At 46.2% G+C, this 71,821-nt stretch overlaps 9 non-coding genes across 9 annotated transcripts; 4 read left to right on the forward strand and 5 right to left on the reverse strand.

Moving 5' to 3' along the window:
• Nucleotides 1–1,378: 1,378 nt before the first annotated feature.
• Nucleotides 1,379–1,452, reverse strand: TRNAN-GUU (transfer RNA asparagine (anticodon GUU)). The gene has a single exon. It is a non-coding gene; the product is annotated as a tRNA-Asn (tRNA).
• A 5,553-nt stretch (nucleotides 1,453–7,005) lies between these two features.
• TRNAN-GUU (transfer RNA asparagine (anticodon GUU)) lies at nucleotides 7,006–7,079 on the reverse strand. The gene has a single exon. It is a non-coding gene; the product is annotated as a tRNA-Asn (tRNA).
• A 7,568-nt stretch (nucleotides 7,080–14,647) lies between these two features.
• Nucleotides 14,648–14,811, forward strand: LOC142438115 (U1 spliceosomal RNA). The gene has a single exon (XR_012782552.1). It is a non-coding gene; the product is annotated as a U1 spliceosomal RNA (small nuclear RNA).
• A 15,804-nt stretch (nucleotides 14,812–30,615) lies between these two features.
• Nucleotides 30,616–30,779, forward strand: LOC142438351 (U1 spliceosomal RNA). The gene has a single exon (XR_012782739.1). It is a non-coding gene; the product is annotated as a U1 spliceosomal RNA (small nuclear RNA).
• Nucleotides 30,780–34,439: 3,660 nt separating this feature from the next.
• On the forward strand, nucleotides 34,440–34,603 carry LOC142437677 (U1 spliceosomal RNA). Its single transcript, XR_012782215.1, has one exon. It is a non-coding gene; the product is annotated as a U1 spliceosomal RNA (small nuclear RNA).
• A 6,440-nt stretch (nucleotides 34,604–41,043) lies between these two features.
• Nucleotides 41,044–41,115, reverse strand: TRNAH-GUG (transfer RNA histidin (anticodon GUG)). The gene has a single exon. It is a non-coding gene; the product is annotated as a tRNA-His (tRNA).
• Nucleotides 41,116–42,862: 1,747 nt separating this feature from the next.
• TRNAQ-CUG (transfer RNA glutamine (anticodon CUG)) lies at nucleotides 42,863–42,934 on the reverse strand. The gene has a single exon. It is a non-coding gene; the product is annotated as a tRNA-Gln (tRNA).
• Nucleotides 42,935–55,746: 12,812 nt separating this feature from the next.
• TRNAE-UUC (transfer RNA glutamic acid (anticodon UUC)) lies at nucleotides 55,747–55,818 on the reverse strand. The gene has a single exon. It is a non-coding gene; the product is annotated as a tRNA-Glu (tRNA).
• A 13,082-nt stretch (nucleotides 55,819–68,900) lies between these two features.
• On the forward strand, nucleotides 68,901–68,971 carry TRNAG-CCC (transfer RNA glycine (anticodon CCC)). Its single transcript has one exon. It is a non-coding gene; the product is annotated as a tRNA-Gly (tRNA).
• The last annotated feature ends 2,850 nt before the right edge of the window (nucleotides 68,972–71,821 follow it).

Consider the following 71,821-nt stretch of genomic DNA (forward strand, 5'->3'; position numbering starts at 1 on the left):
CAATTCTACCTTACATAACCGGCTCGACAGGGAGATGTACACTGGCACGGATAGGAAGTGGAAATACCGGGGAATCCAGGACAGATGAGCCCATCAGGAACAGTGGAGAGTGGCGATATTGGGAAGGTGGAGGGAGGGTGAGGGAGAAAGGTGAAACAGATGACAAGGTCTACATGTAACCTCCTCCCTGAAGAACGTACAGTGGAGAACTGGGAGAGGGAGATGTCGGATGGTGTAAGATATGATAAAATAATAATTATTTATAAATTATCAAGGGTTCAGGGGAGGCAGAAGCGGAAAGGTGGGGGGGGGTAAAGTGAGGAGCTGGTACCAAGGGCTCAAGTAGAAAGCAGGTGTTTTGAGAATGATAATGGCAACATGTACAAATGTGCTGGACACAAATGATGTGTGTACGGATTGTGAAAAGAGTTGTATGAGCCCCTAATAAAATGATTTTTTTTAAAGATTGATATGCATTCCCTTCAGCCAAGATATTTCACTACCAAGCCACGCTCCAAAAAGAGGGCAGCTCCAGCTCCCACCCCCGCTGGAGACCAGCGGCTAAGTTTGCACTTGTCTCGCAAAGGGGATCCAGTGTGCTCCATGCCCAGCTCCCAGCCCACGCGACCATGCTGTTGTACAGCCTGCTGAAGGAGCACCAGGCCAAGCAAGTGAGTGCGAGGAAAAGATGGGGCGACAGGCAGCCACCTGCCCACACTTTGGTGGACCACCTGGATGTGCTTGGCCCAAGCCTACGTGAACCAGAGGAAGCTGAACCAGGAGAAGGCCCTACGCGTCAGGCCATTAGTTTTGCTAAGAAGACTGGCCCGTGGATGGGGATGATGGAGCAATTCAATCCGGCCCTCAAGGAAATCGGGGACGGGGAGAACTGGCCTCAGAGCATCGAGCTGGACATGCGCACCATTGCCACTGCCCTGGAATATGCCCACCAAGGGCAGCTGCATACCGACCCCCCTAGTTCATCTTCCCTTCCTCTACCTTGCCCTCCCTACCACACCAAGGGGGGCAGGAGGAATGGAGGAAGGCCCATGAATAAAACACAAAGCTCCATTCCAAAAGAAAGATAAAATTAAAGATCTGCAGCGTCAAAAAAAATTCAAAAGCAAAAAAACCCAAACCAAAACATCAAAATCACTTCTCTTAAAAAATAAAAGAATTTTTAAAATAAAAAAACAGCACTTCTCTGTCTTACATAGAAACGGTTATAGTTAGGAAACAATTTGCTGGCTCGCAGTGCGGGGTGTTGTGTACAAAGGTAAAGTAGGTGAGACAGATGACGTCTCTTCATTGCCTTTACTCCACAGGGTGTGTAGTGCAGACCCAAACCAAACGGATTTACAGACTAAAACGTACACCCCGTCCCTGGGTGGGCTCGAACCACCAACCTTTCGGTTAACAGCCGAACGCGCTAACCGATTGCGCCACAGAGACCCTGATACCCTCACAACACCCTACAGGGAATACGTATACACCACGTCCTCATGTCGTGGGCATACTGTGTGCTGTCTCCCAGAGTCTCAAAAGAAACAGGTGGGTTGGGCAAATGAATGACGCCTTTGTCGATTTGCAACCTGCACGCCGGGTGATTCCCAAGGCAGAAGGGCAGCAGATGGCCGTCGTCCCTCCTTGCTCCTCACCTGCCTCGGAAGTCACCGGGCCCCAGAGCCTCCGCGTCTGCGCTGCTCCGGGTCGCCTGTGCCGAGTGGGGCCCGAGGCTCGGAGCCCGCGGCGCCGGGCGGCTCTCGCTCTGCGTCCCGGCTCCGCTCGCCGCGCTCCGCGGCCCGCTGCACCGGCTGGCGCTCAGTGTGGACGGAGCTGCGAGGACGAAGGGAGGCGGGCTGCGACCGGCGGGATCCTGCGGATGCCTTTGCATCCAAGCCCCAAAGAGCGCGAAACTCCCTGGAAGTAGGGACAGAGACCCAAAACTTGACCTGGAACCGATCTGCGAGACAGTGGCTTGTTTGCATGGAGGGGACTTGCAGACACGCCGGACTGCGTCTTCGTCTGCCGGCCGGACAGGAAAGAATCGAGTGTCAAAGCTGGCTGCGGGGAGCGCTTGTCAGCAGTTTGCACAACCCTTTGCTCTGCCAAGGGAGACCAGGCTCGCTCCTCTGGCAGAGAGCTCAGCCCTGCCCGGGAGACGGGCCCTCTGGGAGACGCAATTCGCAAACCCTCACGCAGCTGCCCACGAGGCTGGGGATGGCTTTGGAATGGAGCCGGACTTCTGCGTACCCGCTGAGGAACCAGGCAGAGACTCAGCCGGAGACAGACCTGTCATCTGAGTCAACAAAACCCAATGGACTCGTTCCTCCGCCTCGTCGGGCCGCTGCGAGTGGCACTGATTTCGTGGTACCCGACAAGTTAGTACACAATTCCCACAAAATCCATGCAGCAACTGTTGAATTTTAACACATCCGACAGGTCAATGGGCAGAAAAGATCAATCATCTCTATCTCTAGTTAATCGCTAGTTTGAGATCCCCCGCCTAAGGCTATTTTTGCTGATCTTGAGATTCACCTGCATGAATACGCGTTCTTGGGATCTGGCTTTCCCCCCTTTCTCTCTCCCGTTCGTTTTTGAGGCATACTACATTGGTGGCTGCAGCCATGGGCGCCGGCACGGGAACAATTGTGAGGCTGGCACGGGACCCTCTGTTGTACACGGGGTCCCTGTGGGTTGGCACCTAACAATAATACCTACATTGTTGCAAATAACACTGCCTAATTTTGTAGTTCATTGTTCTAATACAGCACAGTTGATGGATATTTGGGGAAATTATGCAAAGAACTGTAAGAAAATTCTTGTGTCTCTTTTTTAGTGAACATGTGCGTCCATATCCTAACTTTTGGTAAGGTCCGTGTCATTTTTGCTATTGAAAAAGAGATTTGCAATGAAGAAGTCATTGGTTCTTCCAAAATTATTCAGGAGATGGCCAGCTTTGTTTCCAGCATCAAGATCATCTCGTAGAACTGTGGGTCCTTCCTCGCTGTGTCCAGTTTTCCCATTCTAACACCCAGTGAGAATGTGTCTCAATTGCCTGTTTGGTCCATTTCAGTCTGCAGAAATTGGTAGGATTCTTCCATTTCTTCATCACTAGCTTTAATTTGAAGAATAGTTGTATAAAGTGGGCTTCCTTGTGGGCATTAATGATTGCGTCCTGTCACAGGCTGCCTTGGACTTCAAGAGAGATCTGGAACTATTCTTGATGACGAATGTGTTACCATTCTTCTTGCTGTCCCAAAAATTGAAGTAGAGACTTGTAGATAACAACGGCTATAAGAATGGATTTTGAGTTATCACTTGATTGCAACCTTGATATAAGAACAATTAAGCCTTAAGACATGGCCCTCGGCCCCAATCCCAACTATGCCTCTCCACTCAGAAAATTGTACTTCAGAGGACACCACTGAAGCTACAGCTCAGGCAGAGGGATGTGTCTGGTCAGAGCACATGGGAACAAATGAAGGGGGAGGAAGAGAGAGTGGAGCACGCCCTGGCCCACCAAGCCTGAGGACAATATCCCTGACTAGGGAAAAACAAGTGATACAAAATCGGTGACAAAGCGCGTGTAAGAGGCCTGGTAGGGCTTGATCAATGGCAATGTAACCAAGAGGAATTACTGAAACCCAAATGAAGGCTGAGCATGTTAGTGGGACAAGATAGTGAGATAAAAGGAAATAGAGGCGAGAACCAGGAGGCAAAGGGCATTTATGAGGTCTAAATAAAGGCATGTTCATATGTAAATATGTTAATATATAACGATTGGGATATAGCTTCATGTACATATATTTATATGGTAAGTAAGCAGATGGACATTGGGTCTCTACTTAACTACTCCCTCAACACAAGAGCACTTTCTTTTAATACGCTGGCATTCTGTGACTCTCACTTTCCTCATACCATTGCTGAAGTTAAAATGGGTGCATTAACAAGTGTGGTTAAGAAAGCTGATGGTGCCAGCTATGAAAAGATATAGCGACTGGGGTCTTAAAGGCTTAAAGTTAAACAAGCGGCCATCTAGCTCAGAAGCAACGCCTACATGGAAGAAGCACACCTGCCTGTGTGAACACGAGGTGTTTAAGGGATCAGGTATCAAGCATCATCAGAACAAAAATATCATATCATCGTGAATGAGGGAGAGTGCTGAGTGGAGACCCAAATCCCATTTGTAGGTCACTGGACACCCCCTTACAGAAGGGTGTCAGGGAGGAGAAGAGCCAATCAGGGTGCAGTGTAGCAACGATGAAACATACAACTTTCCTCTAGTTCCTAAAGGCTTCCTCCCCCACTATCATGACCCCAAGTCTACCTCACAAATCTGGCTAGACCAGAGGATATACACTGGTACAGATAGGAACTGGAAACACAGGGAATCCAGGGCGGATGATCCCCACAGGACCAGAGGTGAGGGTGGAGGTAGGGTGGGGTGGAAAGGGGGAACTGATTACTAGGATCTACATATAACCTCCTCCCTGGGGGATGGAAAAGAGAAAAGTGGGTGAAAGGAGATGTCGAACAGGACAAGATATGACAAAATAATAATTTATAAATTATCAAGGTTTCACGAGGGAGGGGGGAGCCGGGGAGGAGGGGAAAAATGAGGACCTGATGGCAGGGGCTTAAGTGGAGAGCAAATATTTTGAGAATGATGAAGTTACCAAATGTACAAATGTGCTTTACACAATTGATGTATGTATGCATTGTGATAAGAGTTGTATGAGCCCCTAATAAAATGATTAAAAAATAAAATATATAAAAATTTAGCATATATATCTTCATAAGGGATATTGGTTAGATTCCATGTCTACCCTTCCTCTTTCCTTCTTAATTCTTTATTTCTAATGCTGGTTTTCATGCATGTGTGTGTATATAAATAAATATATATATATAATTTTCACGTGTTCAAAACATAAGGTAGCAGTCTGACATGAACAATGGCAGATGTGGGAACAAGACAAGGGAACTGCACGGATGTCTGCTGCTCTTCATTAGGATATACATGGTGCACCTGAAGAGACTCTTTTTGGGGTGTAGTATGAGTTAACAGAACAGCTCACTTTGATATTCTGGTATTTTTATTTAAAACTCACCACGTTGTATTGTTTCCATCCTATCCTTAAGGGTTTCAAAACAGAATAATGTGGTGACATCTTGCTGACAGTGAGGAGGGCTTGAAGCACTTGCTGATGATGATCAAGGACTGCAGCCTTCCACGCGGGTTACAGCTCAGTGTAAGGAGAAGAAAATTCCGCACAGCCAAACCACTCGGTAACAGTGTGCTAAAGGGGGTCAAGATTGCAGTTGTCGAGGATTTTGTCTTGCTTGGATCACCGCCAGTGCTCATGGGAGCAGCAACCGAGAGATCAAACTACACATTGCATTGGGTAAATTAAGGTGTCAAAAATCAAGGATGCTACTTTGAAAAGTAATGTGAATCTGACCCAAGCCATGGTATTTTCAGTGTGAGAGTTGGACATTGAACAAGGAAGACAGAGAAAGAATTAATGCATTTCAATGATGGTGCTGGAGAGAATATTGAAGTTACCATGAACTGACTGCTGAAAGACCAACAAATCTGCATGGGAAGAAATACAACCGGAATGATCCTTAGAAGCAAAGATGGAGAGACTTGGGCTCATGTACGTTAATCATGCTATCAAGAGAGACCAGTCCCTGGGAAAGGACGTCATTTTCAGTAATGTGCCAGGTAGTGAAAAAGAGGAAGGCCCGGGACCAGATGGACGGACGCAGTGGCTGCCACATGGCCTCCTACGTGAGAAGTGGACCGGGCAGTGTTTCATGCTGTTGCACACAGGGCTCTATGGGGTGCGACCAAGGAGACGGCATCTAACAATGGCATTGCCCGATGTATGTCGCCCTTCAATTAAACTATTGTTTTTGGTTTTTCATATAGGAGGCTTGTTTTAAAAGTTTGTTTTCAGTGGTCGTAGTGCCTGTCACCTTCCGTGCCAGTGTGCAATAGGAAGGTTTTTATTGCCAGAATGTACTGCGCAGGAACTGGTAGGTCAGTGGTGAGATCTCGCCTGCCATGTGGATAACTCTGCTTTATGACTCTGGTTCAATTCTTGGCCATCGCACTTTGCAACCACATTTTAAATTTTACCCAGGACTTTCAGACTTCCTCTCTACTATGAGAGACTATCTATTGCAAAGGCACATCCAGCCTTCTGGTGATTTTGGCAGCCAGGAGAAGCAATGAGCATTAGGTATTTTGGGCAACAAGAGCTGTTACACGGTCTCTCTAAAATGATTTCGCAGCGTCTGTTACAAAGGAGCCGATTTTCCGCTCATTCTAAAGGCAGGAGGCCTGATGCCTCCGTGGTTGACACACTTGGCTGCGTGACCCATCAAGGACGAAGCTCTCTGCTCCGGGAAAGATTTACAGCCTCCGAACCGGCATAAGAGGGCGCTATGCGTCGGGATCAACAGCAGGACAGTAAGTTTGGCATGAGGAAAGAGGGACAGAAACACCAGGACAAACAATTGTTGACATTCGTGTCCGTTGTAAAGTAAACCGTAGTGAGGACGCTTTGACCCTCTCAAGTAACCCTGCCGTCTCACCACACAGGTGTTTTGTTCTCAGAGGTTTGCTGGCTGCGAGTTGGCACGTGACCTCCGCGGCTGGCTGGAGAAAGACTGGGCTTTCCCCTCCTGTGCGCTCAGAAGCCCACACTGACTGGAAGGCAGTGAGTTTGGTTTCCGTTTGTGCTGACAGGAGGCTGTCGGTTCTGCTCTGCCTGTAAGGGGTCATTATGGGTTGGAATCGTCTCAATGGTGGGTTTTCTGGTAAGGGGTATTTGGAATGCGGGCGCGTACATATCTGAATCTTCTAGACAGCAGTGGAGGGTCCGGGACAGATAAGGAGGGGTCAGACAAGGTCTCCTCTTTGTCTTCCAAGGAGAGGGTGTGGGTCTGCCATGCAAACACAAATCCAACAGCTCACATCTTAAAAGTGAGCCCGCCCGTCCCTGGGTGGGCTCGAACCACCAACCTTTCAGTTAACAGCCGAACGCGCTAACCGATTGCGCCACAGAGACTGCGTCTCTTGCCGCCACGGACACAGGGCATTCATTCATCAAGACTCCGCGCTTTGGAGAACACTTGCGCTGCCCCAAAACTTCAGAAAACCGGCAGGTTGGGGCCACGAATGGCGCCATTGTCACATTTGGAATCTGTACGTGGGTGATCCCCAAGGTAGAAGGGCAGCGGGTGGCCTTCGTCGCTCCTTGCTCCTCACCTGCCTCGGAAGCCTCGGGGCCCCGGAGACACCGGGTCGCCTGAGTCCTGCAGCCCGCGGTGCCCGGCCCCGCTGGACGGGCAGGCGGCTGGTTGGGCGGGAGGGGCCGGGAGTGAGGGGCACGGGAACCGGGAAGGGAAGCAATGGGAGCTGGGAAGCACAGGTGCGGGCTTGGTCTCTGTCCAGAGAGCTGTGCGGCCGAGGCACAGGCCGTTCTCATTCTCTCGTTTGAGTCTTCCCGTACACGAGGCAGGCGATCCTCTACGGTCTCCCACAGCATCTCTCGAAACTGCAGGTGTGAGTTACTCCGCCTGTGTGGTTGGTTTTGCTTCTGCTCCTGCAGATGCCAGGTGTCTTCAAATTGAAATCTTTATATTCTCTGGTTACACACTGAGATCAGATGCTTGCATCAAGAATGTGATATTCCCCAGTAAACCCAAAACGACGATAATGCTGGCCAATGCATTGCCTTTCTGTCATTTGTCGGAGTGAGGGGGTCCCCAACATTCTAACAAAGTACCCAGGAGAGACTTTGCGATTGTGGACAATATTAAAGACAGACAAACAGACAGTGAGGCACAGGGGCTCCCTATCCCGTGTCAGGACTGAGAGTGAATGCATTTCCCAATGGGTATGCATAACGGGGATTACATAGCCTTCCTGAAGCATACACATTGGAGCCAACATATGAGCCATAAGAGGGGCATGCAAAAAAACAGGAAGTGCTCTGGGTGAGCGGAGCTTCCATAGCTCCCATTTTCCCCAAAAGGCCAGAAACTCTGTGTTAGTTCACTCGGTGGCATGGCTGGGGAAAATGCTCTCTGGTCACAGTGGAATTTTTAGTAAAAGCAGTTTTGCTCCCACTTCATTTTTTTTGTGATGACCGATTTAAGAGAACAGCATTCAGCTGTGAAATTTTGTTTCCTGCTCAGGAAAAACGCCACAGGAACTGTTGTGATGTTGAACACAGCTTACAGTGACAGCTCTCTGAGGAAAACTCAAGTGTACAAGCAGTTCTCTTGTCTCAAGAAGGGTAAAAGTACCCCCCCCCAACTTTATTGATCCCAATTTTACTTTACAAATCCGGCTAGACCAGAGGATGTGCACTGGTACAGATAGGAACTGGAAACACAAGGAACCCAGGACAGATGATCCCTTCAGGACCAGTGGTGAGAGTGGAGGTAGGGTGGAGTGAAAAGGGTCAACCAATTACAGGGATCTACATATAACCCCCTCCCGGGGGATGGACAACAGTGAAGGGGGTGAAGAGAGAGCTTGGACAGGGTAGAATATGACAAAACAATAATAATTTATGATTATCAAGGGCTTATGAGGAAGGGGGAATTGGGGAGAGAGGGGGAAAATGAGCTGATACCAAGGGCTCAAGTGGAAAACAAATGTTTTCAGAATGATGAGGACAACAAATGTACAAACGTGCTTGACACCATGGATGTATTTTGGATTTTGATAAGAGTTGTATGAGCTCTCAATAAAATTATTTTTTTAGAGGTGAAATGTCGATTGATGATAAATCTCGTTCTGGATGTCTGTCAATTTCCGTCGTGCATTTGGAGTGTGTTCCATCAGGTCAGACTCGTAATCAAGCTTTCTATTTAGGGTTCTGAAAAGAAAGTGTAACAGCGTGTGACCAAAAAAACAAAAAGGCAGGATTTGCAGCAGACAAGGGACTGGTTTTGCCACCATGAAAATGCACCTGCTCATGCAGCCATCTCAGTGCACCAGTTTGTGGCAAAAACCAGCATGCCTCTCTTGCCCCATGTACCTGACCTAGCTCCCTGACACTTTTTTGCTTCCATAAATGCAGAGGGAAGGACAGCGATTTGATGATGTAGAAGAGGTGAAGAAGGGAAAAAAAAAACATGAAATGCTGTCAGCTATCCAAACAGATGAGTTTGAAAAACTATTCCAAGAATGGAATCAAAGTTTTAACAAATGTATTAAGGGCAATGGAGAGTACCTTGAAGGTGATAAGATTGTTGTGTTAAAAAAAACCACATATATTTGAAAAACATAATCCCGGTTATCTTTGGGTACCACCTTGTAGGTAATATCATAAGTGGGTTATGCAATAAATAAGCAATGAGGTGAGTCACTGTCTTGACCTAGTGTTAGCTGACCCATAACACCCCCAAGCCGTCCCCAGGGGTTGGAATCACGGATCAGTATCAGCAGGAGATGTCAAGATACCACTTGCTGCATTTACGGTGGGTTGGCTATAGAACCTGATTGCTCTTGTCTAGAGACAACCTTTGAGCATAGTGAAGCAGCCAGACTCAGGAATGACCTATCCAGGGTGGCAGTCCTTAAGGGAAAGCTCTTGCGGGGCACATTATTCAGTGTGGAGAAGGTGTATTTGAAAACGTTTCTGTCTCAGAACAATGGAAGATCTTTCTCAAAATAGGGCTAGTTTTCTGAGCCCGAGGTTGGGAGTGTAGAAACAAGGTCAAACACTTTATAAAAGGTTTGGCCAAACCCATCTATGAAGCTGCAATAAAAGAAAAAGAAACAGAGGAAGGAAGGAAGGAAGGAAGGAAGGAAGGAAGGAAGGAAGGAAGGAAGGAAGGAAGGAAGGAAGGAAGGAAGATTGTTTGAGGGTTTTTTGGAGTGGGAGAGGAAGGGCAGATGCATTACTGGTTACAAAGTATATATGTCAGGTTTCTCTGATGGTTTACCTTGTTTCTTGCTTCTCAACGCTGAAAGAATCCACCTGGGACCCTTGTAAATCCAAGTAACTTTCATGAGGGAAAAGGAAGCTCCCCTATTACTGTCTCAGGTACACACTATCCTTGGAAGCATGCCAGGCCTCATGCGGGGGACCCTGGAGAAGTTTAAGACTGAAAATGGCCCTTCCGGGGAGCACAAAATCCCTTTGGAAAATGCCCAGAAAGTAGAGTCCACAGATCCCCCAGAGGAGCCTGGACCCAGAGGCAGAGAGACAGAGCGGGACCCCTGGGGCACGCAGGCCTGTTTGCACCACACCTGGGAGAGATGAGGCACTCTGACTTGCAGGAGAGGGACCTGAGCACGGGGCCTCAGAGGGCCCTGCCCTCAGCCTGCTCCCTTTACCCCCTCCTAACCCTTAGCCTCCTCCTATCCCTCAGCCTGCTCCCTTGACCCCCTCCTATCCCTTAGGAGGAAAGATAGAAAGTTGTCAAAATGGAACCGAACCTTGAAGTGTGATCCTCGAGAACTTGAATGAATTGGTAGTGGTTACTTTGAAGCAGATTCTGTTAGATCAGGAATGATAAATTGGAGGTGTCCCAGTGACATGCTCTGTTAGGACAAGCTACCCTTGAAGAATGGGCAGGTGCTTCGTTCCTCACAGCTGCTCCCCTGCCTTTGACTCACCAGCACAGGTTAGACACTTCTAAAGCATTTTACTGTGAAGTAGGTGGAGGGATTAAATATCAGATGCTGTGTGTATTAAACAGCTTGAAGAATGTACCAACCTGCATCAGGTCATGGCTTGCCCTATTCCTGCCTGGTCCGCTAACCGTCTCCTGAGGAACAGCTAGTGGGATCCAAGGGCTGACCTTTCGCTTCCCAGCTGACACTGAACCACTGCACCACCAGGGCCTTCATGTCTGTTCCTGGTTGGTTTTTTAATTGATGATGTTTATAACTCTAAAGTTTACATCTAGGTCTCTAATCCAGCTTGAGTTGAGATATGGATCCTGATTTATTCTTCTGCAAGTGGGAATCCAATTTTGCCAAACATTTTTTTTTTAACCAAACATTTTTTGAAGAGATACGTCTTCCCCATTTAATTGGGTTTGGACCGTCCGTCAAAATCATTTGTAAGGGAGTGGATTTTTATTTATTTATTTTTACATTTTATTAGGGGCTCATACAACTCTTATCACAATCCATACATATACATACATCCATTGTATAAAGCACATCCGTACATTCTTTGCCCTAATCATTTTTCAAAGCATTTGCTCTCCACTTAAGCCCTTTGCATCAGGTCCTTTTTTTTTTCCCCTCCCTCCCCGCTCCCCTCCTTCTCACGAGCCCTTGATAATTTATAGATTGTTATTTTGTCATATCTTGCCCTATCCGGAGTCTTCCTTCCCCCACTTCCCTGCCGTCCATCTCCCAGGGAGGAGGTCACATGTGGATCCCTGTAATCAGTTCCCCCTTTCCAACCCACTCACCCTCCACTCTCCCAGTATCGCCCCTCACCCCCGTGGTCCTGAAGGTATCGTCCACCCTGGATTCCCTGTGCCTCCAGCTCCCATATGCACCAGTGTACAACCTCTGCCCTATCCAGCCCTGCAAGGTAGAATTCAGATCATGGTACTTGGGGGGAGGAAGCATCCAGGATCTGGGGGAAAGCTATGTTCTTCATCGGTGCTACCTCGCACCCTAATTAACCCATCTCCTCTCCTAAACCCCTCTGTGAGGGGATCTCCATTGGCCGACAAATGGGCCTTGGGTCTCCACTCTGCACTTCCCCCTTCATTCACTATGGCATGTATATATATATGTATACATATACATATATATACACTCACACACATATATGTACACATATTCTTTTTTTTTTGCATGATGCCTTATAGGGAATGGATTTATTTCTAGGTTTTCTGTTCTGTTCCATTGGTCCATGTGTCGCTCATTGTGCCAGCACCCCGCTATTCTCACTACAGCGACTCTAGTACGTTTTGAGGTCAGGAAAGAAGCGTTCCTGCTTTGTTCTTCTTCTTTAGTTGAGCTTTGCTGATCCTCTATCTCTTTCCTTTCCAGATAAAGTTTGTGATTAGTTTCTCCATCTTTTTGTAGAATGATGCAGGGATCTGGATTGGAATTGCACTATATCCAAAAATTGATTTGGGCAATAAAGACATTTTCACAATGTTAAGTCTTCCTATCCATGAACATAGTATATTCTTCCACCTACATAAATCTTTTTTGGCTTCTTGTATTAGTGTTGTGTAGTCTTATTATGCGTTCTCCCCCCCCCTTTGGTTAGGTTTATTCTTGAATATTTCATCTTTGGGGTTGCTATTGTAAATGATATTGTTTTCTGGATATCCTTTTCAGAGTTCTCTTCATTTGTACACAGGAAGCTGATTTATTTTTGCATGTTAATCTTGTAAACACATTGCTGAATCTTCCAAATAGTCTTTGAGTTTCTACATAGAGAGTCATATCATCTGAAAATAGAATGTTACTTTTTTCCAATTTGGATGCCTTCATTTTCTTTTTGTTATCTTATCATTCTGGCTAAGATTTACAGGACAATATTGAATTGAGTAGTGATAAAGGGCATACTTGTCTGGCTCCTGTTCACAGGTACAATGAGCTTTCATGTGAGGAACTCAGTATTTATACCTGGCTAATCCATATGGTTCCTGTTCTGTCCTCTATGGTTAATTTACTGCATCTGGGAGCACGTGCATATAAAAGTAGCCCAATTTATACATATCTGGACTCTTTATTCCATAGGCAAGTCTGGTACAGGCAGACATTGGTTCAGCAGCCAGGAGCAAATACTTCTGTCAATGAAGAAATTGTAGAGAACTGGGGAGTGATACCGGAATTAAAGATATCAAATGTGCCTACCACTAAGAGTAACTTCATAGCTTTGTAGGCCAGAGTGTGATCCTCTAGCCCAGTGGTTCTCAACCTGTGGGTCGTGACCCCTTTAGGGTTGAAGGACCCTTTCACAGGGGTGGCCTGATTCATAACAGTAGCAAAATTACAGTTATGAAGTAGCAATGAAAATAATTTTATGCAACTATATACATAAATTTATGGGTGGGGGTCCCCACAACATGGGGAACTATATTAAAGGGTCATGGCATTGGGGAGGCTGAGAACCACTGCTGTGCGCATTAATACTTAGCCTGAAATGCGACAACCGTCCTCTCACCATGTCTTACAAGATGGAAAACAAATTCTCGTGTGTTTCAGTTATGTGTTTCAGTGCTGGTGCTTTTAATCTGCACACCTTTCCGACCACAGCCCAGTGGCTCACCTCTAGGCCACTAAGTCTCTTCAGCAAGTGGCCTACTGTCCATGCAGTTGCAGTCCCAGGAACAGAGAAGGAGAGAGGCAGAATAAACCCTTTGAATTCATTTGGATAGATCTCAGGAATCCAGGGGAGGGAGGGAGGGGGGAGAGGGGGGCTAACGCTCCTTGGCATCTAGGTGGAGACAGTTGATAGGAATCTGCCATTCAAGGAGCTGCTGGGTACCAAGGAGATCCTGCAAGGGGAGATCCAGGAAAACCAATCAAAATAGAAGATTTTAAAGGGAGAAGGGCGTGGCCCTGGGCAGAGCTCGGTTGAAGCTAAGAACATCTCCACTTCGTGCACGTGGTCATTGTTAGTGTCTGCCAGTTGGTTCTGAGCTCAACAGCGGCCCTGTGTGCACAACAGCGAATGCTGCTCTGGCCGGCACCATCCTCACAGTCCATGCCATGTCTGAGCCCATGGTTGCAGCCCCTGGGTGCCTGCCTCTCTCGGAGGGCCTTCCTCTTTTCCCCGACCACGTGCTTCCCCTGGCAAGAGCCCTTCTCCTGGGATGAGCCCACAGTCAGCGAGTGGAAGTCAGCAGGGAAAGGTTGCCAAGTGCAGTGTATCTCAGCCAGCCCTGAAGGCAGCCTGTGGTGCGTTGCTGGTGAGGACGCTGGGGTCTTCAAGGCTTGAGCCTTGGTTCCCTTGACCTCAGGGCCGTTAGGCATTAAACCACGGTCCAGGCAGGCCTCTCACTTGATGCTTCAGATCATAAGCTGCCGAATGAGTTTGCTATGCAAATACTATTTTGTTAATTTCCCTGACTCACTAAAGTTCTGTGCTGTCTCCATCCCCAGGTGAATTCGACTCAGGCACTCGAGGGTTTATAAACTTAAACAAAGGACTCTCAATTTTCCCCTTAGTTCTTTATTCATAAACCCAGAGTGCTTTTCAGCTGAGGAACCCACGATTTCGTTGGGAAACCTCAGCTTCTCTGGGGGGTAGAGACAGGCAGAGAGGCGGGGAGTAGGGGTGATGCAAACCTCTCCACCCGCTCTGGCTGGTGGAGCGCTCACAGCGCGGCTGGGTGGGAGGAGAGCAGAAAAGAGCAAAGGAGCGGGTTCCCGGATTGTACAGGAGGACAGCCACCTACCAGTGACGTCGAGCCTTATGTAGATGAGGCAGCGCAGTGGCTGCTGGATGAGCACACGTGGTGCTTAAATACGTTATGATTTCCTGTACTTTTGTGGAGATGGAGTGTCTGATATTGAATGAGTTTTTGTGCTTTAGGGTGTAGGAGCGATCTGTAACGAGGGTAACTAAGTGTCCCTGTGTGTAAAGTGTATGGGTTGTGAGCGCGCGTGGGGCGAGCGGGCGAGCAACTCATACTTACCTGGCAGGGGAGATACCATGATCACGAAGGTGGTTTTCCCAGGGCGAGGCTTATCCATTGCACTCCGGATGTGCTGACCCCTGCGATTTCCCCAAATGTGGGAAACTCGACTGCATAATTTGTGGTAGTGGGGGACTGCGTTCGCGCTCTCCCCTGATAATGGTTTTAAAAAAGTAGAACTGTCAGTTTTGAATGTTCCCAATTACAATATAGTATTTCTATATTTTGTTTCATTTAAGCTTCAAGATAGCTCCAAGAGTTTGCTCACTTCAGCTTTACTTTGTGTTTAGTTATTATTTCTTTGGTTTGTCCTACACTTCTTAGGTTGCTGGTGTTTCTGAAGTTACAATTGATCGCTAACAATAGTTCCTTATTCACTGTGCTAAGGATGTTTATTGCCACCATCTTTCTGAGAACAGTTGCTTTCTACTTGAGCCCTTGCTTTCTAACAACTCTTTTTTTCTCCCTGCCTCTTGACCCCTTGATAATTATTTTGCCCTGTCTTTTACACTGTCCTGTTTCATTTCACGCACTTTTCTGTTGGTCCCATCCCCAGGGAGGGGCTTATATGCAGATCCCCTGTGACTGGTTCCCCTTTTCTAGAGTCTTCCACTCGCACCACTGGTGCTGAGGGGTTCCTCAGTCCTGGATTCTGTTTCTCTGTACCAGTCAGTGTACATGTACCTCTGGTCTATCTAGCAGGATTTGTAAGGTAGAAGAAGAATTGAGATCATGATGATGTGGGATGGGGGAACTAAGAAGGAAGTTGTTTGTTGGTTTCATCCTTGCTAACTACACTGCACCCTGACTGGCTCGTCTCCTCCCTGTGTTGCTTCTGTAAGGGGCATGTCCAGTTGCCTGCAGATGGGCTTTGGGTCCCCACTCTATACACCCCTGTGATACTGGATCCCTTTCATATACTCTATACACCCCTGTGATACTGGATCCCTTTCATATACTCTATACACCCCTGTGATACTGGATCCCTTTCATATACCTTGTGATCACACAGGCTGGCATGCTTCTTCCACGTGGGCTTTGTTACTTATGAGCTAGATGGCTGCTTGTTTATCTTCAAGCCTTTAAGACCCCAGAAGCTATATCTTTTGATAGCCGGGCACCGTCAGAGTTCTTCACCATGCAACCTTTTATATTATAACACGTTTGAAACATCAGTCAAGGATCATGTCTGACTTCCTAGCACAAGTGATTCCAAATTTTTATTACAAAGGCTGCCATTTTTTTTCTCAAGAAATCTGCATCATTGTGTATAGAAGGTATTACCTACAAAGGTGTAGGCACTAGGTAACAGTGTTTCTAGGCTCTCTCGTGACACAAAACGACATATGCTTTGTGTGTTTGGTAACAGTTTATACTAATATTTTGCATTTCAAGCATAACACTGGGAGACCGGAGTTTTTTCCTATGCTACAGTTTATGTTGTCTCTCACATGTTGATCACCCTGATCCCAAACTGTTGCAGTATGTTCAAATATGTTCTCCTTCGTATAGTACACACAATTGTTTCCAAATGAATTACTACTGACAATAACTCTCCAGTAAAGTTCAACATCTCTCTGTATTTTCTGACTTTATAAGTATTATTACTTAGAGAATACTTTATTAATCAAACCCATGTAGATAAGACCTTACATAGTTCATACAGTGTTACCCCTTTACAAATGGGGAAAAAATTAACTTTAACATTTCTAGACCAATATGGCTATTAATTTCTGTACAATGCCAACTCAACACAGTACAACTGGGATACTTTTCCAAAATTGACAGCACAGCTGAAGTCTCCAAAAACTCAAATTATATATATGTATATATATTTATATAAAAAGACCCATCACACGGTTATGCATCAAAAACAGCAACAGCTTTTCCAGGTTCTGCAGTCATCTGAACAAAATTATAGAGACATCCAGCACACCCATTAAAAACACAAAAGGAAAAAATACAAAACAAAACCTCAGAAAACAGCAAAGTTCTCAACTGTTGTGGTACCTGGCACCAGTTTTTAAAAATGAGTTTCTCAGTCATCACTGGAAAGAAAGTATTCTAGGATAACATCACTAAAAAACAGCTCTGATATAGCACAGTCACGGTTACATCATAAAACAGGTACAAGATGTTTTACATCCACAGAGGCATGATACAGCAGGGTCCTGCATCTGTAAGACTAGAGGACACAATTAAAAAGGCCTTATTTGCGACGTGATTCTACTTTTCCAGCAGAGGGCCCAAAAGATGGTGTGACACAGCTCTGGGACCTAAATGCACCTCCTTAGAGGGGAGTTCTTGTCACTGGTGACACAGCTCTAGGTACTCATTGCTGTCTCACGAACACCAGCTGACAGCCATTAAAAAACAGAAAAACCCAAACAAAACCATTCGATCCATGTAAACGTGACCAAGTGGAGGCAAGCAGCACACTCACCCATCATTTTACCTAATCTGTGACGGGCGGCTGCAGGACGAGAGCTCCGCGGAAGAAAAGACGCCCACTGGCACTTCATCACTCTGGGCCAAACAGGCAGTAAGTAGCCAAACATGCATTTATTGGTGAAATTTTTTGCATTAGGTTTTAAATCTCTATCTGAAAACAGATGATCTGATTTTGTCTGTCCACACTCCTTCTGAGACGGATGTTGCGCTGTACTTTTCCAGGTTGTGAGTGCAGCTGCTTGTGCTTGTTCCTTTCCGGGGTGGATGGCTGGAAGTAGTTTTTGATGGAGTTGGTCTGTTGCAGTTGAGAAGGGCGATCTCTACACTTCATCTGACTGACTCAGGGTAATAACAGAAAAGTCAGCAGTTAGCACAGCATGATTTCTACTGATTGATTGATCATTGTAAATTAGAATGTCACAGTTTTTCCTTCCAACAACATATTCAACAGCAGTTAAAAGTCTTTATGGTTCTCCTGGGGATGTGCCCTTGGCGGGAAGCAATGTCCATATGGGTCCGGTGTGGAGGGTCTGTGGAACCTGGCGGGTGGGTGGCCAGAAGTTATACTCCTATAAGAATTACTAAGATGCAGAAGGTGGGTGAGTGTCATGGTGGGGAAAAAGGAAACAGAGGAAAGATCTAGGAAGCACATCTTGAATACAAGTATAAACATAGGTGTGCACTTATGAAAATATATTAATTCATGAAAATAGAAGTATTGGCGCATATATATATATTTATGGCATTCTGTGATGTTCACCCTCTGGGCATCACTGCTGAAGACAAAATGGGTGCACAAGCAAATGTATTGAAGAAAGCTGATGGTGCCCAGCTATCAAAAGATATAGGGTCTGGGGGTCTTCAAAGGCTTGAAGTTAAACAAGCAACCATCTAGCACGAAAGCAACAAGTCCACATGGAAGAAGTACACCAACTTGTGTGATCCCTAGGTGTTGAAGGGATCAGGTAACAGGCATTAGAAGACCAAAAACAAACATTGTTGAGAACTAGTTGGGGTGGGGGAGGGTGGGAGCAGAGACCCCAAACCCATCTGTAGACAATGGGACATTCCCTCCCAGAAGAGTCACAAAGAAGGGATGAGTCAACCAGGGCGAAGTATAGCACTGATGATGATTTAACACACAATATTCCTCTGGTTCCTTGAGGCTTCCTCACCCCCCACTACCATGACCTCAGGCCTGCCTTTCAGTTCTGGCTAGACTGGAGCATGTACAGTGGTACATAGAAGAGCTGGGGACACACAGAATCCAGGTCAGATAAACCCTCAGGAACAGAAAGGGGAGTGTTAGGTAGCTAGAGACAGGGACAATGGGTTGTCCTGGGAAAGCCCCCAGAGGGGGGTTAAGAAGGAAATCAAAAGAGCATTAAACACCAGTGAGGACCCTTTAAGTGAGCATGCTCCAATTCAAGCCCCCTGCTAGCTGGAAGGTATATCTGGACAGTCCAAAGTAGGCCCAGGCCCATCACATCACCCAGGTGGCTTAACAGCCAGTGGGGCCAAGAATAGCATCAACTGCACTTCCCTAGCCAGAGAGGTTTGAAATACCTTGGCAGCCAGAAGGCTGTCCCACTGTTACCCACTCCTGGTCAGTGGCACTTGGCAGGGGAAACCCCCTCCTCTAGCAAGTGCACAAGCACCCCCAGGGCCTAGTTGGGGCTTCAGCCTTTCTCTTCCCTGGTGCTCTCTCCTGCTCCCCTCCTGCCTTGCCCTCCCCAGTCCCACACCTGTGCGTGCGCTGCCCCAAGAGGTTACTCCTGTTCAGGGTGAAGCCCAGTGCTGCTTCGTGCTTCTTGGAGCACTTCCCTGAAATAGCGTGTATCCTTTTGGACTGTAGAACCTGAAACTTCTCCAGTCCTTCATTGAAAAGCCACTTGGATTGTTTCTGTGTGAATGCTTTCTCTCGTGCATAGCCAAGAATTGAAATAATACCCACTTCAGAAACCTAACCTGGAGTAGCTATACCAAGGAGGTAGCAGGAAGGTAGGGCAAGGGGAGAGCAAACCACTGGGGGAAGGGAGACAGCGGTAGGTGTAAATATGAAAATAATAATAATTTATAATTTATCAAGGGGTCACAAGGTTGGGAGGGGGGAGGAGGGTAGAAAGACAAGCTGACACCAAGGGCTTAAATAGAATGCAAATGTTTATAAAAGAATGATAGCAGTATATGTTTAAATATGCTTGATACAATTGATCTATGGATTATTATGAAATTTAAGAGTCTCCAATAAAATTCTTAGCAAAGTATCAGCATCATTTCTATAGCTTGTCACATTCCCTAAATGAAAACATTTTTCACTGTCTTCTGCCCATCCTTCCTGAAATATAAGCATGTATCAATAATAAGTACAACTTTGTATTATTCCCTCCACTGAAGGAAAAGGTCCAAGTTGCACTGAAGACATGAGCGAAAACACAGGCTCCCGCCAGTGAGAGAATGCCAATTGGAATGCTTTAGCAAACTGATGAAGCTGGGACACACACTCATCAATGCCAACAAATTTGGAAGACCTGGCCAACTGACTGGAAGAGATCCATATTGTGCCCATTCCAAAGAAAAAGGACCCCATAGAATGTACACCTTATCAAACAGTATCACACTTCAGTACAAGTTTGCTGAAGATGGTTCAACACCGGGTACAGGAGTACATTGACAAAGAGCTGTCAGAAATCCAAGCCAGGTTCGAAAAAGGACATGGAGCAAGGGACCTTATTGCTGACATCAGATGAATCTTAGCTCAAAGCAGGAACTACCTGAGAAGTTAACGTATCTTTTATTCATTGTCCAAAGGTATTCTTGCTTGGATCCAAAGGCAATGCTCATTCAAGCAGCAGGTAAGGAGGTCTTGTGAAGATTCACCCAATGCAATGCTCGCTTGCTTCCTTGTCTGCAGCTGTGTCAGAGCCCTGTCCTGGGACTTCAACAGCAATTGGTTGATTTGAGTCATGGCAGATTCCATTAGTCTGGTTTGTTTGAGTGTATACACAGGGTTGCTGATTGCTTTTTGTTGTAAATCCAACAAGTATATACACATTGTAAGAAACACCTGCCAGGAAAAGAAAGGTCAAAGGAGGGAAATGGAAGTCTTCTCACCTCCCACTGCTGGTGCACCTGGCTGTGAGGGGCTTCGCATGGCCCTTCTCATTCCATTTCCCACGAATTTGGTGACACCCGGTCTTTACACGTGGTTGGCTGCGGTGACTTTGAAGTGAGAAGGAAGCTGTTTGGGCTAGAAACCCAGGACGACCGAAGCCCTGCCCTGCCCATCGGTCAGTTGCATTCCCAGCCATGGGAAGGAGGTGACGGCACAGAATATGGGAATAACTCCATTGTTCGCAGACATCTCACCTTTGAAACTGGCCAAAGAGGCGAAGTGGGTGATTTACAGAGGCTTGACGTGCTCACGCCCGCGTGCTTTTTACCTCGTTTCCTGAGCTGCGAGCGGAGGACAGAAGTCACCGAGAGCGCAGAGCAGGATCCACGGCGGCGCTCGGGTCCCATCCGTGCAGGGGCCTCGGTCAGCCCCGGGCCGGCGACGCTGAACGAGGGTTCAACACGGCTCGGGGACAGACTCAAGGAAGCCCTGGTGACGCTGGGGATCAGGCGTTGGGCGGCCTCCCGAAAAGAATTACAGCCTCAGAAATCCTAAAATGTAAGTCAGAATCCACTCAATGGCAGTGGGTTTGATGGATTTTTTTTGATTGTTTTATTAGGGGCTCATACAACTCTTATCACAATCCATACATACATCAATTGTGTAAAACACATTTGTGCATTCATTGCCCTCGTCTTTCTCAAAACATTTGCCCTTGACATCAGCTCCTTGACTGATTTTTTTTTTAGCACGATACATATGTACTAGACAGAAGCGAATCAATGCTAATGGAGTGTGATTTGTACCTAACATGGAGCAGGTGAATCACCACTGGTGTCATGGTGTAGTGGTGAGCACTCTGGCTCTGAATCGATCCGAGTTCAAGTCTCGGTGGGACCTAAGCCATTAAGACATTTTAAAAACCTCCTACAGAGAGTTACTCCAGCGCCCACTTCCTTTGCGGCATTTTGCACCCCTGTTTCTCTGGTTTTCTCAGAAATCGCGGTCCCAGAACCACGTGGAAAGTTGGAGAGAGAGGAATGCACAGGAGAAGAGGTCAGAAAGGGGGAGAAAGCGAGTAGAAGGTGGAGGACTGCGGGTTCACAGCCAGGTTGCGTAGCTCCCCACCCCGCTCCTCCCCTCCCGACCCCCGGAGAACCCGGCTCCCCAGAAAGCGCCGGGCTGCGTGCCTGGCATCTGCTTTTGTTTGTTTGCTTTCACAGTTGTGTTAGCACTTTATCCACGTGTCATACATTCCCAGTGCCCCCGCCCCCAGCTCTTTCCCTCCACCTGTGGGAACCATCGGTCCAGGCAGCTGTGGCGTCCGCTCTCGTCCCTGCCTCTCGCCCTGCGCGCGCCGAGCAGGAGCGCTTGGCGCGGGAGAGGGAGCCGCGGACCGGCCGCAGACGCCCTCCCTCCTGCGGACCCCGCCCCGAGGCGCCGGTGCCCGGCCGGCCAGCCTGCGGGCTGCCGCGGAAAACTGCCTGTCGCTGCCCTGATGTGACAGCGCCTCTAGTGCAGAGATAAAGAAACGCATCGCCAGATGGGGTGACAGCCGTTACCTCTGGGGAACCCAGCGTGTGGAAGGGATCAGGGGCTACTTTGTTTTAGAATCGATTGGGGCATGTTCTGCTTTGATAAAAATATATATTAAATGGAACATAAGTTCTTCGTTATGTAGAGTATTTTAAAAGCCCACTGCATTTCTATTAAACTTTATATTTATATATATAACTTTCAAGTGGTCCTATCTACCACTCTTTAGATAGTCTAGGTTGTGTGAAAAGTCTGCTCACTGCAAGTTTTTCAAAATCTTATCGGCGGGCCGACGTGCACACCTGCTCACCGCGCCTGACGTCCTTCCAGCAGTCTGGTCATCCAGAGCCTTCTGTTCAGGCCCCTGGGCTCTTACTGTCGCTCCAGCTCCCCCAGGTCTGTGTGTCTGTTACCCCAAGCACTCAGAGGCTAGACAAAGAGGAGAAGCCTGTCCAGAAGCCCGGCAGGACAGGAACAGGAGAATCTCAACATGGAAAACTCAACTCAACACTGAACATGAAGGAAAGCTTGACAACCCAGAAAAGATGGGAAACGAAGTACTGCCACCGACTGAGGAAAAGCCAGAAGCCACTGGCTCGCTGGAGACAAGGGAAAGTTAGGATATGAGGGGCAGGCAGATGAGGAAATGCCAAGGATAAGGGAAAGGCTGAGGGTGAGAGGAAGCCCAAAGAAAAGCCAGCAGGTGAAACCAGGGCTGCAGCCAAGCGCGAAGCTCAGGATGATGTCCCAGAAAAGCAAAAGGCCAAACCAATAAAGGACTGGCCGAGCACTGTTCAAGGAGAGTAAGGAAGCCCTTCCTGATAAGCATGTGAGCAGTGAGGAGATGATAGCAGAGAGTTGGACGAGAGGGCAAAGGTGGAAGATGAGGTGAAAAAATCCGAACAGAAATTGGGGGGCTTTATGTGTATGCAAAGAAGCTTGCAGAATCCCTTCCACCCCAGAGAGCCAAGGGAACCTCGGGGTGGCGGTAAGGCCCAATAGAGAAGAGAGCCTTTGAAGACAATCGCTGTGTGTAGTGCCCTGGAGCGTCACTCAGTGATGTGACTGGTGCGAACGCGATCAACCCTGCTCGCTCCTTTCTTGCATTTCCCTGCAGATGGCAGCCAGGCTCTGTGCTTTAACCTCATGGGGACACTTGGCTTTCCGCATCCTTCTAGGTACTGATAACCTTTGACCCAACTACAGTGCTCTGTGTTTCAGTAGGGGGTTTTCAGCCATTACATGAAGTTTAAAAAAAATGTTTATGGTGCATCCTACAATTAAAACAGTTTTCAGAACCATAAAAAATGTCTTATTGCAACGGTACCAATGGTTCCGGGGGTACACGGGAGAGGATGTGCAGGGGGTAAGGAGGTACTGGTGACCAACCCAGGGAGAGGCGAACAACAAGGAATCCAAAGCCAGTGGCAAGGAGACTGTGAGAAGCCTGGCAGGGATTCAGCAAGGGCAAGGCAACCGAGAGAAATTAATGAAACCCAAATGAAGGCTGAACATGATAGTGGGACAACAGAAAAGTAAAAGTAAATAGAGGAAAGAACTAGCTGATAAAGGGTATTTATAGAGGTCTAAAGACTGGAATGTACATATATAAATATATTTATATAAGAGTGTGGGGAAACAGATCTATGTGTATGTATTTACAGGTTTAATATTAAGGCAGCAGATGGACATTGGGCCTCCACTCAAGCATTTACTCAATGCAAGAACACGTTGTTCTATTAAATTGGCGTTCCAGGATGCACACCTTCCCGACACGATTGCTGAAGAAAAATGTGTGCATAAGCAAACATGGTGAAGGAAGCTGACAGTGCCCGACTATCAAAAGATATAGCATTTGGGGTCTTAAAAGCTTGAAGATTAACAAGCATCCATCTAGCTCAGAAGCACCAAAGCCCACATGGAAGAAGCACATCAGCCTGTCTGATCACGAGGTATAGAAGGAACAAGTTATCAGACATCAAAGAACTAAAAATCATATCAGTGGGTGCCCAGCTTCCAGATAGGATCAATGAAGACAAACGTATGCATAAACAAATGTAGTGAAGAAAGGTGATGGTGCCTGGCTATCAAAAGATATAGCATTTGGGGTCTTAAAGGCTCGAAGGTAAACAAGTGGCCATCTAGTTCAGAAGCCACAAATCCCACATGGAAGAAACACACCAGCCTGTGTGACCACAAGCTGTCGAAGGGATCAGCTATCAAGCATCAAGGAACACAAAATCATATCATTGTGAATGTGGGTGAGTGCAGAGTGGAGACTCAAAGCCCATCGGTAGCCAACCAGACACCTCCTTACTGAAGGGTTGTGGGGAGGAGATGAGCCAGTCAGGGTGCAGGGTAGCAACAATGAAACATATACCTTTCTTCTAGTTCCTAAATGCTTCCTCCTCCCCACTCTCATGATCCCAATTCTACCTCACGAATCTGGCTAGACCAGAGGATGTACATTGGTACAGATAGGAACTGGAAACACAGGGAATCCAGGACAGATGACTCCTTCAGGACTAGTGGTAAGAGTGGCCATACCTGGAGGGTGGAGAGAATGTGGGGAAGAAAGGGGGAACTGATTACAAGAATCTACATATAGCCTCCTCCCTAGGGGATGGATAGCAAAGAGGGGGGAGAGGAGACCTCAGACAGTGTAACATATGACAAAATAATAATAATTTATGAATTATGGAGGGTTCATGAAGTAGTGGGGAGTGGGGACGGAAGCAGAAAATAAGCAGCAGATATTAAGGGCTCAAGAAGAAGGCAAATGTTTTGAGAATGATGATGACAACAAATGTACATATGTGCTTCACACAATGTATGTATGTATGGATTGTGATAAGAATGGTACAAACCCCAATAAAATGATTTTTTTAAAAGACTTATTGGGACCAATATTGAAGTAAACATCAAATCTTTATTTTGTTTTAATGAGCTAACTGATGGGCTAGTATACCCTGATCCTCCCAGATTGAACTTGTTGGGCAGAAAGGGGACCTGGTGAGGCAGGCAAGTGGAGCGATCCCCTGAGGACCGTGCTCAGTGGTGCGCACCACCTCCTGATGATGGCCATCCTGACGATGCAGATGGGTGGCAGCTTTGATACCACTGTTCCCTTGTTACTGAGTTCTAACTGTCAACATGACAGAACACAAAACCACAATGGAAAATTCCCCAAACTCCCCTGCCCCAGACCAGTACTATAAACCCCTTCCTCTCCCCCCAGGGCAGTGAGACTTCACAGGCCACAACTCAGGGACCCATGGACCATGCCCGGGGGGTCAGGATGCTCCCGTTCCTTCCTCTGCTCTCCCCTCCCTCCCAGGACTCTGAAATAAACCTTTAAAACTGTTATCTATCTTTGCCTTCTTTCCATCGACAAATCAACCTCATGAACTCATTCGGCAGCTTGTGATCTGAAGCATCAACAAGTGAGAGGCCTGCCTGGACCGTGGTTTAATGCCTAACGGCCCTGAGGTCAAGGGAACCAAGGCTCAAGCCTTGAAGACCCCAGCATCCTCACCAGCAACGCACCACAGGCTGCCTTCAGGGCTGGCTGAGATACACTTCACTTGGCAACCTTTCCCTGCTGACTTCCACTCGCTGACTGTGGGCTCATCCCAGTAGAAGGGCTCGTTCCAGGGGAAGCACGTGGTCGGGGAAAAGAGGAAGGCCCTCTGAGAGAGGCAGGCACCCAGGGGCTGCAACCATGGGCTCAGACATGGCATGGACGGTGAGGATGGTGCCGGCCAGAGCAGCGTTCCCTGTTGTGCACACAGGGCCGCTGTTGAGTTCAGAACCAACTGGCAGACACTAACAATGACCACGTGCACGAAGTGGAGACTTCTTAGCTTTTACTCTTCAACCGAGCTCTGCCCAGGGCCACGCCCTTCTCCCTTTAAAGTCTTCTATTTTGATTGGTTTTCCTGGATCTCCCCTTGCAGGATCTCCTTGGTACCCAGCAGCTCCTTAGATTGCACAGGTCAATAAAGCTGTCTCCACAGAGACCACAAAGAGGTGCCAGGGGCACGCGCACACACACACATACGCGCCCCAGGATCTCATGTATGAATGTACCAGGGCTTGTTTATACATTCCTCTATAATCAGGGTTGTTTCCATGTTTTTGCTGTTAGGGAAATTGCTTCAATAAACATAGATGCGCATATATCCATTCATCTTGTATTCTAAATTTCTTTTTTAAAATCATTTTATTGGGGGCTCATAAAACTCTATCACCATCCATACATAAGTTGAATCAGGCATGTTTATACACATGTTGCCCTCATTCTTTTTCTAGACATTTCCTTTCTTTTTTAAAATAAATCATTTTATTGGGGCTCATACAAGTCTTTTCACAATCCATACATACATCAATTGAGTAAAGCATCCTTATACATTCGTTGCCCTCGTCATTCTCAAAATCCGCCTTCCATTGGGTTCCTGGAATCAGCTCATTTTCCTTTTTTTCCCTCCTCCTCCCTCCCTGCCCCCCTCCCCCATCATCTTGTATTCTTTCTTTAAGGCATATAGGGAGCAGAGAGATGCTGAGTCATAAGGTACTTGTGTTTGCATTTGCATAAGGAAGTGTCACACTGATTTCCATAGTGGTAGTACACTTGCACAGTCGCACCAACAGTGTAAAGTGTTCCTAACCTTCCACATCCTCTCCAGCACTTATTATTTTCCGTTTTATTTAATTTTGCTAAAACTGTTCATTTCAGGAGATAGGTCAGTGTTGTTTTTGTGAGGCAGAAACGGGAACTGGTGAGGCCGGCAAGTGAAGCAATACCCTGACAACAGTGCTCAATGGTGCACAACCCCTCCTGATGACGGCCTTCAAGCCCTGACACTGAAGGATGGCAGCTCCCGTAGCATAGTTACATTGTTACTGAGCTCTCACTTCCCACCTGACACAGCAGTCAGCCTTGATAGCATGGCTACATTGTTACTATTGCTACATTGTTACTGAGCTCTCACTTCCCACCTGACACAGCAGCCAGCCTTGATAGCATGGTTACATTGTTACTATTGCTACATTGTTACCGAGCTCTCACTTCCCACCTGACACAGCAGCCAGCCTTGATAGCATGGTTACATTGTTACTATTGCTACATTGTTACTGAGCTCTCACTTCCCACCTGACACAGCAGCCAGCCTTGATAGCATGGTTACATTGTTACTATTGCTACATTGTTACTGGGCTCTCACTTCCCACCTGACACAGCAGCCAGCCTTGATAGCATGGTTACATTGTTACTATTGATACATTGTTACTGAGCTCTCACTTCCCACCTGGCTGACCAGACAAACCAAAATGGAAAATTCCCCAACCTGCCCCTGTCCCAGACCAGTACTATAAAACCCTTCCTCTCCCTCTGGGGCATCCAACTTCACAGGCCCCAATTCAGGGACCCGTGAATCTCACCTGGGAACTCTGAAATAAACCTGTAAAACTGTTTTCTATCTTCTCCTTCTTCCTTTCCCCCCACCGCCGAATCAATCTGACAGTTTTAAGTTGTATTTCTCTTTCCGCTAATGAACTCAAATACTTATCAAAGGGCATTGTCCTCCTGGATGTCGTACATTGTCTGTTCATATCCTGTGCCGAGTTGATTGGATTATTTGGAGATTTGAGAGGTTCGCCCTTTATCCAGTATCTTATTACTGAATTGCCCCCTCACACCCTGAATCTGTGGGTTCTGTTAAGTCTTTTTGAAGTCTTTCGGCGTGCATAAATGTCACATTTGTGGCAGGGCCAGTTCTATATTTTGTCTTCTCTAGTATGCATATTGCTCATCATGTTCAGTAGTGTGTTTAGGTCTTGTATTAAGGTCCTAAAATTTGACCCACCCCATATGTTTGTTGATGGTTTATATTATGGTATAGTTTGTGTTTAGGTATGTGATCCATCTGGAGTTCCTTTTTGTACAGTGTGAGGTATGGAACCTCTTTCATTGTTTTGGAGAGGAAGGTCCAATTTTTCCGGCACCATGTTTTGAGAAGACTACATCTTCCCCCATTTAAGGTTTTTGTCCTTTATCAAAGGTTAGGTGTCTATAAGTACTTAGTTGTATTTCTCGGTTTTCTATTTGTGGGATACAAGAAGGCTTGTCCCCTCATATGATATGCCAAACCTAAGTTGCTTGTAACACAAGGTCAACCTCTACACACTTGGAGGTTAGCTGCTTCAAGCTTCTCTCCCTGAGGGTTATCAGCATCTAGAGCAATCAGACTCTAGAGTCTGCCCCACCCTAAGGAGGGCCCTCTACCTGCTGATAAGGTTAGTGACTTATTCCCCTGAAGGAGAGCCCAAAGACAGGTCAAGCCACCACAAGGAGGACCAAGGTTCAGCTGTCATCTTATATCAAGGGTCTGCCCATCTGGTCACATGTGAACCCCTGGCTCATCCCCCTCCTGTTGCATGTAAGCCTATGGTACAACCCCTTCCTGTTAGCATGTAATTAGGGGGCTTGCATGACCCGGAAAATGTACACAAACCATGGTTGGAATGCTCTCTCCATGTGGGCCTGGCTGCTGAGAACATGGCTGTCCAGGAGGTGAGCAATTGCATGCCTTATCTTGTCTGATGTCCCTTTAATTTTACCTCTCAGTTACACACCGGCCCCTGGGACCTGTTGGTTGTGTGGGCTGGGGCCCCACCTCTCTTCTAATCCATAGATCTTCATATCTGTGGTTGTGAGGCAGACGAGCCAAAGAAACTCCAATTTTGTAAACTGCTAAGTAACCTGCCCATTCTCCCTCCTGTCTCAGAAAGCTGACTGCTAGGTGACTGCCCATTCTCCCTCCCCTTGTGCGAAAGTCTCTGCTGCTGATGTATTTTAGAATGTACTCCCATGTTCCCAGGTTCTGGACGCCAGCATCACTTTTGACTATTCTTCAATATACCGTTGTTCTGATTCATTATTGTTCCCTTGGAGATGGTAATCTGAATGGTGTAGTTAATCTTGTTACGGTAACCAGTATGTTATAGTCAATGTTGGTATTATTTCGTTTATGATAAGGTATGTACCTTGTAATGCTTGCTCTTCTCTTCTTGAAGTTACCGGGATTCTATAATCTATGCTATACCTTGTAATGCGCCCTAGCCCTAAGAAAAGTAACATTAGTTTTGCTTTCTGCAACTGTCACGGCTCACTTAAGTCTTAGACACAGGATAAATGAGTTTTTCGCCTTTAAAAGAGGGATTGAAATGTGGACTCAGGACTGCAATCAAACAGTCACTTTGAGATTCCTTCTAGCACTGCAGATATCACAGAATAAAGACTTTTGTACATTGGCTGCCATCATCCCTCTCAAGACTCCTTTAAGTGATGGAGACATGATGATGGCTGTCATTCATTTGAACCTGCAGCAGTTGTACCATTATCAGACAGCTTTGATTACCATGGCTTCACAGTCGGTTTCTAAGTCTGGGAGTGATAAGACTCTTACTTTAAAAAAACAACAACAACAAATTCTTTTTAATTGTGTTGAATTTATCCTGAGTTTCTTTCCTTTAATTATAAGCTGGTGAATAATGTGTTTATTTCTTTGGAGAATTGTGCAGGGATTTTGTGTTAGTCTGGGTACTTTAGAGAAACAAATCCACAGAAACTCATGTGTAAGAGAGATTTTTTTAATAAAAGTTAAGAGGACATCAAGAAAACATCCCAACCCAGTACTGCCCAGGACCACAAGTCCAACATTAGCCCATATGTCCAACACCAGTCCACAAAGTCCTCCTCCATCTCACAAAACACCCAGTATGGTGCCGACTGCAGGAGGAAAGCCGAATCAGTGATCTTGTAAGCATCTCAGCGCTGGCAGGGGTCTCGACACTGCTGCTCCAGCACCCAGTGCTGCATCGGGGTAGGTCCGTGTGGCTTCTCCTCAGGGATGCCTTGCAGGAAGTGAGCTTTGCCAGTTCTATCAGGGAACTGGCGAAGGCAGCTGCATCCTGGTCAGACCAGCGCAAAGCAAGAGGCCTGAGAACTGGAAAGGTGAGGCTCAATGAGCTATTTATCTCTCCACCCTTCAATTAACCCCACATGTGTTTATCGGCCAGGTTGGCACAATAACTTTAACTACCTCAGATTTGGATTGGAATTGCATTAATTAGTAAAGTATTTTTAGTAATGACATTTTCACGATGTGGCTGGTGGTTCTTATGTTGTTCTTCGCAATCAGACAGACATGGGTAGCGATGGCATGTCAACCTATTTCCCAATTCTTTTCTCTTTATGCATATTTCCACTTAATTTTTTTTTCCTTCAATATTATCACTGTGTTTCATCTCCCCATAGCATAAGGATCACGGCGGGTCTGTGAGTCAGAGGTGACTGGATGACACCAAACAGCACCATCAAAAAGCCTTCATCTTTATATGACAGAGGCTCAACAAGGAGTGGTTGCTGGTTCTTGCATATCCTATTTTGTTCATTTCTACTGAGAGCCCTGAGTGACTAAAGCGCTGTGCTGTCTCCATTCCCAGGTGAATCCGTTCCCTGCACTGGAAGGTTTGTGACCTCAAACAAAGGAAAGCTGAAAAGAGCAAAGGAGCGGGTTCCCGGATTGTACTGGAGGACAGCCAGCTACCGGTGGTGACGTCGAGCCGTATGTAGATGAGGCAGCGCCGTGGCTGCTGGATGAGCACACGTGATGCTTAAAACTTACGCTGTGATTTCCCGTAATTTTGTGGGGATGGAGTGTCTGTTGTTGGATGAATGTTTGTGCGTTCGGATACAAGAGGGTGTAGGAGCGATCTGTAACGAGGGTCTGCTAAGTATCCGTGTGTGAAAAGTGCGGGGCGCGGGAGCGCGCGTGGGGCGAGCGGGCGAGCAAGTCATACTTACCTGGCAGGGGAGACACCATGATCACAAAGGTGGTTTTCCCAGGGCGAGGCTTATCCATTGCACTCCGGATGTGCTGACCTCTGCGATTTCCCCAAATGTGGGAAACTCGACTGCATAATTTGTGTTAGTGGGGGACTGCGTTCGCGCTCTCCCCTAATAACTGATGTCAAAGAACAGACTCTTAAGCTGGGTTCTTTCTCTGATCTTGAGCAAGAGGACCTTGCTGTTTTTTCATACATACTGCTTGAGAGCTGTGCTCATTAGCCTATTCTTTTAGTTAATCAAATTGCTCGCAAAACAGAGGCAACCTGTGTCAATACCTTGGTTTACCTGAAATATAATCCCTGAGAGGTGTGACAGCTGCATAAGAGGTGTAGGGTAGTTAAATCTACTGTTTTGTCAATATCATCAAGTATCCATTGTTCTAGCTCGGCTATGAAGTACTCTGGTGGCAGCAAAGCTGTGCTTTTTTTCTTAATCAAGCTTTTCTGCCCTTGACAGATCCTAAAAGTGTTTTTAGTCTCTAATCATTTACTCTTTCTCCACCACATTTATGCTGCGATGTGCTGTTTCAGGCTCCACGTGGGGGTGTGTGTTCGTGACCAGTGTAGGGCCCTTCCCAGTGCAGTGTGGCTTCTGTACAGCATGGCGCCTTTTCCCTGAAATGCCCTGTAATTCTCTGAGACAGTGAAGCCTGAAACTTGTTCTGTCCATAAAAACTCACTTGTTTTACAAACAGGCTTGGTATGAAGTCAAGAAGTGAGATATTACCCACTCAAGAAACCTCAGGGTTTTTTTTTTCTCTGTACCTTTAAAAAAAACCCATTTTATTGGGGGCTCATACAACTCATCACATAATCCATACATGCATCCATGTGTCAAGCACATTTGTACATTTGTTGCCATCTTCATTCTCAAAACATTTGCTACTTGAGCTTTTGATATCAGCTTCCCCCCCACTTCCCGCTCCCTCATGAATCCTTGATAATTTATCAATCATTTTGTCATATCTTTGTCCACTGCTCTGGGGTCAAGGTCTTCTGCTCAAAGGCATGGATGTGATGAAGCTCTTCTGATAGGCACGCATTCACCAGACGTTGTCTCTGTAGCAGCGCTTTCCCCTCGAACTTGGAGGACACCAGCAGGACTCAGAAGTTGGCGGAGCAACGGTTGGGAGTCCTGTCCTCCACCTCCAGGTGCACCGCTTCCAGCTCTCGCTGTAGCTTCTCCCGGAGAAACTCGGCGCTGAGTTCCACTGCGGCAGCCCTGAGCGGGCAGCAGCCCAGCGGGGACCGCACGCAGCCCGGACCCGGGTCCTATTTTGTCATATCTAACACTGTCTGATGTCTTCCTTACCTACTTTTCTCTTGTCCGCCCCCCAGGGAGGGGGGTTATAGGTAGATCCTTGTAATTGTTCCCCACTTCCTACCCCACCCTTCCTCCACCATCCTGATATGGCCACTCACACCACTGGTCCTAAAGGGATGATCATCGGCCCTGGATTCCCTGTGGTTCCAGTTCCTATCTGTAGCAGTGTACATCCTCTGGTCTAGCCAGATGTGTAAGGTAAAATTGGGATCATGATAGTGGGGAGGGAAGAAGCATTTAGGAAGTAGAGGAAAGTTGTATGTTTCACCTTTGCTACACTGCCCCCTGACTGGCTCGTTTCCTCCCTGAAACCCTTCTGTCCAGTTGCCTACACATGGGCTTTGGGCTCCCACTCTGACTTTTTCTGTGCTTTCCAGAAACACTTACCAGTTGTTATGGTTGCTCTTGCCCTTTCTACTTTATCAATTTGTGGTTACCACTGTAACTTAAACATCAAATAGTTTAAACATTTGGGGCAGTTTACATTTCTTCAAGCTGCTTTGACTGAATACAATGTTTCTAGTCTGGCTTTTTGGAACAAAATGATTTTTGGCTCGAGCTACTGTATGATGTGTGTGTCTGGAGGGAGGACACAGTTTACGTTTCCCTTGGTTTTCTGTCCTTTAACAAGCATGAAACTAAAGTGTGCATTCCAAATTTCTTTTAATTATTTCATACGGGCCAAGTATTACATGAACCAAAAAAAAAAAAAAAAGCCTCAGAGGTGAGGCTCTGTGTAAATTTCAAGTGATTTAGGCATATTATCAATAGTAATAAATGTCTCAGTTACCTCAAGGTCGGGTGTGTTGCATCAACAATGAGGCAGAAGTAGAAGTCCTGGGGGTGTTGGAGCAACGGCAATCTAGCTGAGAGGAATTACTAAAACACAGAAGGGCGAACGTGATGGTGAGACAGGGGGACGGTTAAGAAAACAGAGGAGAGCTATGAATAGACCTATAAGCATAGGTGTGCACATATGTAAGTATATTAATTCACTAAAATAGTTATTGACATATATATATATATTTATATGGTGGATGGACTTTGGGCCTCTGCGCAAATCCTCTCTCAACACAAGAACACTTTGTTCTAAAAAATCGGCATTCTCCTAGCATGATTGCTGAAGACAAAAATGGGTACACAGGCATATGTGTTGAAGCAAGTGGATGGTGCATGGCTATCAAACGATACAGTGTCTGGGGTCTTCAAAGGCTTGAAGTTAAACCAGCAGCCATCTAGCAGAGAAGCAACAAGCCCACATGGAAGAAGCACACCAGCCTGTGCTATCAGGAGGTGTCGATGGAATCAGGTAACAGGCATCAGAAGACCCAAAACAAACAAACAAAAAACATTGTTGAGAAGTGGGGAGCCCATCAGAGACCCCAAACCCATCGTTAGACAATGGGACATCCCCTCACAGAAGGGTCACAAGGAAGGGGATGGGTCATTTAGGGCGTGGTATATTAGATGAAACACACACTATTCCTCTGATTCATGGGGGCTTCTCACCCTCCACTATCATGACCCCAGTCCTGCCTTTCTGTTCTGGCTAGACAGGAGCATGCACACTGGTACCGACAGAGCTCCTAACACAAGCAATCCAGGTCAGATAAACCCCTCAGGAGCAGAAATGGGAGTTGGAATGCCAGGAGGACAGGAGAAAGCTGGGGGCAAGAGGGGAGGAAGGGGGGACTGATTAAAATGATTGACACATAAACAGACACACAGGGAACAACACAAACTGTGGGGGAAGGGAGGCAGTGGTCAGCGTAAGGTATGAAAATAGTAATTTATCAAGGGTGCCACGAGGGATAAAAGAGGAGCTGATACCAAGGGCTCAAACAGAAAGTAAATGTTTAGAAAATAACGATGATAATGATGGCAACATGTGTACAAATATATTTGTTATGATTGTTATAAGAGCTGTAAGAGACCCCAGTAAAGTGATCTTTTAATTTAAAAGACAAAAAAACTTTTTTAAAAAAGCAAGAAAATTGATTTTTTTTTTTTTAAAGAGAGAGGTTAGTTGAGTCGAGGAATTGGATTCTCACTCATCGAGTCCCTACAGGACAGAGCACAACTGCCCCGTTGGATTTCTGACACTTATGTCTTCACAAGAGTACTGTGATCTCAAACACAGGAAAGCTGAAAAGAGCAAAGGAGCGGGTTTCCGGATTGCACTGGAGGACAGCCAGCTACCGGTGGTGACGTCGAGCCGTATGTAGATAAGGCAGCGCAGTGGCTGCTGGATGAGCACACGTGGTGCTTAAAACTTACGCTGTGATTTCCCGTACTTTTGTGGGGATGGAGTGTCTGTTGTTGGATGAAGGTTTGTGCGTTCGGATGCAAGAGGGTGTAGGAGCGATCTGTAACGAGGGTCTGCTAAGTATCCGTGTGTGAAAAGTGCAGGGCGCGTGAGCGCGCGTGGGGCGAGCGGGCGAGCAAGTCATACTTACCTGGCAGGGGAGATACCATGATCACAAAGGTGGTTTTCCCAGGGTGAGGCTTATCCATTGCACTCCGGATGTGCTGACCCCTGCGATTTCCCCAAATGTGGGAAACTCGACTGCATAATTTGTGTTAGTGGGGGACTGCGTTCGCTCTCTCCCCTGGTAGATGATGGTTTAAAAGTAGACCTTTAAGCTGTGTTTTGCTTCCTAACACAAGGCCCAGTAAAATACATCTGTTTCTTAGAGCAGCGTCTCTGTTCAATGGTTTTCCGTACACAAAATGATTTCCTAACTCAAACAATAAAAAATCTATACCTGTCCCATAAGTACTTTGACTGTCATCTACATTTTTTCTGCATTTGTTCACCAAGTGTGGGAAGTTAATTCAACTGCATCTTATATATATATATATATATATATATATGGTAGTGGGGACTGTATGTGGGCTCTCCCCTTATCCTCACTTGTCAAACAGTAAATACTTTTTTGAATTCTTTAATTTTTATTCTAATTTTTTTGAACTATCATTGGTGTTTTACCAGTGAAGCGCATTTATATTTAGTCATTGCTCTGTGGCTGTTTACTTCTCATTAAATTTAGTAGTGCTTAATTGATCTTTTAGAGGCAGCTTGTGTCCATGTTGCATTACTGTAGTCAAGAATGTTTTATTTCAAAGGCTACTGTTTCACTCTGGCAATCTTCATTCCATGGATAAGACATTGGCAACAAAGATTTAGGGTCTAGGTAATACTGCTTCTAGGCTCTCTGGTGGCACAGAACAACATGTGCTTTGTGTGTTTGGTAGAGTTTTATACTAATCCTCTGCATTTCAAGTAAACACCAGGAGAGGATCCTGTTTCCCCTTTGCCCTGATTTGTATCCTCTTCCAAACTGACAATCCTAATCCCAGACTAGTCTAATCAATTTTGTCATGGCTTTCCTCCGTTTCCTTGTCAATGTACTTTACCAAGCATGATGTCCTTCAGTAGCCGCTGGTCTGTCCTGACATTGTCTGTGCTAACTTTGACTCTTAAGGACCAGTGGCTGTACTTCCAAGACAGATGCTTTTTTTCGTGGTAGTTCATGGTGCTTTCCATATTACTTGCCAGAACCATAATTCTCCTTTGGTCTTCCTTTTTCAAAGTCCAATTTTCACATGTTTAGGAGGCGATTGAAAATACCATGACTTGGTCCTCAAAGCAACATCTTTGCTTTTTAACACTTTAAAGAAGTCTTGCGACCAGTGGTGCCAGTGGCGATACCAGGAGGGTGTGCTGGAAAGGGGGAACCGATTACATGGATCTACATATAACCTCCTCCCTGGGGGACGGACAACAGAAAAGTGGGTGAAGGGAGAAGTCGGACAGGGCAAGATATGACAAAATAATAATTTATAAATTATCAAGGGTTCAAGCCGGAGGGAGGGGGAGAGGCAGGGGAAAATGAGGAGCTGCTGCCAGGGGCTTAAGTGGAAGGCAAATACTTTGAGAATGATCAGGGTAACAAATGTACAAATGTGCTTTACCCATTGATGTATGTATGGATTGTGATAAGAGTTGTATGAGCCCCTAATAAAATGAGTTTTTAAAAGTCAAACACAGCAGATTTATGCTATGCAATGGGTCATTTGATCTCTTGACTGCTGTTTTCATGTGTATTGATTGTGGATCTAAGCAAGATGAAATCTCAACAATTTCAATATTTTTTCCATTTATTATGATTTCCTTAAAGATGTAGTTGTGAGGATTTTGGTCTCCATGACACTGAGTTACAATAAATATGAAAGACTGCAATCCTTTAGCTTCATCAGCAAGTGCTTTGAGTCCTACTCATTCTCCTCAATCAAGGTGTGTCATCTGCACATCACAAACTGACATCTTTCACTACTGCTGTGCACGCCACACACTTGAATTTTCAGCCTTTTAAAGCACATAGCCAAGTTATCAGGAAAAATGGACTACCGAGATCAAGGTGTTACAGAATGCACACACTTTTGTCAGGAGAGCCATCATGAGGGAATGGTTTTGAGATACAATTTTACTAAAAAGCAACATGGAAACCATTCTAAGTGTTCAGGTCACACAAATGCATAGCAGTAACTAAAAATTTCCATTAAGTCTGTTGTCTATTAGTGGTACAACCTCATTCCGTTCTATCCCATAGGATGTTATATTATTACCCCAAACAGTCAAATTTTCCCATAATCCAGCATCTCATTATTTTCTGGTTGTACCAAAAAATGAACAGCCAGTAGATTTTAGACCTTAAAAAATGAAGCATTTATACTTTTTAAAAATGGGATGAAGTGACATTTCCTTTTTCTTAAAAATGTTCTAAGCAGCAGATATTAAGGGCTCAAGAAGAAGGCAAATGTTTTGAGAATGATGATGGCAACAAAAGTAAATATGTTCTTGACACAATGGATGTATGTATGGGTTGTGATAAGAATAGTACGAGCCTCCAATAAAATGATTAAAAAAATGTTTCTAGAGCCACCAAAAAACTTGCATCTACAAAATAGTTAAAATATTCCTCAGATGGTACCGGGGGGAAGGGGGGGGGGAGAAACAGGGTCCACTAAGACATGGTAGATTGATCACACTGACTTCTTTTTCTCGGTCTACATCAGACAGAGGCTTCTCTTTCCTAGGATTTCATGTCTCCACTTTCTTTAGTTTCCTAGTTAGCCCTTCAGCCTGTGTTCACAGTTCCTTTTCACCCTTGGGACACAATTTTACCTGAAGATTTATCCTTTCCTGCTGCCTTCTTTGATGTTGTCTCCACTTTGGCTGACAACCTTTCAGATCACCCCCTTCACTGCCCTTTCAGCTGGCTCAGCCAACCAATCTTTCTTTTGGGCATCTTGGCTATTGGAGGGTGCTTGCTAAGTGCCTGCAGGGAGGGCCTGCACAGAGTTTTATTGAAGTTTGGCGCCTGGCAGCTGTCACTCTGCCTGCTGCGCTGGCAGCTAGGAAGGACCCTTTTAAGATGTCCGAGGGTGCCCAGGCAGTTGTCATGGTTCTCGCTTAGCATGCCCAATGAATATCAGCCAAAGGGCAGACTTATACACCTTCAAGTTTACAATAGTAGGCAGAGGGAGTTTACCCAATTAGACATAATATCCATACCAATAAATACATTCTGGTAAAGGAGAGATCTGTTTAAATCTTTCCATTCTCACCCAAGCATTCACTTTAGTCCCATCAATTTTTGTGCTTTCATTCCTCCTGAGTCTAAACTGTCAATCAGATGTCAGTTTGATGTCCTCATTGGAGACACTAAGGAATTAAATAGCTCCTTGGAGGCGGGACACAGGCTGAGTCCCTGGGAGATATTGCAGCTGACAAGCCACATGGAGCTAAGCTAGTGCCCTGAGCTGGAGCAGCCACTTGGAGATCCCTGCCAGTGCTGAGATGCTTACACCACCACTGGATCCACAAGACTTCCCACCAAATGGCCTGTGATCTTCCTGCCTTTTAAACTATTAAAATACTTCTAATTGAGTAAAAGTGAAAATAGGCTTGGTATCTTTAGTGACAAAAAAGTTCACATCAAACAAAACAAAACAAATAACAAAATAATTCTACTACAAACAAATTAACTATAGTATTGAGATATAGTAGTTTCCACAAACCTGGGAAAGAATTTTTGAGATCTGATGAGATCAGCTATGTTTTCTTGAATTTCATCAACATTTCTGGTAAAATATCTGCAAACTACAATGACTTTAATATTCCTCATGGGAACTTTGTCAATTGGTGTTCAAGTTTGTGTGGAACCAGATAATCCTGAAGCATTTTCACAAGCGGTCTCTCTGTCTTTCCGAGATGATATGGGTTAGCGGTGTCCCTCAGGAAGATGTGTCCAACCTGGGAATAGAAGTGTCAGACTCTACAGTCACTGCAGTTGGTTCATCCTCTGAAAGAGAAGGAGCTCAGACAGACGTGCACCCTGGTGCTCATCACAGCCCTTCCACCGTGAGAGGATGGAGACAGCCAATGCGCCCGTCCGTGGAAAGGCAGAGTTGTCTTTGCTCCATGCACACAATAAATTAGCACCCGCGGTTAAAAAAATAATCATGACTCTATGAACCTCCTGATATGGATTGTAGCGGGAGGTCAGATGCTCACAGGCATCTTCCCTGAAGGCAGTCCCTGCCAGCCTGCTGTCTCCCCACACCACAGGGGGGGGGGGCTGTGACCATTAGCTTGGTTCCTGTAGGTGGGGTTCACACCCCACTGATAATGGTGTCTGTCAGTTGAGCCAGGGAACAGGCCAAACCGGCTCTGTGACATCCAAAGTTAGGCTGCCATCCTGTACCTAGGATCCGCCCATCTTGCCACATGTATACCCCAATCCCTCCTCTTCCTATTGCGTGGATACCCCTAGATCACCCTCTCCCATGACTGTATTACCTATAGCACAACCCCTTCCTGTGACACATGTCCTCACCTGTGATTAGGGGGCTTGCATGTCCCCAGAGAATATAAAAAGCCTGGACTAGCATTAACGATCCCTCCCTTCCTCCACGTGGACCACCAAGTGGGGCTGAGGTGAGCTTGCTACTATGAATCCTGTCTGACTCCATCTATTTCAATACTTCACTTCTATCTCTCATGCTCTCTATGACTTTACTGTGATCTTTACTTATTATCGCTGTACAATTGCGCCTACCGGACCCCTAATGATGTGTTGGGGGCTGGCTTCTCCTGCCAATGGAAGACATGAGGCTGAATAGAATCAGCCTGTGGGAACAGCGTGAGGAAAACTGGGTAAGCCTTTAGGAGATGGAATGTTGCTCCTGGCAAAAAGGAAGGTCTACTTGGTAAACTTCCACTTAGTCTCACCATGAAAGTTTTTCCCGCCAAAGAAGTTAAAACAAAACAGAACCAAAAAAAGTTAAAACAGGGAAGAAAAAAATATATATATATATGTCACTCCTTTTGACTGCCATTTAGTCAATGTTGTCTCATCGTGAGTCCCTCTAGGTTTCCAAAAGTGTAAGTGTTTAAGGAAGAAGAAAGCTCAGGGCTTCTGTGAAGGTGCTGGTGGTTTCCGATTGCCGACCATGCCAATAGCAGCCCATCATACAGTATATATTCCATCTATAATATCATGACTCTCAGTACCTGAGCATGTCGACTGCTTCGGAAACAGACTCTTGTGGATGGAATTAAATAAATTCACAGGAGGCATACTGGCGTGCAGTGGGCCCTAATCCAACATAACTGCTGTTCCTATAGAAACAGGACAGGACGGTCAGACACACAGATACACAGGGAGGACGCGCAGTGAAGACGGGCAGAGACGGTAAGGACGCTCCCACAGACAGGTCAGGCCTGGGACCTCCAGGAGCTAGAAGAGGGAGGGAGGGCTCTTCCCCAGTCGTCTTCAGAGGGAGCTTGACTCTGCCTGCATCTTGATGATCAAAGGCTCGGCTCCAGAAGGATGAGAGAATGAATTTCTGATGTTTGCAGCCAGCCACTTGGTGAAACTTTTTAAGGACAGCCCTCAAGTGAACTCACTGCCAGGAGAGGAGATTCTGGCTGAGAAGAATTGCCCCCTGTGGTTTTCTGAAGCTCTACCTCTGCATGGGGGCAGAAAGTCTCTTTGTTACTTTACAAATGAAAGGGCAACTCAATAAATAAGAACTCAGAAAGTAACACTTAGAAAGAAGAGAGCAGGAAGGGTCAGGACCTTGAAAACTGTCCAGGTTCCTTGCCTATCAGAGCTAAGCTCTGGTCCAGTGGCTGCAAAAGGAGAAGTAGAATTGAAACGGACTTCCATGCGTCTGTGGCGCAGGAACTAGTGTCAAACAGTTGCAGAAGGAAAAAGAAGTGACTGCAGAAACGCACAAATGAGATTGTGGAACACTTGTCACAGCGACCTTGTGCACAGCAACCCACCTTCAAAGAGCACAACTGTCCATCAACTGTCTGCACACACATGGGAATGGCACGCAGGAACAACACCGAAACGACACACACGCATGCATCCAGCTGGATACATGTCCAAACTACTAGATGGCATTAAAAAGAGAGACAAAGAATTAAACAAGAGACAGATACGGAAATGTGGAGTCATTTGTGTACACGTCTCGGTGGGAAGAGCTGGACGTCCGGATGGTGACTGGTCTCCTGGGGATGAGGTGCACTTGGAACAGAGCGCTCCGAGCGGCTGTGTAGGTCAAGGACGGCTTTCCGTGGTCTGGTCAGTCAGCTTCGTGGTGCCGCGTACTGGAATGCACACGGCTCCCTCTGTATGAATTACGCCGTCCTTCAACAATGCCCTGTTTACACACAGGTGTCCCGTGACGGCACTCACTTCTATTTATTGAAAATACCCTAGTTGCAGGACGAACTCCTTTCATCGGCCTGTTCGTTTCATGCTAATATTTGGAGTCCCTCCACCGAGAAAAGGCCAGGCGCCCACAGTTTCCTAGCGGTTGCTGGGCACCAAGTGGGGTGCGCGGGGCGACCCGGGGTTCGAGTGCTTTCCCTTCTGCAGCCCGCAGGGTGCTGCTCTGGGGGAGACAGCAGGAGAATGGGCAGCAGAGAGGCCTCCCTAAAAGGAGAAAGGCCACTGCGGTGGAGAGCAGAGACTGCCGTGACTCGGAGTCGAACCGAGGTTGCTGCGGCCACAACGCAGAGTACTGACCACTATACGATCACGGCGCGCCACACGCCCGCGCTGCCGGGCTTCCCTGGACTCTTAGATATGACACCAAAACCACGTGCAGAAAAAACCGAAAACTTTTGGTCCTCAAAGGATCCAAGCAACAAAGTGAAGAAAGAACTTACAAAATGGGTGAAAATATGCAACAGCCAAGCTCCCGATAAGGGTTCACTGCCTTGAATATACAATGAGCTCATACAAACAGTGACATACAGGCATACGACCTATCCGCAAGCAAACAAAACTCAGAAAGTAAAAGGTACAAAGCCTTTGAAGAGAAATTTCAGTAAAAGTGATATTTAAATGATGACTAAGCACATGCGAGACCCCCGACATTACTCTTTGTTAGGAAAATACACACAAACACCCAGTGAGAGGTCGCTGCGCTCAGGACTGCTGCTATCAGACAACTGAAATACACACATTGAGAGGGAGGCCGTAAGCGTGCCGTTTCCCACCCACAGGCGCTGGGCGGAAGAAAGACCCGATCACCTGTTTCAGATAAGAGGGCTTCCTAGGAAACCGTGTGGGACAGGATCCACTCTATGCCCTTGTGTGTAATGCGGCATCCGTTCTACAGCTACACACAAGGCTCATCTCCTGTCTTTTCAGAGACATGGTACGCTCTAAAGGGGAACTTGCCAAAGAGTCCTCCTCATCTCAAATCGCTGTCGAAGGAAAGCACATCTCATGAAGCTATGTCAACATGTCTAGAACATGCTTAGCTTCCCTGCCTAGCGAAGTGAAGTGGGTGTGTTTCCCCACTTTTGTACCTGCTTCCGAAAGGGAGGGAAGAGCTCCTTCACCTACAGCCTGGAAAAGCAGACCATTTCGCCTTTAAATCAAAGAATCACTTTTAGATTCTAGCAGTGCAGTAATAACCTATGAATAAAGACTCTTTAAAAAATAATTTTATTGGGGGCGCATACAAATCTTTTCACAACCCATAGATACATCCACTGTGTCAACACATATGTACATTTGCTGCCATCATCACTCTCAGGACTCCTTTAAGTGATGGAGACATGATCGTGCTGTCATTCATTTGAACCTGCAAAACAGTTGTACCAGTATCAGACAGTTTTGATTACCATGGCTTCACAGTCGGTTTCTAAGTCTGGGAGTGATAAGACCCTTACTTAAAAAAAAATTAATAGTGTTTTATTTATCCTGAGTTTCTTTCCTTTCCATATAAAGCTGGTGAATAATGTGTCTATTTCTTTGGAGAATTGTGTAGGCATTTGGATTGGAATTGCATTAACTAGTAAAGTATTTTTGGTAATATTTTCACAATAGCGCTGTTTATGCTTATATTGTTCTTCTGAATCAGTCAGACACAGGTAGCGATGGCATGTCAACCCATATCCCAACTCTCTCTTTTCTTTATGCATATACGCAATTAAAAAATTGCTTTCTTCACTATTATTACTGTGTTTCATCTCCCTTAGCATAAGGTCTGCTGGTCAGAGCTGACTGGATGACAACCAGCACCATCCCATCAGAAGCCTTCATCTTTATTTATATGAAAGAGGCTCAACAATGACTGGTAGCTGGTTCTTGCAAATCCTATTTTGTTGATTTCTGATCACAGACATAACTGACTAAAGGGCTGTGCTGTCTCCATTCCATTCTCATGTGAATCAGTTTCAGGTACTTGAGAGATGTCATCTTAATTAAACCCTTAAGCTCCCTGTAAGTAAACCCAGAGGGGTTTACTGTGAGGTTTTAAAAAGCTCCTAAAGACCCAGGTCCCACCGAGATTTGAACTCGGATCGCTGGATTCAGAGTCCAGAATGTTCACCATTACACCATGGAACCGGTGGTGATCCTCCTGTTGCATCCCAGATCCAAATCCCAGTCCACTGGTGTTCTCTCCTGTTTACATCTATCAGATCGCATGATTTTAATGGGGGGAATTAAAACTCAAGCCCACTGCCACTGAGTGGATTCCGACTCACAATGCAGGATTTCTGAGGCTGTAAATCTTTTCGGGAGGCCGCCCAACGCCTGATCGCCAGCGCTACCAGGGCTTCCTTGCCTCCGTCCACCGAGCCCTGAGAGCACTCGTTCAGCGTTGCCGGCCCGGGGCTGACCGAGGCCCCTGCACAGACCGGACCGAGCGCCGCCGTGGATCCTGCTCTGCGCTCTCGGTGACTTCTGTCCTCCGCTCGCAGATCAGAAAACGAGGTAAAAAGCACTGAGCGTGAGCACTTCAAGCCTCAGTAAATCACACACTTGGCCAGTTTCCCGTTCAAAGGGGAGATGTCAGCTAACGACGGTGTTGCGCACCATGCACACCCTCAGACAAACCAGACTGAACGCAGCCACTGTCACTCAGAATCGCGCACAGCGGTTGCGGCTACAGGACAGGCTCTGACGCCTACGTGTCTGCCTGCTGAGCCAAGCCCACCGCATGCCAAATGCTCAACCCAGACTTCACAGTTTCGTTTCTTTTTCGCACTGAAAACCCTCCCAGTCCTTGCCCAATGTGCCCTTTTGCCTATTAAACTGTCGTCATAAGAACAGAATTTTGAGTTCTCTGAGTCATTCTTGAGAATGATGAGTGGGTTCCGCGTGCCTCCGGAAGGGCTTTCAGGGACCTCTGGATCTGGAGCCACCGGGCAGACGTGTATGAGGGTCTCACAAGTTGGGGGGCTGTCTTCTGAGGTCCTGGGCAGATTGGCGTCGAGGACTCTGTCCATGACTTGTGAGGGTCAAAGTGGCTCTAGGTGATTAGGGTCAGAGGAGGAAGTACTGTGTGTTCACTCGGTGTCAGAACAGAGGTGGGACACAATCCAGTTCTAGCAGGTGGCTCTCAATTGACTGATACACGTTTGGTGTCGTGGAGGGGGAATGGATTCGGACTTCTCCCTGTGCGACTCTATCAAGGCACCCAGGAGCACTCACTGGTGTTTCCCCAGGTATGCAGGTGTCGCTGTGTTTCGTGATTCCATTTGCATACCAGCACAAAACATCACCCCAGTAAATAGGTATCTGGTTAATAGAGGTAAACTTCACAATTAAATTATACCCATAATTTAAATATTGTACAAAGAGGATGTAAGAATGCTTTACTTTGGCTCTCAAAATCACCTTTCTCCTCAAACACACCTGTAACCTGAGGTCTGAAGAGAAACGCATGGTGATTGAAGAAGCAGAAGACAGCTATACCAAGAGAGTTGGACTGTGATTAGTAGGCAGACCAACATTGCCTTCCTACATCAATGCCCTACTTGCTGAGTTGGGGTATACATCAGCCCGGCAGACCTGGGGTTGACATTGTCAGTGAATATTATTATAAATTTTACATGACAACCAACCTCCGTTGTTTGTGTAAATCGCCTCCGTCACAGAGGGATTGATTCTGCCACAGCGATTAATTCAGGTTTTGTGACAGGTACTTAGCTTACCCTGGTCAAATATCCCTTTCTCAACGATGTTCTAAAAATTAGTATGAGTAGCTAATCAATGCCAATATTCTTTGTTTGTTTTAAACGTTTTATTAGGGGCTCATACAACTCTTATCACAGTCCATACATATACATACATCAGTTGTATAATGCACATTTGTACATTCTTTGCCCTAATCATTTTCTTTTCTTTCTTTTTCTTTTTTTTTACATTTTATTGGGGACTCATACAACTCTTATCACAATCCATACATATACATACATCAATTGTATAAAGCACATCCATACATTCCCCGCCCCAATCATTCTCAAAGCATTTGCCCTCCACTTAAGCCCTTTGCATCAGGTCCTCTTTTTTTTTCCCCTCCCTCCCCGCTACCACCTCCCTCATGTGCCCTTGGTAATTTATACATCGTTATTTTGTCATATCTTGCCCTATCCGGAGTCTCCCTTCCCCCCCTTCTCTGCTGTCCCTCTCCCAGGGAGGAGGTCACATGTGATCCTTGTAATCAGTTCCCCCTTTCCAACCCACTCACCCTCCACTCTCCCAGCATCGTCCCTCACACCCTTGGTCCTGAAGGTATCATCCACCCTGGATTCCCTGTGCCTCCAGCCCTCATATGTTCCAGTGTACAACCTCTGCCTTATCCAGGCCTGCAAGGTAGAATTCGGATCATGGTAGTTGGGGGGAGGAAGCATCCAGGATCTGGGGGAAAGCTGTGCTCTTCATCAGTACTACCTCGCACCCTGACTGACCCATCTCCTCTCCTAAACCCCTCTATGAGGGGATCTCCAGTGGCCGACACTTGGGCCTTGGGTCTCCACTCTGCACTTCCCCCTTCATTCAATATGGTATATATATACATATATATATATGTATACACACACACATATATATATACACACATACACATATTCTTTTTTTTTTTTTTTTGCATGATGCCTTATACCTGGTCCCTTGGGCACCTCGAGATCGCACTGGCTGGTGTGCTTCTTCCATGTGGGCTTTTTTGCTTCTGAGCTAGATGGCCGCTTGTTTATCTTCAAGCCTTTAAGACCCCAGACACTATCGCTTTTGATAGCCGGGCACCATCAGCTTTCTTCGCCACATTTGCTTATGCACCCATTTGTCTTCAGCGATCCTATCATGAAGGTGTGCAGCCAATGATATGATGATTTTTTGTTCTTTGATGCGTGATAACTGATCCCTTTGGGATCACTCGCTCACACAGGCTGGTGTGTTCTTCCATGTGGGCTTTGTTGCTCCTGAGCTAGAGGGCCGCTTGTTTATCTTCAAGTCTTTAAGACCCCAGTCACTATCTCTTTTGATAGCCAGGCACCATCAGTTTTCTTCACCACATTTACTTGTTCACCCACTTTGGCTTCAGCAGTTGTGTCGGGAGAGTAAGCATCATAGAGTACCAATTTAATAAACGAAAGTATTCATGCATTGAGGGAGTGATTGAGTAGAGGCCCAAGGTCCTTCCGCCACCTTGATATTAAACCTATAAATGTAGACACTTAGATCTATTTCCCCATCCTCATATATATGTTTGCATGTACATGTCTTTGTCTAGACCTTCATAAATGCCCCTTGACTCCCATCTCCTTCCTCCATCTCCCTTGACTTTCCTCCTGCCCCACCACCATGCTCCGTCCCCACCTGGGCTATAGCTATACCTCTTCTCTAAGCAACCTTACCCTTGATCGTTCCCCATCAGGCTTGCCACTCCCCCCTCACTACCATTTTGGGTCCCATGTTGTTCCCTTGTCCTTGTGTTTATTAACACCACTTCCTTACCCTCCTCCCCCTCCCCCACCCAATCTGTCTGTCCCCCCGGAACTGTCTGTCCTATTGTTTTTCCTCCAGATAGTTCATCCATCCTGTCCTATTCAGATAGACCTGTGGAGACACTAACATGCACGAAAACAAGACAGAGGAAAACAAAGCAACAGTATATAACCAGACAATAAAACAATAAAAACAAACCACTGACAAAGAACAAAACAAAACACTTCACAAAAGAAGGGCTTGTAGTTCGTTCAAGGATCGTTTGCTGGCCCTTAGGAGCGTTTTCCAGTCCAGTCTGTTTGGGCACCACGCCCTGGCCCCAAAGTCCACTTTCAGCATTCCCTGGGGACCTTGCCACTCCATTCCCTTGCTGTTCCGCTGCACTCCCCCCGTGCTTTGCCTCGGTGTGGTGGGATCAGGACAGATGCAATTCCCACACTGTGTCTCCGGTGCTGTCCCCTGTATCGCCCTTAGTCACTGAGGGGCATCATGTCCCATAGTAGGGCCAGCCATGTTGTTCTCTCTGTGGACTGGCTGCTCTACTCAGGAACATCATCATCACGGCCTGGTGGGCCAGGCTGTGTTCCACTGTCTCCTCCTGCCCCTTCATCTGCTCCCGTGTGCTCTGATCAGATATGTCCATCTCCCGGAGCTGCAGAATCCATGTCATCCTTTGAAACAAATTCTTTTCAGGGGAGGGGCAGGAATCCACTTAATGTTGTTGCTGGGGCCAGCCTCCCAGACCTCTCCACTGGTTCCCTACTCCATGCCGGGATATTGCATTCACATCTTGAGGCACTGGGTTGAAGTCTGGTCCCACTTTCCCTGTGGAGATATAAACAATACCCTCCCCTTGGGTGGATTAGTGCCCCATGCCCCCACTTCCCTTTTCTTCCTTGTATTCATCCTTTTATTTTCCTTTCCAACCTCCTCCACTGTTGTCTACCATGTGCATCCCTGGTTTTGGTCTGGTCTCTGCCATACTACACAGTCTTCACCCCAGGAATGTTTGTATACTGTAGCTTTTTCCCCTATGCCACTTTTGCAATGCCACTATTAACAGAAAATCATTATGCTCCGGGAGATGATCCATAAGACTCTCTACCATAACTTAACAATGAGGTCGCTAAGGGGAGCAGAGGCAGATAAAAAAAACATAGATCCAGGAATGGATTTAGGGCTGTCACTAAATCCCAGCTCCAATTTGAGAACAATTTGTTCCTACATCACAGCCCTGCTCAATCCTCATCCTCAGGAAGGGAACACAGAAGATTTGGGTGCTACAGCAAAGCATGGTAAAGAAATTATATGGTGTCTGGTTATCAGATAGAATATTGTCCTGGATCTTAAAGGCTTGTTTCCAACCAAGCAGCTATCTAAGTGAGATGTTAACTAAGTCCACATGGGAGACGCATACCAACATGTGAAACACTGACTATAAATTATATGATCCAAAGCCAAAGGAGGAAATCGTCTCAGAGCTTAAATTGTGAGATTCTGGTTGCAGAAGGCTATGGATGGCAGAGGGAGCACAAATACATCTGCAAGATCTACACCGGAAATCAGCCTCCCATCATTTACCACAATTGAGGGATAGGAATAAACTGGTTATCAAAGTATGGGAGAGAGATGATTATAGGAGATCAAAATGATAAAGCTGACTTGAACCATTAAAACCTTGTCACTTGATCATCCCTTTGATCCATTGGCCCTGATCTGGTTTTCCACATTGTGTGTGTGTGTGTGTGTGTGTGTGTGTTTCATATTGGGGTTTATCTCTGATGTATACTTCATTGTGAGTAGCCCTTATGAATTTTTGTTATATGTTGTTTGGTACATTAAACCCAACATTCATGACCCTCTAGAGACAACAAGTGGAGTAAGGGTTCCTGAGGAATACAGGGAGAGAGGTGGGGGGGTAAAGGGGAGCTGATATCCAGGAGTCCAAGAACGAAGGAAATGCTTTGAAACTGATTATGGAGTGGCAATTGTACAATACTGCATGATGTGCTTGGACTACAGAGTGATATGATATCTGTATGAGCTCCCAATAAAATGGCTTTTGGGGGAAATCACCTTTCTCCTTCCTAATGCTAGTTTAAAGGAGCCACGGTGACACGGGAGCGAAAGCAAGTTCATTCCTCTCCTGATAACATACCCATGATCACCACGCCTGCTCATCTTCTTTTCTAAGGCGCAGTCTGGCTATACTTCTTCGGACACAGATGTGTCGGTTCTTTTGTCAGCCCACTGTATTTTCAATACTCTTCACCAGCATCATATTTCAAACGCACTAATTATTCGATGTTTGGGCATTCGCATGCAGATGAGAAGATTGAAGACAGGAGACTGGGGTCAGGCCACCCTAGTGTTCACAGTGGCAGACCTGCTGCCCAACACTTTCAAGAATGTTGTGCAGACCATGCACCCAAAGAAGTGCTAGTTCTCTTCCATAAGGACTGATTTTTGCCCCTAATGCCCTTGCACAATCAATACAACACAAGTAAATGTTTTCTAGTATTCCCTGAATGCCCTGAAACTTGCTCCTAATTATAGAGCAGCTAAAGCAAATGGAAGAAACGATGAAGCCAAGGAGCTAAACAGACCATTTCAAAGGGTAGCTCTATAAGACGGAGCAAAATATATAATCAAACGCCAAAGACCTAGAATTAGAAAAACAAAAAGGAAGAACATGTTCAGCATATCTGAAACAGAAAGAACTCGAGAAAAAATTCAAGCCTAGAGTTGCATATTGAAAGAATCCGTAGGTAAAATATTGAGCGGTGGAAAAAGGAGATGGAAAGAATGCACAGTAACAATGAGTTGCTATTTCAAAGGCAGTCTATGAGCAACAGCAGGGTGATGAAGTTGTAGCTCCACTGCAAGCCTTAGGCTTCAGGAATCGGCAGCATCCCAACGGAAAGGCTTCAACAAACGGAGGAAGCACTGGGAGCGCTTCCTCTTCTATGCCAGGAAGTGCGGAAGACCTCTGCTTGTACAGCTCACTGGAAGATATCCATCTCAAATGATAAAGCAATATCTATAATATCACATGCAGGAAAACTTGCTGAAGATCAACAACGGTCGCAGCACTGCTTGGACAGGGAGGTGTCGAGAGCACAGGGCAGATGCAGAAGAGGACATGGAACAAGGGATACCACTGCTGATGCCAGATGGATACTGGCTCAAAGCAGACAACACCAGAAAGTTGTTAGCTTGTATTTTATCGGCGATGCCAATGCATTCAACTTTGTGGACAATAACAGACTGGATGGCCTCGAGAGGAATGGGAATCTCAGAACAGTGCACTGTACTCATGAAGACCCTGATCACGGATCAAGAGACAGAGTGCAGCCAGAACAAAGGCACACTGCACAGTTTAAAATAAGTGAAGGTGTGAATCAGGGCGGTGTGCTCTCACTTATGCAATCTGTATGCTGTGCAAGTGATCAGAAGCTGGCTTATATAAAGAGCGACATCAGGATTGAGGGAAAGTTTATTACATGCAGATGGCAAGAGGAAAGTAAAAGGAAATAGAGGAAAGAACCAGGAGGCAAAGGACATTTACAAAGGCCAAAATTCAAACATATATATATTAATGTGACCAGATTTTAACATTGGTAAAATGGAACACCATTGACCAGGGGTGGGGGGAGAAGATTCTTGATTAAAAATTTGGTCTATATGGAGCAACAAATATTTTCATAGAACGAAAAAATAGTATTGTAATATTTTTAAAATTTCAATATAGGTACAATTTACAAATATAAGACATTAAAATTATGTACAGTATTACTTTATTCTTTGGCATATTTATCATTTGAGTGAATTTTTTTTAGTAGATTGCTGTCTTTTAAAAGGTCATGAAATTTTTCACAAGAATTTGTTAAATTATATTTCACACATAAATGGCTTTCAAAGTCTCAACACTTAATTGTGATTTTTCTGATGTCCAAAGTTTATTTACCGTAGAAAAAACGCGTTCAGTCTCAGCATTAGTTCCTGGTAAGGACAGCGCGTATTCCACAATTTTTAGTGTTATTGTATGGAAATGGTTTGTTTCAAAATGCTGAAATATTTCTAACCATTTGTTCTCTATTGTGATTTTTGCTGATTCCCAGGATTTAACCTTTTCCTTATCATTATATGTTTTTTAATAATGATACCTCATTTAAAAGATCATATTTTGAAATATTACTACATGGGAAATTTTGAGTAATATTATCGAATGATTTTTGTACATCATTCCAATTAAGTTCTTGTTTTAATGTAGCCCAATGAAAATGTTCAATATCACTGTCATTTACCATCCACTCTTCTAAATAATCTATGCAGTTACTATAGAACTTTTTAACGTGATTCGTGATATCTGCACGATTTATTGCACCTTGTTCTTCTACCCGGCTTATACTATTATGGATAGTTAATGGAAGAAAATGATTTTCTAACCACTTCTTGACGCTGAAATTTTATATTATTAACTTCATTTGCTACTTTGATTACCAAAATTTTGTCACCTTCAATAAGTTTTATAGCATTTTGAAAAAGAGCTGCTTGATTGTGTACAAACTCGAGCCAAATTTTTAAAGATTCTTTTTCAGAAATATCTTCTAAAATTCCAGGACATTTATCCTGTGATAGAAAGTAGGATTTCAAATGATCGTATATTTTCAAATTCTTTCGACAGCTGGCAAAAGAGCTAACCGGCATGTTTTACTGTATCCAAGTATTTTCTGATATTCGACTTCCGAGTTTCACAAAATTCTTTAAGCATTTCAATGCGCACAGGGTATATATAGAAATATGACTATATTTTAATAACAATATCTGCCACATCTACAGGCAACAAATCAGCAGCTGTTTGAATGGCGTTATGTATTATGTGCGCTGCACAACCAACACCAATAATGTTTTGATTAAGGTTTTTGTTTAATTTATAAAAAAGTATTTTTGTACCTCTTCTCACTTTTCCTCCAAAAGTTGCGTTCGTGTTGTCTGCACAATATGCAATCATTTTATGTTTAAAATTTTCCCCCCAAAATATTAATAATGGAACTGAAAACTATTTCAGAAGTTTTGCCAGGCACAGAAATGAAATCTAAAATTCTAATTTTTATTCGAGTTTCCAAATCAAAAAATCTAATAATGTTTGGAAATAACTTTACATCCTTATGATTAGATATGTCAGAATATATGGATATAAAATGAATTTTTTCTAGATTTTTGTTTAATTCTGAAAATGCATATGGGGAAAGCTCATTACCCACAATTGCCTCGGATTTTGTTCTAGCACAGGCAATTTTTTTGTTGATTAACTTTTTGACAACTTGTGATGTACAGTCCATAGATCTGAAGGAATAATTGTGATTAATAGCATGAAAAGACATAAGTCCTTCTGCTACTGCTATTTCTTTTCTTCGTCTCCATAAGTTGTTTTCTGAAAAAAATTCCTGTATTTTGGAGGAAGATGCAGCAGTATTTAAATATCTTTTATGTTTCTGTGTCTCCAAGTGCTTTGAAACGTCATTTTTTTCTGCCATGCGAAATAGAAAATTCACCATTACATTTCTCCCATTTACTATGTAATGGCTTTTGGTATTTTTAATAAAAGGAAATTCACTTCTTAGATCATCATTGAATTTGCATCCTCTTTTCTTACTCATTATGTTACAAATCTAAAAAAATAATTTAAAATTATATTATAAATTATTATATACATATTGCTTAAAAACATAGCAAGTAGATACACGATTACATGAACATATTTTATTGTTAGTTTATAAATTAAATTAATTTGATTGTATAAAGTAACTATATGCTTTTAATTATTTTAATTTTAATCCTAAATTTCTTTCTAAATAATAACAATACTAACTTGTATTAGTTTTTTCTCTGAATTTGCCGTAATGTAAGTCGTGTCACTTTCAAGGCCGGCGTTAAACTTTTTGCTGCCACTATAAAATATAAATAATATGAGTACTGTCTGCTAAATTCCAGAAAATTTATGTACTTATAAAATAAATAAATTACTTACATAAATGATCTGAATAGCTGATTTGTTGACATCACTTGTTTAACTAGCACTAGCACACAGTACAATGTATCATCTGAGAGACAGTTACAAAATGCTTTCATCCTTGCCAATGCCCCAAAATGCCATTGTTCATTAAGTCCAAACAATGTTGGTTGAATTCTAACAACTGATCAACAATGCAAACTTTGATAATCAGTTCTCGATAATCATTTCTCTACAATTATTGTTATTATTGAAATTTAACATTATAAAATTAACAAAAATAATATAAAATTAATATCCCCCCTTTGGTTAGGTTCATTCTTGAATATTTCATCTTTGGGGTTGCTATTGTAAGTGATATTGTTTTCTGGATATCCTTTTCAGAGTTCTCTTCATTTGTACACAGGAAGCTGATTTATTTTTGCATGTTAATCTTGTAAACACATTGCTGAATCTTCCAAATAGTCTTTGAGTTTCTACATAGAGAGTCATATCATCTGAAAATAGAATGTTACTTTTTTCCAATTTGGATGCCTTCATTTTCTTTTTGTTATCTTATCATTCTGGCTAAGATTTACAGGACAATACTGAATTGAGTAGTGATAAAGGGCATACTTGTCTGGCTCCTGTTCACAGGTACAATGAGCTTTCATGTGAGGAACTCAGTATTTATACCTGGCTAATCCATGTGGTTCCTGTTCTGTCCTCTATGGTTAATTTACTGCATCTGGGAGCACGTGCACATAAAAGTAGCCCAATTTATACATGGAAGGCTCTAAGACTATCAGTAACAGTGATCAGTCCAAGCTCCCTGGCCACACAACACAGACCACGTACCACACCGTGACTACAACGCAGACCAGCCCCTTGCAAGGGGGAATTAACCTACAAAGAAGCTGCCACACCAGCCACAACATTGGTTGGCTCAGAAATTGTCTCAAAAGCAAACACAGAAAAAGCAGTGATGGAAATTGCCTCTCAGAGAAATGATGAATTTAAATGGTTAAAAAAAAAGATATCTGTTTCCCTCAGGGGAGAGAGCAGCAGGGTGGGTGGGGGTGGGGGAGTGTTTTCTAAGAGTAGTACTCCAGAGGTTACAGCTCATTGTAAATAGCTGCAAGAATGGCAGGTGCGGGAACGTTGTGCTTGCCAGTTCCTGTCATCTCTCCGGGCAGCACTGGACTTGAAATGAGTGATTTCTGGTACCTAAGTCCAAGCATGCACGTGAACCCTGCACTGGCCACATGGAAGTGTATTCTTAGAGGGAAATGCAGCATGCATAGCACCTTGTCTCCTTTGCAGAAGTTAGACCTTTGAATTGAGCACAAAAGCAGGGACAATGAAATACATAGGACCCTGGCTCCAGACGTCTAGCAAACATGATCTGCGCAGGGAAGAGCACTCTTTCTGCCTGGTCCCTGACTGCGCAGACTGCAGAGGCAGTGGCCAGACTGAGCTGTGAAGCCAAGCACACTTGGAGTCACTGGACCGTTAGCTGGAGCTGGCTTGTCCTCATTAATTCCTTGTAAAATTGGGACACCAGCACTTCCTCGAAAGGATCAATATGTACAGTGATTGTTATGTGGATGTCCCACCTTCCCTTGGCTGCTACAAACCTGGAGAAACAGTTTTCTACTTTACTCCTTGGTGTGAAATGAAAAATAGGAATAGTACAAGGTCGAAACTCATTTTTGCTCATTCATTCCCTATGGTTCTTGGCGTTGTTCACACAAAGATGGGACTCATAGTTGCCTAGAAATCCAAAAGCTTTTCTTTTTAGGGAAACCAGAGGGAACCCTGAGCAGGAAGAAACGAAGGTCTAAAACGTACTCTCCTTCTCCTACAGTCATAAGCCTGCAAGCCCAAGGCCCTCTTCGAGTAACTCTGGGAAAGGCATGCGGCTGGCCCTGGAGATGGCTTCCGCGTGAACTCCAAGGCATGTCCTAACTACTGACGGTGGAAGAGACCACAGCAGAACTGTCAGAGTAAGCCAGCCTCTAACAAGCTAGGGCCTGTAGGCGGAATTGTACGGTTATAATCTACAAGGATCATAGTAAAGTCATAGAGAGGAGGAGAGCTAGGAGAGAGCGTAAAATAAAGGAGTCAGACACAGTTCAGGATAGCATGCTCCCCTCAGGCCGGCCAGGATCTCACCAGTGAGGTCTGCACAGGAGAGTCTTTTCTATCGTGGGATATTCAGAGGTAGCCATGAGACATGCATATTCAGTAGTTACATTCGTCACAAGGTGGGTGGTAACCACAGTACAGTCTGTGAGCTCACAGGTGGGGAAACCCCATACCTGCATTGGGGAAGGCATGAGGGGGGATGGGTGCCGCGCTGGGAGGAGATGACCAAATAATGTCTGCTTCTACAGCGAGACAGAATCACCCCCGTGCACAGCATAGTGCACCTGGGCTTTACCTCTGACTGAACCCCAGTGGTGGCTTTCCTGCCGTGGAATAATATTAGCTTTCCAGATTCCCTCTGCTATCCCTTAGGGAATATAGTCCCATCATATTTCCTTCAGCATCAGTCTCCCACACAGGATTAGTAGACTGGTGGTGTAACCTGTAAGCTCATAGAGCAGCGTGCTCAACCCGTGGGTCACGACCCCTTTGCGGGTCGAATGACCCCTTCTCAGGGTCGCCCAATTCATAACAGCAGAAAATTACAGTTATGAAGTAGCCATGAAAATCATGTTATGCTTGGGGACTCACTGCACCATGAGGAACTGTACTAAAGGGTCGAAGCATTAGGAAGGTTAAGAACCACTGTCCTAAAGGATAAAGTATACGTATAATATGTATTGATCAAACATATTATATTTATTCTTTACTTAATGATGAAAGAGTAGGAACCATTTCTGTTTAATGACAAGAATTCCAGGGCCACAAGCACAATGCTAGCTGAGTTCCCAGCTCTGATGTAAAAGATGACACGATTATTCTGCGGTGAGAGGGAGCGGGCTCTCTCCTCTATCCCCATGTCGGACCCCCGTATAAGGTTGGGGAGTTGATGACACATCGGGTGAGAGATGGAGAATAGCCGCCTAAGAGCCCTGGGGCCTCTTTTTGGCACCCAGTTCCCAGATATGTCCAACCAGGTACAGCCTGGTGGATCTGCAGATCCTGGCTGTAGAGGCTTCTTCTCTGGGCCTAAAGAAAGGTGTCACCTATGTGGATACTGCAACTTGGTGGGGGGTGAGAGATTGGGACTCCATTGTCTTTGCTGTGTTGGGGTGAACATTCTGAAATCCTGAGATGGAGGGAGCTGGAGGCTGTTCCCAGTATTCCATAGGCAGGACGCAGCTCTTGGGGGGACCTAGACACTCTGTGTTCATGAGCATTCACCTTTCCAAAGGACAACAGAGAACCAGGTTCCCCAGGATTGAGTGGGTGAAATTAAAAGGACTTCCCTGACCGGGAATCGAACCCGGGCCGCGGCGGTGAAAGCGCCGAATCCTAGCCACTAGACCACCAGGGAACGTTGACAAGCTCTCTGACTTGGCTCCACCTGACACTTTGTCGCTTAGTACAGTCTTGGACGCCAGACCTCTACCCTCCTGGGCGCCTCCCTCTCCTCCGGAGAACACCCCGAAGTTCACGGCCGGCTGGCCTTCTCCAAAAAGGTGACTCGTCGGCCTCAACCCGGCACCATGAGCCCAGTGGGCGCTCACAGGCCCTCCAGGCTGCGTCCTCCCGGCACCTTGGACCCCACTCAGAGGCGCGCCGGTGCGCGCAGACCGCGTGGGGACGCACAGGACCGGGACCCGGGCAGGGGGCGACGTTCTAACAAGGTGGCGCCCTGGGTGACGATGGAGCACGGCCCTCTGGGATCTCCAGCCTCGGACAGGCAGGCGCCCAAGGGAGGGCCGTGCAGCTAGAAGACACTTGCAAACAGGGCCCTGGCACCCGACTCCTGACCTGCAGGCCTGCGCTGGAAAACCCGCTGCCCCTACGCTGCCCGAGTCTTGGCTGGTGGCAGCGCCCTCCTTCCACGGGCTCAGCCCCTTCTCCTGGGGACCAGGCTTTCCCGCAGACACCACGTCGGATTCCTTAGACGGTCCTGTCTTGTTGTCCTTCAAATGTGGACGTGGGTCTACACAGTCCCTGCCTTTCCAGAGATTCTGAATCCCAACAAAACCTGATGTTTTTAAGGGAGAAACAGACGTGGGGTAAAGAAAGCTCTGAGGTTACTTGGAACGAAGGATGTCAATGCGTTTGTCTACACCAGCGGTTCCTATCCTTGGGCTCGCGACCCCTTGCGGGGTCAAACGACCCTTTCACAGGGATCGACTAAGACCATCAGGAAACACATGCTTCCGATGGCCTTGGACACCGGGACACCGCTCCTCTCTGTGTCTCCAGGCGGGTCCGCCCACGTGCAGAGATGCCCACGGTCCCTGCGTGAGGACTGGGACCCATGCTACACCGCGCTTCAAGACAAACCCTCATTTTTGTCATGAGACATAAATACTTCACAAAATAAAATTACTTGTTGTTTTCGTGATTAATCACTGTGCTTTAATCCTGTGCCTTTGGTAAGAATGAAAATGCATCCTGCATATCAGATATTTACATGACGATTTATAACGGCAGCAACATTATGACGTAGCAAGGCAAACCCTATGGTTGGGGGTCACCCCAGCGTGAGGCGCTGTCGGAAAGGTCACGGCCAGAGGAAGGTGGAGCACCATGGTCTACACAGTGAGTTGGCAGCCTGGGATCAAAGCGTGCTCCCTGAAGAGAGAGGAGGCTCGGCTGGCGGGGCACAGCGCCCCGTGGAGCCCACGTTTCCCAAGGTGAGAACGGGCTGCCAGTGTGAGTCTATCTGTCAGAAGTGTGCGGACCAGTGTCCTTGTCACAGTTGCAGATGAGTTTGCCACTGTCCATCCGGGATTCGCCTGCTGGGACTCGGTGGGCATAAGGCTTACGATGCAGGCCAGAGGAAGCAACTGGGCCTTGGGCGAGGGTAGGGCGAGGCTGCGGAAACGGTCCTTGTGCTTTTCCAAAACAAAACCACAACACGACGCACTGACCATCCGCTGATATGGATTCATGGCGGAACGGCCCTTAAGGTTCCAGTATTTGACATGTGCGTGGCAGTCGGCAACCTCATCTTTCTCCCAGGGAGCAGCGAGTGGGCTCAAACCGCAGACCTTATGGTTAGCAGTTGCGGGCGTGGCCCACTCCACTCCACCACCAGGGTTCTGGTGGGCTTTCCTCAGAGACCAGCTGTTCTGTGCGGATCCAGCAAACACTGGGCGCCGCAGAAAGGGCGCCTTCAGACGCACAGTCTTCGTTCAGAGTCAGTAGGGAAGTTGAGGTCCAGATGGGAAGCGAGAGAAGCTTTGGCACCATCGGGAAGGAAAACCAGGGAGCACTAAGCAGGCCTGTTCGGGGCTCGCCTCCCCACAGCCAGGTGAGACTTGCGTCTGGACCCCCATCGGACCCTGTGCGGAGACAGAGCGCAGATGGATGCTGGTAACCAGCAGTCTCCTCCCAAGTCGATTGGGTTTGCTTCCTGGCCTCTTAGCACGCGGTATCAGACCCGTGGTTTCTTTTTTTCTTTTTTCACATGTGGCTTCTTTTTTTTTTTTTTAAACAATTTATTGGGGCTCATACAATTCTTTTCACAGTTCATACATATACATACATCAATTGTATAAAGCACATTTGTACAGTCTTTGCCCTAATCATTTTTTTCTCTTTTCTTCTTTTACATTTTATTAGGGATTCAAACAATTCTTACCACAATCCATACATATACATACATCAATTGTATAAAGCACATCCATACATTCCCTGCCCCAATCATTCTCAAGGCATTTGCTCTCCACTTAAGCCCCTTGCATCAGGTCCTCTTTTTTTTTCCCCCCCCCTCCCTACTTGTGGCTTCTTAGGAGGGTGTAGACGACATTATTTTCAAGAAAAGAATCTTGTTTCCGCCCGGTTTCGAACGTGATAACCACTACACTACGGAAACCAGGTACGGTGCGGAACAGCACAGGTTATGCAGCCACATCCTGAAATCGTCCTTCTCCAAGTATGTGGTTCCAACAGACAAAAGGCTGCACATGAACCTCGACTCCCAAAGTTAGGAACCACTACTGACAGCTCTGCGGGCAAAGCGCCACAGTCCGTCCCCGCAGGCAAGGCGAGCAGTCAGAGTAGTTGTCTGCTCCCCACCCAGAAGCACAGCCCTGGGGTGGGGTGGGGTGCGCGTGGGGCGTGCCCGGGTTCGGGGTCCCACGGCTCACGAGTTAGTACTCCTGTGTCCAGATCGAGCCTCCCCGCGGGCCTCCAGCTCGCTGCAGCCCTCTCTGCCGAGCTGCGACCCAGTCCTCAGCGGTGGTCACTCCTCTGAACTCTTGACAACAGGTAAGTGCTCCCAGCCAAGGATGTTCAGTGTCCTTCCTCATTACGACCCGCCCACACACACCCACAAGCACTCATGTTGGCTGCAGGCGATCCTTTCCACGGTACCCCACGTGTGCAACGCGAACTGCTCCGCCGCGTTTTCTAGGTGGTCTTTCAGAGACCCGTCGCCGGGCTGTCTTCCCAGGGCCTCTGGGGGCCCCAGCACTAGCCTGCAGGTGAGTATTGGGGTGCTTCATCCATTCACAGGAAAGCGGGAAACAACTATGGTCCAAGACGTGCAAAATCGAAACTGTCACCAGCTGGTAGACTGTAAATGATTCCATCTCTGTGGAAATCCTTCTTGGGGTGTTCAGAAAGTTAAACAAAGAATTGCCACACTGGTGTCAGGCCTGCAATTCCGGGAGTGAAATCAGCTACTTGTACACCGGTTAGTGCAGCAGTCTTCCAAACAGACAGCAGGTGGGAACACTCGGATGCACAAGGTGCTGGCGGGACTCTTCTCCTGAGGACTTGCTTCTGGGGGGGAGCTCTGGGTGTGACCTAAGGACAGTTGTCTGCCCAAGATTTCAGGCTTTGGGTTGGGTTTTCTTAGGAGTACAGACACCATCAACTTTCACAGTGCAAGTCAGTCTTGATGGCTCTCCTTGGCATGCAGATTGTCTGCTCTTCCAGACGCGACTGTGATGTGCACACTCTCTGTCCAGCAGGGCTTTCTGTGTCACTTTAAAAATTTGGGAATTGTGGTGAAATGTTGCATTTTGTCAGTTGGGCCTGAAATACAGGTTCCTAGTAGAAAGGCCCTAGGTATTTCCCTGTTTAGTGTCTGAGGCCCCAAAGAGTATACAGTTTTCAGGAGTGTAGTGGTTAGCACTTTTGCCTCCGAAGGGAAAGGGCTGTGATGGGAAGCCATAAGCGTCAACATAACAATCGTGAGGACAGAGCAAGTCTGTTGTCCACAGGGTGGATGGACCAGCGCAACTGCAGCATGTGTAACTTGACCCTAGGACCACACTTGCTGAATTAACATTATAGTTCTCTGACTGGATAATTCATTTATAGTATGGTTATGCATGATAATGCCTGTTAATCTCAGGATGTACACACTAATGTACTCAGAGATTTGTATGAATTCACTAAAGAAATATGTATGTTTGTGTGGTTATGTCGACAACAAATGAATGGCACTGTGTTAGTCCAGGTCGACTGGAGAAACAAGTCCATACTCAAGCATACGTGTTTAAGAAAGAGCTTTATAGACGAGAGCAATTGAATATTACAAAAAACATCCCAGGCCAGTCCAGATCAAGTCCATAAGTCTGATATTAGCCCATATGTCCAATACCAATTTATATACTCCCTTTCAGACTTATACATCACATGCATTGATGCCGATTCCAACGTCACAGGCCAGTGGGTGGAAAGTCCTGTGGATCCAGTGGCAGTGGAAACACCTCAGCAGTGGCAGAGATATCCACCTGGCTCATCCAGCTGCAGGGCTCTAGTGTATGTGGCTCCAGGTGCCTTGTCCACAGGAATGTCTGGAATGGGGTGAGTGTTTCCTCCTTAGTGTCTCAAGATGACGTCATCAAGCTGCAATCTGATTGACCAGCTAAACTCTGCCCCTTCGCTCCTAAGCCTCAAATTGACAACAGATTATCTGACTCTCACAGTCAGCGTGAAATGAGTAGAACAGGATGCGGCAGTCCTTGTGTTATTCATTCCACTTTTTCTACAGGTTTGAACATTTTCCAAGTACAGTAAATAGTTGGGGGGTTGTACTTGTGAACTTTGGCAAACTGAAGATCTGGTAGAGTCTTGGCCTAAAAATTGCCCTTGTGTCTCCTGCAGGAGACGGTGACAGTCTTCAGAACCAGTCATTGCCATAGGAAAACACAGATCACTGATCTGCTGTGTAAACTCATCCACATCAGTATCTCCTTAGTACTGTTTCCATGAATCAGTCTACTCTAGACTGGAAGTCTGATAAGTTTGGGGCTGCTTTGTGTATTTCAAAGTTCCTGAACAAGATGTTTCCTTCAGTTATTAAACATTCATTTCAGGGCAGAGTGAGGAGGAACAGGAACAAACCACATTGACCAAAACCAGGATCCTAAAGCTATTGAGCCCTCCCAGTTTGATCCAGGTGCACTCTGTTCATCTTTTGTGGTTCTCAGCAGAGAGTTGCAGGCTGGAACTTCTGCTAGCCCTGTAAGAAATATTTTTCTTCTCGTGTGTCAACAGCAAACTTTCACGGTCCTTCTTCAGTAGAGATTCCCTTGCTGTTTTCTAGGAATCCAGTTGTGGACATGTGATGCAATGCTTCCCTGCGTCCAGATGTACAAATGCTTGCGTTTATGAAGGCCTCACTGCAGGGATGGCTGATTTTCTGTGTTCTGAGCCTTGAGACTCAATTTAAGTTTTCTATCTAAAACCAGGTGGTTAGGAATATTTGACTTTGGAAGGAAGTGAGGTTCCTAGACTGGACCCCTATTATTCTGAAGTATAGATGTAGTGGCTGCATTAACGATGATATGCTCTTATATTAATATGCTTGGAAAATAAAATAGTATACGTTTATGTCTACACAAATGATAGACTTCGGAGTATATGTAAAATAAAGATTATTTTCAAAGATTTATAAAATCTCATTTTTTTAATCAAATCATTTTATTGGGGGCTTGTACAACTATTATCACCCACACATACATCCATTGTGCATTTATTTCCCACATCATTCTCAAAACATTTCCTTTCCACTGAGCCCCTGGTATTTGCTCCTCATTTTTTCCTTCCCTCCCCACTCCCCTTTCCCCATGAACCCTTGATAATTTATAAATTATTATTATTTTGTCATATCTTACACAGTCTGACATCTCCCTTCAGCCACTTCTCCCGTGTCCATCCCCCAAGGAGCGGGTTATATAGAGAGACTTGTAATCTGTTTCCCCTTTCTCCCTTCCCTTCCCTCCACCCTCCCCTAAAATCTCATTTTTTAATGAAAAATGAATCTACTCCCCAAAGAGCTGATGAATGGTGTACAGTGGCATTACCCTGAAGTTCTTACCTCCTCACGTCCTTGTGACTTTCTTCCAGTGACGCTGACTCCAGAGGGTGGCGATGGGCAGCAAAGGGGTTTGCTCACCTGAGAAGCTACTCATCCAGGCTTCAGGCAGTTTTCACTCTGGGAGGTAGAGGGGTTGTGATTTTGGCAACCAAAGCACCCACTTGAAGTGAAAATCCTCCGTGAGTGAGGCATCGGATTCTCATCTTGTGCAGGGTTGGACTTCGACCTGTTCTGTTGTGCCAGCGTGGTCATCAATGTGGGAACTGAGGAGAATGAGAGACCATCTTTTCATGGTTCCTGCATTCCTGGTTAGCAGACACAGAGAGAGTCCAAATGATAATCTTCTCTCAGTCCCTGCTGAATACGTGAGGCTAGAGTGAGAGCCATCTGGTGATGGAGGCCAGGGGCAAACTGAGCACAGTTTAGTGAAGGAGCTACAGTGTAGATTCAATGAGATTCTAGCTACGCCTTCCAGACTCTAGGAGTTAGTGGTAATAGTGGGTTAAAGAAATATGATCTGAGATATACTTAGGCCTTGTGACCTGAAGTAAGTCCCTCCTTCCTCTCTCCCTCCTTTCCATCCAGGCTCACCAGGGTACTCCAAGGAAATGGAATGCCTGAGGAGACTCCATCCTCTCAATTCCATCTCCGAGTGCTCAGACTGAAAGTGAGCCAAAGAAGATGGAGTGGCCGGCACTTTCATAGAACGGAGAGGGGAGAGGGGGGGGGCGCGACAAGGAAACTCTAATTTCCAGGGGCAATATCTCTCCCTGCAGAGAAAGACTCCGCAGGAAACAGCCATCATTTCTAGAGCGGGACGTGACTAGGGCAAGACAAAGAGTGCCCATGTGCATGCTACCAGTTCCCCTAGTCGATGGTGACTGTGGGGACGCATCTGCACACAGGAGAACTGCTCCTCGGCGTTTTCAGGTCTCTGAACACGCAAAAGCCCCTCTGCAGACCTGCCTTCGGCTATGTCTCTGGGCGATTTAGGACCACCGCCTTTTGGCTAGTATTTCAGCACGGAACCATGTGCTCCACCCAGGAACTACCCGAAATGTCTGACTATGAGAAACAGCCCTGGTCCTCACTAGATGGGCCACTTACATGCTTGTGCCAGATTTTCTCCGTTGACGAATAAAATGGAAATACTAAGCTACTTGTCTTCAAACGGAATACTTTCTCAGAAACCTAACTTTCTTACATATTCACTTTTTGATCTCCCTAGTTTTAAGCAGACAATCACACTTCTGTGACGAAATTAATCATTTTACCTCTGCTCAGCTTTCTCTAAAATTGATCTTACAAACTCATATCACTGTGTCCATGTTCATCTTAAAAAATTTTTAGTCACCATTCTCAATATCATCCAAAGGGTCCTCTGAGAGTGTTAAATGTTCATTTTTCAGGTAATAGTCTCACCTGTGAAAAGAGACGAATAACCACATTGGCATGTTGTGGGCAGGACTACATCCAGCAGTGTTGTTCCTGCACCACAGGACAGACTGAGTACCTGCAAGTGAAAGCAGAGCCCCCCACTGCTCTGCCATCATGGCTGGGAGGGTTTGGTGATGTACTCTGCTCCCTCTGTCCAGCCTTTCCACTCACTGTACTTCCACCCCATGATCCAGCCCTTCGGTCTCAGTCATTGTCCAACTTGTCACTTACCATGCAAGCTTAAGCAAGAAACCAGGCCAGATGTGTCAGGAAAAGAAAGGATACCTTTAGACTGAAGATGCTATTGACAATGAGAGCCTTCTACAACGGGCCAGCATGCAAGCCCAGAGCACTAAAGCAGTTGTATCTGTGGGCCTTGCGTCCATTTACTGTATGCCTTATTGCGACGTACAGCATACTAACCGTCATTTTTCCCATCTCCCATATTCCCCATACTATGGATTAAACCTAACTGCAAAGAAAGCGAAATGCCCCAGTGGTCGGGGAAGCAGGACATGGCGTATGGACAGAGTGGAACTGCCCAGAGTGCTCCCAGGGCGGTGCTCTTCCCACAGCAGCCTGCACGCCTTTGTCCTGCAGAGCAGCTGGTGGGTTCACACCTGGATCTTTGATTAACAGTCTAACACTTGCCCACTGAGTCGCAGGGTGTGCGCCGGAACGGCCCACTGGCATCACATCAAATCCACTCCTTAGACTTCTGGGGACTGTACATTTCTTCATCTGTTTTTCCATAAATTTTATTCATTTATTTTCTTCCTCCTCTTTCTTCCCCTCCTTCTCCCCAGGCTTCTCATAACCATCAAAGTCTACTCCTTCTTTGGGTTTGAAAATATTTTTCTTAATTTTGTAATAGTGGCCTCACCAAAAAAACATATCATTGGCTGCACACCTCCATGATATGATCACTGAGGACAAACGGGTGCATAAGCAAATGTGGCGAAGAAAGCTGATGGTGCCTGGCTATCAAATGGTATAGTGTCTGGGGTCTTAAAGGCTTGAAGGTAAACAAGCAGCCATCTAGCTCAGAAGCAACAAAGCCCCCATGGAAGAAGCACACCAGCCTTTGTGATCACGAGGTGTCAAAGGGATCAGGTATAAGGCATCATCAGAACAAAAAAATCTTACCACAGTGAATGAGGGGTGAAGTGCAGAGTGGAGACCCAAACCCCATTTGTCGGCCACTAGAGATCGACTGGCTGAGGGGTCTAGGGGAGGAGATGAGTCAGTCAGGGTGCAATGTAGCACCAATGAAAAATGCAGCTTTCCTCCAGTTCCTAATGTGTCCTCCCACCTGCCCCCTAATATCATGATCCAAATTCTACCTTGCAAGTCTAACTAGACCAGAGGATGGGCACTGGTGCAGATGGGAGCTGGAGGCACAGGGAATCCAAGGCAGATGATATCTTCAGGACCAGGTGTGTGAGTGGCGATACTGGGAGGATACAGGGAGGGTGGGTAGGAAAGGGGGAACCGATTACAAGGATGTACATGTGACCTCTTCCCTGGGGGATGGACATCAGAAAAGTGGGTGAAGGGAGACATCAGTTAGGGAAAGATATGACAAAATAATAATTTATAAATTAAGAGGGCTCATGAGGGAGGAGGGAGGAGGGAGGGAGGGGGAAAAAAGTGGATCTAATGCCAAGGGCTTAAGTGGAGAGCAAATGCTTTGAAAATGATGAGGGCAATGAATGTACAGATGTGCTTTACACAATCAATGTATGTATGGATTGTGACAAGAGTTGTAGTAGCCACTAATAAAACGTTTAAGAATAAAAAATAATAATAAATGTTCCAGGATAGAGATAAAAATAGTGGCCTCAAACAGTATCTGTCTCTATGGGCTGACCAACTTTGCTTGGTAATGGCAGTTTGTAGCCCAGGTCCACCACTTCATAGGGCCGAGATCCAAGTACCACATATCATATGGACCCTATTTTTCTTGTTTCTCTTCATATCACATTTTTATGTAGATGATAGCAATATTTTCCATGTAATGACATTCTTTGCTAATGAAAATTGTGCTCTTTTCTTTCCAATAACTGTTTTGTCACTGTTTCAGATATATTTTCTTTACCTCCCCTTCCACTCCCCTCTTAGTTCCTGATTCAGATAATCAAGTAAGGATTTACTCAGGATTAAGTACAGCATAGAGAAGCATCCTTAATTCAACTCTAGCATTTGTTCGCTTCTGATTCAGATAAGGGTTGAAGATAAATAGAAGCAGGCCCTTTTGTGACATATCTTCATGTATCTTTTTCCTCAAGGGTTTCTATGGAAGTGCACGGGGAAACACACGGACAGTCACCTTGCACTGCAGGGCCATTGTGGCAAGAGAAGCTCAATGGCTGCTCTCCTTTGGGCAGAAGCACAACTGAGTGCACTCCACAAATCAGGACATCTTTCTGCTTGGATGCGGGTTGGAATCAGGAGGAGATCAAAGCCAGGTGAAGACCAGACTGAGGTGCGACGCCTACCTGATAGCACTGCCTAGATCCTTCTGGAAAGCCCCGGGGAGTTTTCCTCCTCCCTGTGCGTCAATTTTCTCTGCTCCTTTTGCTCTCCTACCATAAGAGAGGCCTTACTGTCTGTCTGTCTGGTCAGGACTCTGTAGACGCTGAAAGGTAGAGAACAGTGTGGCGAGGACAGCTACCCTCCCTGAAGAGACCTTCCCTGAAGGCAGCTCCAGAGCTCTGACTGACCCAGGACAACAACTGAACCCAGAAACCAGGAGGAGTTGGGAGGAGGCCCAGTTCTGCGCACACTCCAACTAACCACCAGCATGCTCAAAGTCTCACTGACTCAAGTGGACTCCCAAATGCTTGTGCATTGGGCTGCTATCCGCAGGTCCACAGTTGCTTTCCACTCCTATAAAGAGCCGCAATCTCAGACCCCTCTGGGCAGTTCTGCCCAGCCCCTGGGGCCTCTGAGTGACAAGCATCCTGTCCTCCACCTTTAAAGGGGAGAGCAGAATAAAGCTTTTCCAGGGCTTGAGGAGACTGGGCACTACCTGGCTAAGGGACAACAGGGGCCTCTTGGAGAAGACAGGGAGGAAAGACACTTGCCAAAATGAGAGTCTTCCCTTATTCAAGAAACTCAGGAAATCAGCAAGTTACTCTCAAGGTGTAGCAAGTAGATATATAGGGAGATACACAGGAAAAGCAACTATGGGAAATCTTCATAGTTGAAGGTACAGAAGTAATAAATGATGTTCCTATCTGTTCAACGTTGTGTGTTTGAAAAATATGATTGGAACCCTAGAGCTGTGGTAGCCTATTACCCTCTGAGCAGGAGGTAACTCCTTGGGGTGCCCATGGGATGCCACCCATAACTTTTCATCTTTCCAAGCTTGAAAGTTGTCTATAAGCCATGACTAGTTAAAAGACTTTCCCTGACCAGGAATCAATTCTGCACAGTATCCTAGCCACTAGACCACCAGGGAATCACAAGCAGCTATCTGATTTGCTTCCAACTGACACTTTGTCGCTTAGCACAAACTTGGAGGCCAGACCTCTACCCTCCTGGGGGTCTCCCTCTCCTCTGGAGATCAGCCCGAATTTCACTGCCTGCCCTCCTTCTCCAAGGAGGCGACCGGTGGACCTCACCCCGCTCCATAAGCCCAGTGGGCGCTCACAGGCCCGCCAGGCTCTTTCCTCCCCGCCCCACCTTGGACCCCACTCAGAGACGCGCAGACCGCGTGGGGACGCACAGGGACCGGGACTCGGGTGGGGGCGACTTTCTAACAAGGTTGCGCCCTGGGTGACGATGGAGCACGACCCTCCGCGATCTCCAGTCTCAGACAGGCAGGCGCCCAAGGGAAGGCCCTGTGGCTAGAAGACACTTGCAAACAGGGCCCTGGCACCCGACTCCTGACCTCCAGGCCTGCGCTGGAAAACCCGCTGCCCCTGCGCTGCCCGAATCTTGGCTGGTGGCAGCGCCCTCCTTCCATGGGCTCAGCCCCTTCTCCTGGGGACCAGGCTTTCCCGCAGACACCACGTCGGATTCCTTAGACGGTCCTGTCTTGTTGTCCTTCAAATGTGGACGTGGGTCTACACAGTCCCTGCCTTTCCGCAACTGGAGCGTTGATGGTGCCGATGGGTCAGGAAAACTTCCGCGTGCATTTTCCACCCCAGAGGAGCCGTGTTCCTCGTTTCGCTGCAGTTTATAGGGGCGCCAGTCCTTGAGCTCAGCGCTGATGGGTGCTGTGCCTCAGCCCGACTGAGACAGCTCTCTTCTGCCTCAACAGGTCTACATCCAGATTTGGAATAAGTCTCCCTGTTTGCTAGCACTTGGCCTTGTACCTGCATTGGGTCGCCTCCCTGGACCTTGGCATTTTTCATCTAAGCTTTCCCGATTCCCTGACGGTGCAGGGCAACAGACTTCCCCCAGGTCAGACTGCGCTGCCCTCTGCTCGCTGCCAGTTCTCCTCCACATTGGAAGCCACTTTTCATTTTAATGTAATTTATGTGTTTGCTTTTGTTCAGCAGTGGTCATGGCAGCTTTTTTGGTCATGCTCAATGACTGTAAGAAGGTAAAATTTATCAAGGACCAAGATAGTCAACATCTGCCTATCTCTTCACGGCAATGGGAGAGATGAGGGCGAGTACACAGGTGTACAGTGACCATGTGCTGTTACTGCTCCCAAAGGCATTTCGTACCTCTAGTCATATCTTTCCATTTCTGTTGCGGTCTTCCTCGTTGAGATACTTTACCAAAGAGCTTCAGGAATTTGCTGTTAGAAGTGTAAGGTTTAATGGGGGGCGAAACAGAACTAAAGATCCAATTGGCAAAGTTTTAGAAGCAGGCTTTATTGAGAAGCTTGCTGGCGGGTTCCGCAATCAGGGTATTCAGCTATTGAAACCATGCCTTGGGGAATTCAGGCAGCATTTTTATACCCCTTTCTGGCAGGCACAGCTGGGAAGGATGAAAGCTGGGCACACAGGGCCTTCAGCAGGGAAGAGGTCCTTAATCTTATCATTCATCAGTCTGAGGACAGGTAGAGGGGAGTGTGCATATCTTCAGAAAACATTCTGGCTCCTGGATGACCTGGCTCCAGGGATTTGGCCTTGAGCAGGGGAGGGGGAGGTAGGTTAGAGGGAGGTGGATGAGAGGTGAATTCTAAGAGCCAGGCTGAAGTCACCGCATTCAAAATGGAGTCCCTTTTGTAAAGTGATTCTCCACGGGAGCAGAATTCCATGTCAGCCCGCCAGCTCCTTTCCAGTTCTTACTTATTTCCAAGGCTGGGGATTTGCCAGTCTCCTGCGTTTGGGATGGTTGTTGTTTTATGTGTGTGTGTGCGTGCCCGCGGCGCAGTTTAAAAATTGCGATAAAAATATAAGGTAGCAGATGGAGATTGGCAATTCAGAGAAAGGGCATAAACAAGTGGCCTGAATAAATTCCTGACATGTTGTGCCTCTGGGTCTGTTATGTAGTTGGAAAGAGCCTTTTCAGTGTGTGGTTTGAACTACCAAGCACAACAAATCTCACTTTGATAGTGTAGTACTTCCATTTGAATGTCTTCACATTAGACTGTTGCCTGATGGAAGTCTCCTTTTAATGAAACCATGTTTTTTGGTTTCTACATATAGAAGACCTATTTGGGAAGGTTGTTACTCAGTGGCTGTCCTACTTCTAGGTATGATTATGCTACAAGCCGCACAGGGGCACTGGTGGTTCAGTGGTAGAATTCTCGCCTCCCACGCGGGTGACCCGGGTTCGATTCCCGGCCAGTGCAACTTGCTTTGTTTTATTCTTCAACACGAGGTTCTTAGAGTGTCTCCCTTCTGTACAGGATTATCTATTGCAAGAATAAGCCCGACCAAATGGTGATTCAGGGAGACGACCTGATCATTGAACATTTTCATAGCAAGAAACATGGACTTTGGAGAGCCTGACACACAAATCCGTCTTGGAAGAAGTTCACAGAATGTTCCTGGGTTGCGAAGATAGTGAGACTTGCACTCGCGACTTCGGACATCGTATCCGGAGAGACCAGCCCCTGTAAACGGGCCTGCGCGGTAAAGAAGCCGAGGGGAAAGGGGAAACCTGGAGAGATGGATGGACAGGAGGCTGCAGGACGCGCTCCAACCCCGCCGCGGCAGGGACGGCGCGGACCAAGGACGAGCTGACGCGGGAGAACGCGCTCATCCTTCCCCTGCGCACGGGCCCTTGGGTACGGTGCCCTCACGCACTCAGCAGATGCGAGCCCGCAGCCTCCGCCAGCGGCTCCACGTGGAGCGCACAGCCCCGAAACCTCTCACTCTGCGGGGGAGGTCGCCAGGGGTCAGAATCGAGTCCAAGTGCATGTGTTCTTTGTAGAGCTGAGGAGGTACCCACAAATAACATTTTAAGTGACTATAGTAGCATCTAGAATTCACTGCCCCCCCCCAAAAAAAAACAACAAACCAACAACTATGGGTAACAATTTGGGCTGTAAGGTCAGCAGATGGACATCATCCTCCCCACCCCCCCATCCGCCTCTGTGGGAAAAAAGATAAGGCTTCATACTCCAGAAAATCAGTCTCCAAAACCCAAGGGGCATTTGACCTTGTCCAACGGGGTGGCTATGAGTTAAAAAGAACTCGATGGCCACGAGTTACGTTTTGGTTAACACTGTGAAACTGCCAATACTAGCCCAAACAAGCTACAACTATAACACAATCCTGATCCTGTCCCAGCATCGTTCTTCAAAGAAATGGAAAAACTAGTCGCCAACTTTATACAGGAAGGAAGAGACAAGCTCTTCAACAAATAGTGCTGGCGATCTATTTACAGAAGAACCAATCGGTTCCATCCCTCACGCCATATCCCAAAATGTCTTGAAGATAAAAAGCCTAATGGATGAAAAAGTAGGGACAAACCTCAGTTCCCTAAGCCAGGGCATAAACACACTACCAACATTATGTAAACACACACACACAATAGGGGACTAAGGCCTTATAAAAATAAGACACTTATGTGTAGCAAAAATGTAAACACACCACGTGTTTAAAAATTTTTGGTAATGACCTATTGGACAAGAGACTGAAATCTATGTAAAACGATAACAATACTTCAGCAATGAAACTATGAATAATCCAATTTTAAGGTGGCCCAGATGGTGGAGCGAGCACTGCCCCGAAGATGACATCCGGGCTGCCACAAACACATGCAGGAAGGCTCACGGTGACTGGCCAATCGAGAGAGGCACATCAACCCGTGAGCTACTCCTGCACAACGCACTGACAGCAAGAGGTCGGGGGTTTCGAAATCAGACAATGAAAGGTGGAGAGCTATTGGAACCTTCGTACACTGTTCATGATATTGTCAAGCTACACAACCACTGTGAAAAGTGGTTGGCACTTCATGTAACCAAGCAATCCTTTCACTAGGTATATAAGGGGGTATCGCAACAACAAACAAACAAACCAACAAAAACAACACTGGAAACAAGCTCTGCCCAGCAGCTGTCATAGTTTGCATTTTCCCCACTAGGTGAGCACTGAGCAACTTACTCTGAGTTGGTGCACCCAGTGACCTCGCCTGGGAAGGTTCTCTCTGCTCACAGTGAGTTTTTTCAAAAAGCCTCGTTCTGGACGTCCGTCAACTTCCTGAAAAGACAAAAGTGTCCACTTGTAGTGCATTTGGAGCTTTCTGTTTACAATTTGACTGTTAATCAAGCTTTCTAGTTCAAGGTTCTGTAAAGATAGTGCAACTGTGTGTAACAAAAAAGGCAGACCAGGGACTGATTTTGCCACCACAAAAATGCACCTGTTCCCACAGCCATCTCAGTACACCAGTTTTGGGCCAAAAACCCAGCATGCCTCTCTTGCCCCATGCACCTGAGTCGCCTGACCTCGCTCCATGTGACTACTTTTGTGTTTCTACGCAAGAAGAGGGTCATGAAAGGACAGCGATTAGACACGTAGAAGAGATGGGGAAGGGGGGACAAAATATGCTAAGGAAGTGCTTTCAGCCACCCAAACAAACAAGTTTGAAAAATGTTTCCAAGAATGGACTTGCAGATTTGACAAAAGTAGTAAGTGTAATGGAGAGTGCTTTGAAGGTGATAAGGTTCTTTTGTTTTAAAAAAATTAAATACATAGCTTTGAAGAAAAATTCTGGGTTTGGGAGGCTACTCCTCATATGTCCCACAGAAATAAAAACCATAACATGTGCATATATACCCATCTCATCATTATACCAATACTCACAATAACAGGAAGAGGGAAGCAGTCTACATACCCATCCATGGGAGAATGGACAGGTAAACTCTGGTGCACACTCACAATGGAATACTGCACATTGCTAAGGAAGAGTTCACCTGTGAAACAAGTCATGACATGGATGGATTTGGAGGACATTAGGCCGAGTAAAGTGAGCCCATCAACAAAGGAAAATATTATATGAGATCACATCATAAAAGAAAAGAAGATGAAAATTGTTTATATCAAAAGAAACGGACTCTGATGGTTTCCAGGGGTAGAAGGAGAAGAAAGGGGAAACAGTAGGCTGGAGGGGAGATCGGTGTTAACGGAGGTGGAAAGATAACATTCTCAGAGATGGAGAGGAGAAGGAGGAGGGCAGTGCAAGCCCCCTTTGATAA

The sequence above is a fragment of the Tenrec ecaudatus genome, chromosome 1, assembly GCF_050624435.1.
Source record: "Tenrec ecaudatus isolate mTenEca1 chromosome 1, mTenEca1.hap1, whole genome shotgun sequence".
Taxonomy (NCBI): domain Eukaryota; kingdom Metazoa; phylum Chordata; class Mammalia; order Afrosoricida; family Tenrecidae; genus Tenrec; species Tenrec ecaudatus.